At 43.8% G+C, this 72,089-nt stretch overlaps 1 protein-coding gene across 3 annotated transcripts; it reads right to left on the reverse strand.

The window, feature by feature from the left end:
- Nucleotides 1-4,312: 4,312 nt before the first annotated feature.
- Nucleotides 4,313-51,005, reverse strand: TFPI (tissue factor pathway inhibitor). 3 transcript variants are annotated; one of them, XM_081898289.1, is made up of 9 exons: nucleotides 50,504-51,003; nucleotides 29,960-30,085; nucleotides 22,999-23,199; nucleotides 20,531-20,569; nucleotides 20,039-20,215; nucleotides 18,197-18,274; nucleotides 10,025-10,207; nucleotides 7,147-7,329; nucleotides 4,313-5,684 (listed from the first exon to the last, which is right to left on the reverse strand). In XM_081898289.1, the coding sequence occupies exons 2-9, from the start codon at nucleotides 30,069-30,071 to the stop codon at nucleotides 5,599-5,601; spliced, it is 1,059 nt and encodes a 352-aa protein (XP_081754415.1). In that variant the 5' UTR covers nucleotides 30,072-30,085; nucleotides 50,504-51,003; the 3' UTR covers nucleotides 4,313-5,598. The 3 variants fall into 3 exon arrangements, with proteins under 3 accessions (XP_081754415.1, XP_081754414.1, XP_081754416.1); XM_081898288.1 differs by having other exon boundaries at nucleotides 50,515-51,001; XM_081898290.1 differs by lacking the exon at nucleotides 7,147-7,329 and having other exon boundaries at nucleotides 50,515-51,005.
- Between the last annotated feature and the right edge of the window lie 21,084 nt (nucleotides 51,006-72,089).

Raw genomic sequence — 72,089 nt, forward strand, 5'->3', positions numbered from 1 at the left:
TCTCTCTCTCTCTCTCTCTCTCTCACACACACACACACACACACACACACATGTTTGTCTATGCAAGGACGTTTTCTGTGGGAACTGTTCTTTGGACAAGTGCAGTGTGACAGGAGGTAAAGCTAAAGGTAAAGGGACCCCTGACTATTAGGTCCAGTCGTGACCGACTCTGGGGTTGGGGCGCCCATCTCACTTTATTGGCCAAGGGAGCTTCTGGGTCATGTGGCCAGCATGACTGAGCCGCTTCTGGCGAACCAGAGCAGCGCACGGAAACGCCGTTTACCTTCCCGCCGGAGTGGTACCTATTTATCTACTTGCACTTTGACGTGCTTTCGAAATGCTTGGTTGGCAGGAGCAGGGACCGAACAACGGGAGCTCACCCCATCGCAGGGATTCGAACCGCTGACCTTCTGATCAGCAAGTCCTAGGCTCTGTGGTTTAACCCACAGCGCCACCCGCGTCCCGTAACAGGAAGTACTGATAAACAATGGTTCTGTGTGACTTGTTGTAACTTGTTCTGAGTCTCTTCCTTGCATATTACAGTGAGAGAAGCAGAGAGAGTGTCTTGGAGTCTTGTTGGACTCCAAGCATGCCTTGACCGTGGCAGCGGTGAACATCTGTATATATTTGCTACCAATATGCTTTTATGCCTGTCAAATAAACCTCTACACTCGACCGAATCTTTATGGGGCCCTGAGTGTTTATTGTCTACTGTGTGTACCCCAAAGACGCTTCCAAGGAAGGAGATGTGTTGAGATGTAACTCTGCTGAGTACGGATACTGGCACACACACAGCAAAAGTAATAATAATAATAATAATAATAATAATAATAATAATAATAATAATGTATTATTTATACCCTGCCCATCTGGCTGGGTTTCCCCAACCACTCTGGGCGGCTTCCAACAGAATATTAAAATACAATAATCTATTAAACATTAAAAGCTTCCCTAAACAGGGCTGCCTTCAGATGTCTTCGAAAAATTTGGTAGTTATTTTTCTCTTTGACATCTGGTGGGAGGGCGTTCCACAGGACGGGCGGCACTACCGAGAAGGCCCTCTGCCTGGTTCCCTGTAGCTTTGCTTCTTGCAGGGAGGGAACCGCCAGAAGGCCCTCGGCACTGGACCTCAGTGTCCGTGCAGAATGATGGGGGTGGAGATACTCCTTCAGGTATACTGGACTGAGGCCGTTCTAAATCTGGACTAAATCATCCATCAGAGGTTGATGGATTGATCCAACAGTTTCGCTGTCTGGAGAGGTCACTTTCTGGTTTGCATGATGGAGAAGCTGTTTTCAACAGAGCACAGTGACGGAAGGATGCAGCTGTATTGAAGCAGCACCAAGCGTTGTAATATTGTGCCCAAACAATTTTGCGCCTGGGCCAAAAGCCCCTGTAGCCCTCCCATTCTACACCACTGCCAGTATTATCCAACTTTGTTACCATGTCTCTGATCTCTGACACTTCCCACCTTTCTACCTCATGTCGGAATGAGGGCTTTGCCTCTGCAGCCTGGAAACCAGTGGGGGCAGGGCCAGATTTAGGTTTGATGAGGCCCTAAGCTGCTGAACATGATGGGACCCTTTATATGTCCAGCTGTCCTTTGTCAACAACAAATTGTCGCTGTTTTTTTGGGTTGAATATATGCTATACAGTATGGTAATTTATAGGAACACCAGACTCGGGGGTTGCAGCGCTCATCTCGCTTTATTGGCTGAGGGAGCCGGCATACAGCTTCCGGGTCATGTGGCCAGCATGACTAAGCTGCTTCTGGCGAACCAGAGCACCACATGGAAATGCCGTTTACCTTCCCGCTGGAGTGGTACCTGTTTATCTACTTGCACTTTGATGTGCTTTCGGACTGCTAGGTTGGCAGGAGCTGGGACCAAGCAACGGGAGCTCACCCGTCACGGGGATTCGAACCACCGACCTTCTGATCGGCAAGTCCTAGGCTCTGTTGTTTAACCCACAGCACCACCCGCGTACCTGAGACAATGCTTAGAATCAGATTGCCTCTGTGTCTATGGCAACCCAACAGCAAGGTGGGTCTGCAGCTATGGTTGTGTCTGTGGGCCAGATGATTTTTATATTATAATTATGCCTTGTGCTCAAAACATATGAAAGGGCAGTAGCTCAGTTGTGGAGCTTGTGCTTTTCATGCAGAAAGTCCCTTGTTCAATTCTCGAGATCTCCCGATAGGGCTGAGAGAAACTACTACCAATGTATACAACATTGAATTAATGCACCAGGCTCTGACTCAGTAGGAGGCTGATTCCTATATTTTCATATACGGGTTTGTCTTGCGCAGAACTGATTACTATCATTAAAATGAGCACCTATCAGCCTTGAATTCTGATGAGCACAAATGCCCGCCAGAGGGCAGCATCACCCTGTCAAATAACACAGAAACAAACTTATTTGGAACATACCGACAACTTTTCATTCATGTAGTCTGCATGAAACCTAGACTGAACTTCTCTGTCTAGTCCAGTGTTTCCCAACCTTGTGCCTCCAGCTGTTTTTGGACTACAATTCCCATCATCCCTTGCCACTGGTCTTGCTAGTCAGGGATGATGGGAGTTGTAGTTCAAAAACAGCTGGAGGCACAAGGTTGGGAAACACTGGTCTAGTCAATCCAATTCAACACCTTAATACAAACAAGTTTTCTTGTGTTTTATAGCCTCTGATTTATTGGATAGTAAGGGAGCAATCAGACGTGGGTGGCACTGTGGGTTAAACCACAGAGCCTAAGACTTGCAGATCAGAAGGTAGGTGGTTCGAATCCCTGCAATGGGGTGAGCTCCCGTTGCTCGGTCCCTGCTCCTGCCAACCTAGCAGTTCGAAAGCACGTCAAAGTGCAAGTAGGTAAATAGGTACCACTCCGGCGGGAAGGTAAACGGCGTTTCTGTACACTGCTCTGGTTCACCAGAAGCGGCTTAGTCATGCTGGCCACATGACCCGGAAGCTGCACGCCGACTCCCTCGGCCAATAAAGCGAGATGAGCACTGCAACCCCAGAGTCGGTCAAGACTGGACCTAATGGTCAGGGGTCCCTTTACCTTTAAGGGAGCAATCGTTAATTATTCAACATTGGCTGAGATCTATAGGGCCACATGCACCCATAGTTTTTTGCAGTTGCCTCATCAGGAGCGCATCTTCTCCATCCCTGACCCACTTTGTTCTTTCATACAGCCACATGTTCAACAACTAGGTAAACAAAACAGACCACAGCATCAAATCCAAAAACCCCTGAATGCAGATCGAAGCCAACCCTCACCTTGCAAATGCCTATGTAGAGATATGTCTTGAACTGTTGGTGGAAGGTCATAGAGTCCTAGAATTGTAGGGTTGGAAAAGGGACTGTGAAGGTCATCTATTCCAACACCCTGCAATGCAGACCATCTCAACACATGGTCCCCCATCCAATATGAAACCACACCAGACCCTGCTTAGCTTTGCAAATGTGCTCACAGGTTTATTGCTGCACCACATCAGCCAAAGAAATAGCCATATTTCTATGGCAAGAGAGAGTTATTCAGGGTCCACATCTAAACCACTGAGCCTCTTGGGCTTGCTGATCAGAAGGTCGGCAGTTTGAATCCGCACGACAGAGTGAGCTCCTGTTGCTCTTTCCCAGCTCCTGCCAACCTAGCAGATCGAAAGCACGCCAGTGCAAGTAGATAAATAAGTACTGATGTGGTGGGAGGGTAAACAGTGTTTCCGTGTACTCTGGTTTCTGTCACGGTGTTCAGTTGTGCCAGAACTGGTTTAGTCCTGCTGGCCACATGACTCGGAAAGCTGTCTGTGGACAAACACCGGCTCCCTTGGCCTGAAAGTGAGATGAGCACTGCAACCCCATAGTCACCTTTGACTGGACCTAACCATCCAGGGGTCAGTTACAGATAGGTAGCCGTGTTGGTCTGCCATAGTCAAAACAAAAAGAATTCCTTCCAGTAGCACCTTAAAGACCAACTAAGTCAGTTCTTGGTATGAGCTTTCGTGTGCATGCACACTTCATCCAGGGGTCCTTTACCTTTACCTTATTGGGGGACCATTACAGAGAAACGGCTCTTTGCATATAGGCCAAAACCTTTGGCAGGATCGTGCAAAGAACCTCCCCTACAGGCCTCAGTTGGCTGTCAGAACCAATACCTTGAATTGGGCCTAGTGGCAAACAGGCAGTCAGGATAGCTTCCAAGGGGTCAGTGTAACTCAAGTCCAACTTGCTGCTCTGCTCAAAGTTCTCGTTCCATGTTTTACACTAGAAGCAATTTCCAAACCATCTTCAAGGGGCATAATACTAAAAGCAGAACTTTGTTATGATTTTTTTTAATGACTCAGTTTCATAATAAACAGAAATGGAACCAAGTATTTACAAGCAAAAAGGGGGGGGCATATTGAGTTTTATGAGGTGGAGAGCGTCAAACAATTGTTTCTTCTGGCAAACCTCCTTGTTTCCGAGCTTTTGCTGGTTTTGCAGTCGGCTGTTGAAAGGATTCACGAATCATGAGAAAGCTCAGATTCCTGAGTGTCTAGTAAAGCTATTATGTTACCTTGACACCAGTTCCCTTTGCTAAATACCATTCAAATGCTCCAGAATCACACAGTTATCAAAAGTATATAGAAAAGTGAAACTGGACAATAGCAATGCCATTATTTTATAAAAGCACACGAGGTATAATTTTATACTCCATAATCTAACAAACACCAATCCCTCTGCCTGTTGTCTTTTTTTTCTAAAATAGTGACAGGACATCTGCTCCAGGTCACACAGGCAATGGCCGATAGCCAGGGATGATGTGAATTCTAGTCTTTGGATCTGTTGACCACAAACTGTCACCACTATAGTGGAAATAATAAGGAGCAAGGCTACAGTCCAATATATACTTACAGTGGTATCTTGGTCTACGAACAGCCCTGTTAACGAACTATTCGGTGAACGAACTCTGCAAAACTGGAAGTAGGTGTTCCAGTTAGCTAACTTTGCCTTGGAAGCTGAACGGTGGAAGGGCACTGGCGGTGGGAGGCCTCACTAGGGAAAGCGTGCCTCAGTTTAAGAATGCTTTGGTTTAAGAACGGACTTCCAGAACGAATTAAGTTCGTAAACCGAGGTACCTCTGGACTTGCAAGCAAGCTTCCTTGAGTCCTCAGTAGGACTTACTTCTGAGCAGACAGGCATAGGTTTACTTTGTGCACCTGCAATTCCAAAGCCACTTCTTTATCAAAGCCCATATAATAGAATTTATAGCCTTTGCAGCAATTATTATGGTAGATTAGTCATGACTGCAGATTAACACGGGTTATCAAAAGACGAAAATTGGGAATACCAAGGATACAAAAATTCAGGATCAGAGCCTTATAACCATGGAAACCGGACAACATTTAAATGTGGGGTGGGGGGAGTCCCACTGATTTCTATGCAACCAGCATAGGACAGGCTCACGGCGTTAGTTTTAACAGCGAAAGCTTCCGTTTGTGCCGTCTACAAAATGTCCAGGAGAAAGAAGAAACACAAAAGCAGCAGCATAAAATCTCGATAAATAATATGTGTGAATAAGGCAGGAAATGCAAATGGTAGGCAGAGATGGTAGAAGGGAAGCTATATCCTTTCAATGACAATTTCCCCATCTATCAGCTTCACTTGTTTTTTTCTCTTCCGGCGAATTTTCATTCTGCCTTGGAAACCTGGAGGGAACAAGAAACATAGATGTGAAAAACAATCAGGGGTCGGCAAACTTTTTCAGCAGGGGGCCAGTCCACCATCCCTCAGACCTTGTGGGGGGCCAGACTATCTATCATCTATCTATCTATCTATCTATCTATCTATCTATCTATCTATCTATCTATCATCTATCTATCTATCTATCTATCTATCTATCTATCATCTATCTATCTATCTATCTATCTATCTAATCTATCATCTATCTATCATCTATATCTATCTATCTATCTATCTATCTATCTATCTATCTATCTATCTATCTATCTATCATCTATCTATCTATCTATCTATCATCTATCTATATCTATCTATCTATCTATCTATCTATCTATCTATCATCTATCTATCTATCTATCTATCTATCTATCTATCTATCTATCTATCATCTATCTATCTATCTATCTATCTATCTATCATCTATCTATATCTATCTATCTATCTATCATCTATCTATCTATCTATCTATCTATCTATCTATCTATCTATCTATCATCTATCTATCATCTTTCATCTATCTATCTATCTATCTATCTATCTATCTATCTATCTATCTATCATCTATCTATCTATCATCTATCTATCTATCTATCTATCTATCTATCTATCTATCTATCTATCTATCTATCATCTATCTATCTATCTATATCTATCTATCATCTATCTATCTATCTATCTATCATCTATCTATCTATCTATCTATCTATCTATCTATCATCTATCTATCATCTATCTATCATTTCTCTCTCTATATATATTTGGGGGGAATAAACGAATTCCTATGCCCCACAAATAACCCAGAGATGCATTTTAAATAAAAGGACACATTCTACTCATATAAAAATATGCTGATTCCCAGACCGTCTGTGGGCCGGATTTAGAAGGTGATTGGGCCGGATCTGGCCCCCGGGCCTTAGTTTGCCGACCTGTGGATGTGATGTACTAAACCTGGCTCTGAATTCCCACTCTCTTCTGTCTAATCCTAGGTTGAAACCCCCCCTCAGAACAAGGACCTGTCCTCATGTTGGCTGGTACCCAACTAGCTCGTTCCGTCAGTGCAAGGATTTCGATTTGCACAGAGGAGACCACAGAAGAGAAGATATTACTTCTTATTTTTTAAATAACTTTTTAAAAATAACTCCCCCCTGGATTCTTTGAAAAAACATCTGGTAACCTTATTACAGAATAATTAGAATATGAAGCAAGAATTGGAATTTGGGGAAAACCACAGAGGGGTGGAAGTCCTAAGTTGATGAACTGAATTTTAAATTTGAAATGTTGCTGAATTATCGTTTATTTTTCAAATTTCTATAAATATTTTTTAAAGGTCTAAATTTGCTTGACTTGTGTATCAGATAGTTACTTTACTTTCCCCCCCAGTGGAGGGAAAAATATTAACCCTTATACCTCAGACTGTTGTGTTTATACCTTTCTTACACATCTGCAGGCAGGACTTTCTAGAGGTAAAGTTGTTTTCGTTCCCGCCGCAGCCACTGTAACTGAATGGATGACATTTGCCGGTAGTGAGGTTGTAGAAGAACCTTTTCTCGTTGGCTTTGCAAAGGCCTCTGTCCCTGCGCATCACACAGAGGGAAGGGAGCAGGACTGACTCTAGCACAGGAGGAAGAAGAAGCTCATTAAGGACCCACCAAATTGTTAATTTGGGCACCTCTTAAAAAGATGTGCTCCTCTGCTTGCTGCATTTAAGTTCTCAAAACACTACCAAACCCTTTGTCACGTAAATTCCAAAACTGATAACAACACAACAACCTAACAGGCTGCATGTAACTATATACATTCTTTTTAAATGTGATTCAACATATCATATCAAAATATATGGTTCTATAGACCAACTTATCATATAAGCAAAACATATTATGAGAAATTAAAGTCCAGCTGATTGATCAGGAAATACAATCTATTCAGTTCTTATATTGGCAATATCCACGGTGTGGAATTCTTATATCGGTCTTGTAGTGTCCCACGTGAAGATGCTTTTCAGAATTCTAGTGTTCCTTGTATGCAGGTGTCAGACGAAAAACTTGGAAGAATGACACATGCAGAAAACAAGAATGACACATGCAGAAAAAAAGACAAGGATTCCAGAATAATCGCTTGTTTCGCCCAGCTGGGCTTCGTCAACTGTGCAGCATTTAAGTTCTCAGCAGGTTATTTGGAAAGAAGACGCGTATCTGAAAAAGTATTCTTTCAAAGTGCAGATTAACGTGGACAGAATGAAGGAAGGAATGAAAAAACCCAGTGGCATCATCTGTAAACATTCAGAAGAGATGGTCAAATGGCTGATTACTACTCAGTCTTTTCATTTATTTATTTGTGTGAAAAGATTTGTGTTCTGCCAACACTAAGAAAATATATATATTGTTTAAAAAAGAATGGGAAAAGTTTATACCTTACATACAAGATCATTGTCAGCAAGTTAAAACATTGGCTGGGGTTTTAAACACACTTGCAATATAATAGGGTGCATGGATAACTTAAATGGAGAAGTATTGATATGCAGTTGAAAATAGGCTCAATGGGACCCATGGAAGGGATGGGGAGTCAGAAGATTCCTTGTGACAGCTCCTGTATCTTGTTTGCCTGCCATATCTAAGCTAGAAAGTTTTTCCACAATTGAATGCCTTTGTTTTGATCTATTCAAGGCCACACCTGCATTTATTAGTTCAGCCCAGAAGTGAAAGTATTTTCCCACTCCCAAGCTGAATCATAAAATTTTCCCTTTACCCTTAAAGCGTTCCCTCCCCCCACCAGTCCTTGTAAAACAGTAAAAAATACACAGACAAAAGGAAGAGCAAAAAATACCCTGTAAAAAACAGAAAATGACTTTAAAAACCTGTAAAAAACAGAAAATGACTGTTATCACTCTCAGGCCCCTTAACCCCCAACCAAATCTTACTTATTCAAAATTGCATGTCATATATCAAACAGGACAATTCTCCCCCAAACTAAAACCAGATATTAAACAAAAACCGGCACAGACTGTTGATATAAAGTTAATATAAGGTTATGTACTACTCTTCAATAGTTCTTTTCCTTTTCCAAAAAAGTGGCGGCAAATGAGAGTTAGTCCAGTTTTGTAATTGTAATCCAGAATTAAATCCAAATGTACAGTTCTGCAATATATTGTGATCCAAATCTTCCAATTTTTAGGCTTGAAAAATATGCATCCAGGATGTCCAAAGATATTAAATAATTGCTTATTGGCAGGTAGTATTGCATAAATTTCCCTGGTCTTCAGTAAGCACTAAATATCAAATCCAACTCCAGCTATTCCAGGTTCTCCTTCCTTCTTGGGGAATTTCTCCCCCAATATGATGGAGAGTTTTCCTGCTTAGCTTCAGTTCTGTGCCACCAGGTTCCAGGGTTTAAAGTTAAAGCTTATATTTCCACAGTACTTTTATGTAAGTCTTTTGGCTTTCTACTCTGCCAAAGTATCAATCTGTCAAATTCTGTCCAGCTGTCAATTTATATCCTACCTTTATCCAGAGGACAACTTGACACAGCTGTAGCCAATATGTATCCAAGAGAAAGAGAGTCTCTCAAATGTCCAAAGTCAAACTGTTACAAAATCTCCATAGCTGCAAGGACTATGCTCTGCTCCCATTCACAAAAAGTCCCCTTCCAGAGCCTGTCCGCAGAAATTGGAAGCTGACTTCCTTTTTGACTTCTGTTTCACCAAACCAATTTAAACCTAATTTCTTCTCTTAATTCTTTATTTGGTTTTTATCTCTAATTGGAAAATCCACTGCTTATGGTGGCGGTGTGTGGCTTCGGCTGTAGAGCGTGCTGGAGCCGCGAGAGGACTCAAGCCTATTCCTTTCCCCCGCGCAAAAACAGCAGTCGGGGGATTAGGATCGGCGAGTTTACATGCTCTGCTGGACCCCTAGAGTCCCCACTCTTCCGTGGGGAGTTTTTCGGGGGGCACCTAGCCCTGACGCGCACCCCCAAAGCTCTTTCAGCCTGAACCGTGTCGTCTTTTAGACAGAAGACACAGAGCGCGCCACCATTGCCTCTGCAGCAAACCGGAAGTCGCTATTATAGAATAATTATACTATACCGCAAGAATTGGAATTTGGGGAAAACCATGGAGGGGGGGAGGGGAAGTCCTAGGTTGATGAACGGAATTTTAAATTTTAAATGTTGTTGAATTATCGTTTATTTTTCAAATTTCTATAAATATTTTTTTAAAGGTCTAAATTTGCTTGACTTGTATATCAGATAGTTACTTTCCCCCCAGTGGAGGAAAAAATATTAACCCTTATACCACAGACTGTTGTGTTTATACCTTTCTTACACATCTGCAGGCAGGACTTCCTAGAGGTAAAGTTGTTTTCGTTCCCGCCACAGCCACTGTAACTGAACGGATAACATTTGCCGGTAGTGAAATTGTAGAAGAACCTTTTCTCGTTGGCTTTGCAAAGGCCTCTGTCCCTGCGCATCACACAGAGGGAAGGGAGCAGGACTGACTCTAGCACAGGAGAAAGAAGAAGCTCATTAAGGATCCACCAAATCGTTACTGCTCCCATTGCATTTGGGCACCTCTTAAAAAGATGCGCTCCTCTGCTTGTTGCCTTTAAGTTCTCAGCAGGTTATTTGGAAAGAAGATCCGTATATGAAAAAGTGTTAATAGGACCATGGAAGGGATTTTACTGTATTTTGGGTTTTTATGGAAGCCGCCCAGAGTGGCTGGGGAGGCCCAGCCAGATGGGCGGGGTATAAATAATAAATTATTATTATTATTATTATTATTATTATTATTATTATTATGAGGGTGGACAGTCAGGAGATTCAAAGTGATCTTCATATTTGAATTCAGAATTGGTTTTGTTGTATGTTTATATTCTTGAAAATCAAATTAAATATTATTTCAAAGATATACCGTATTTTTTGCTCTATAAGTCTCACTTTTTCCCTTCTAAAAAGTAAGGGGAGATGTGTGTGTGTCTTATGGAGCGAATGCAGGTTGCGCAGCTGTCCCAGAAGCCAGAACAGCAAGAGGGATTGCTGCTTTCACTGCGCAGCGATCCCTCTTGCTGTTCTGACTTCTGAGATTCAGAATATTTTTTTTTCTTGTTTTCCTCCTCCAGAAACTAGGTGCGTCTTGTGGTCTGGTGCATCTTATAGACCATGAAGAGCATGAAATACACAATGGCATTGCATTCATAAAAGAAGTACAAAAGACATCACAGATCAGTAGATTGGACTGATACATCAACATTGCTATATCACCTCTGGGTAAACAGGTGAGTGTTAAGCAACTGCTTAAATGCCAATACCGTAGGGGTCTACAGGGTGCCGCAACACTGCAAAATGCTAAAAAGCATAGGCTTTGGATTATACAATATGAGAAACCATATTTATATCATAGGATTAAAAGCCTAGGACCTTTAACATTTGCTATTTATAAAAATTAAATCCAGAGAAACAAAGCATGCATGAGGTAAATATTTTAAAAATCATGTAAGAAACTGAATTGAAGGAAGTAGATAAAAACCAAGGCAATGTTTTGCACTAACAAACAAGTCACAGTGGGGTTCATTAAATTAAATTTGACACCCGAATTCTAACAGTCCTGTGCTGTGGTAGATTCTTCTTCCTTTTATATACAGTAGCACCTCAGCTTACATTACCCTTTTGTAACACAAACTTTGGGTTGCGAAAGCGGCAAACCCGGAAGTGTTTCGCCACATGCGCATGCGCAGAAACGCTCTACTGCACCTTGTGCATGTGCAGAAGAAGAAGAGCAAGAAGAAGAGTTTGGATTTGATATCCCGCCTTTCACTCCCCTTCAGGAGTCTCAAAGCGGCTAACATTCTCCTTTCCCTTCCTCCCCCACAACAAACACTCTGTGGGGTGAGTGGGGCTGAGAGACTTCAAAGAAGTGTGACTGGCCCAAGGTCACCCAGCAGCTGCATGTGGAGGAGCGGAGACGCGAACCCTGTTCCCCAGATTACGAGACTACCGCTCTTAACCACTACACCACACTGGCTCCCAAGTGGTCCCTCCGGTTGTGGAAACCTCAGGATCCAACCGGAGCTCCGGGAACAGATCCCGTCCCCAACTGGAGTACCACTGTATATATAATTTTTATTAAATTTTGTGTTTTGCAATTTTGAATACTCATTTAAGCAATTAAGATATCAATAACTCCCCTTATTCTCTTTCCATCATTCGTTTTACATATCATAAATCCCTGTATATTTTACATAAACTAAACCCTTCAGTATTCCATTATTACATCCATCAAACTTATTTACACTGTTGAATTTGTCTTAATGCTGCCAACGTTTTCAAGTGTACACAATTTCACCCCATATATTCAATAAACATTTTCCAGTCTTCTCTAAACGTATGTTCTTATTGCTCTCTTATTCAAATGTTAAGTCCGCAAGCTGCGCATATTCCATCAGTTTAAGTTGCCATTCTTCTTTTGTTGGGACCTCGCTCGTTTTCCATTTCGGGGCTAACGAAACACGGGTCACAGTAGTGGCATACATAAATAACATTTTTTTTGAAACCTGGGAATTTCTGTCTGAATTATCCCCAACAAAAAGGACTCTGGTTTGTTTTTTTGGAAAAGTACTTTTATTATTTTCAATTCATTATGGATTATTTCCTAATACTCTTTTACCCTTTCAAAGGCCCACCACATATGAAAAATCGTTCCCTCAACCTCATTGCACATCGAGCACTTATCTGATTCAGTCTTATATATCTTAGCAAGCCTACTCAGAGTTAAATACCAGCTGTAAATCATTATCAAGTAGTTCTCCTTCAAAGAATAATATGCTGTAAACTTTTATATCTCATATTATATAAAAGAATTACACGGTCTCGTGTAAAAGAACGTCCTCAGTCCAGTATATCTGAAGGAGCATCTCCACCTCCATCGTTCTACCCGGACACTGAGGTCCAGCGCCGAGGGCCTTTTGGCGGTTCCCTCACTGCGAGAAGCCAAATTACAGGGAAACAGGCAGAGGGCCTTCTCGGTAGTGGCACCCGCCCTGTGGAATGCCCTCCCACCAGATGTCAAAGAGAGCAACAATTACCAAACTTTTAGAAGACATCTGAAGGCAGCCCTGTTTAGGGAAGCTTTTAATGTTTGATGTATTACAGTATTTTAATATTTTTTTGGAAGCCGCCCAGAGTGGTTGGGGAAGCCCAGCCCCAGATGAGCGGGGTATAAATTATTATTATTATTATTATTATTATTATTATTATTACAGACTTTGACAAACTCAGAAAGAGTGCATACAATGTGCAGTTGCCATGACAATATCCATAAGCACCATGCCTCCTGTGTTATTTACAGGCCTCCATTTTGTGCAATAAACCCTCTTGCAGCTACAATCATATGATCCAGAAATATCTCAGATATTTGTGTGGAAAGAAGGAGAGAGACTTCTCACGAGAAGGGGCCCTCCTGGATCTATACTGATAATAAAAAACCACTATAAAAAGAAACACTATAAGAGCTCTCAATGCAAACTCCCATTGGGGATAGATTGATAAAAAATAGTAATAATCCGTTTTTTATTTCTTTAAAAAAATGTTTAGGGATACTCTCATTTTCCTACTCATATTGAACTACTGACCCTCAATGAGGTCAAACTTAAGATTCACAAAATGTTTAGGGGTATGTGTCCCTCTGCGTCCCCCCAGAAAAAAAACACTGATAATAATAATAATAATAATAATAATAATAATAATAATAATAATAATAATTTATTTGTACCCCACACATCTGACTGCCCTATAGCACCACCATCTGTTGTCACATCTTCATAACGCAGCAAAAAAATAATACTGGGGTGGGGCAGGCCATTGGCTAGCAAAGCACAGTCCTGGCAGTAGGGGGCGCACGTTCACACAGATCTGCACTTGCCACCGCCAATCCGGGGCTTCCTGCAAACTCCGTGCCACTCTGCCTGCTCTATCCTGGCACCCTGCAGCCAGGAGGGTGGCGTAGTGCCCTGACTCATGTGCTGCAATTGATCCTGGTTGCCCTCTTATTCTGGTATGTCTCTGCCTTCAGTAAAGGTAAAGGACCCCTGGATGGTAAAGTCTAGTCAAAGGTGACTATGGGGTTGCAGCACTCATCTCGTTTTTCAGGCCGAGGGAGCCAGTGTTTGTCCACAGACAGCTTTCCAGGTCATGTGGCCAGCAGGACTAAACCGCTTCTGGTGCAACAATTGCCAGAGCACACAGAAACGCCATTTAGCTTCCTGCCGCAGTGGTACCTATTTATCTAGTTGCACTGGTTTGCTTTCAAACTGCTAGGTTGGCAGGAGCTGGGATAGAGCGATGGGAGCTCACTCTGCCGTGGGGATTTGAGCCGCTAACCTTCCGATTGGCAGGCCCAAGAGGCTCCATGGTTTAGACCACAGTGCCACCTGCGTCTCTGCCTGCAGTACGCTGTCTGCGATGGAGACTACGGATAGTTGGCAGAATACCTTTGCGAGAGGAAGGGAAGAAGAGATCTCCCAGGGTAGGAGGCTGGGCAAAGAAAGGGGCACTTCCAGGTGAGAGCTGAGAGTTTGCATCTTTGTCCGCATGGGGTAATAGATAGAATATATCGTGAGATAGGACTTTTCATTCTTCTAGCTCTTTTTCTTCTCTTTTTCTAAACTCTTTTTTCTTTAGAATAGTTTGTTTCTTTTTTTTGCATCATGAAAAAGTCTTAATAAAGCTGTAAAAGCAGTACTCAGACCAGAGTGGAATGATTCTTTCCTGAAATCTGGGCACTCTCATTATGTACAATCCTTTACCAGGGTTTTGCAAAAATAAAATAAAATGCAGATTTCCACCTGTTTTTCACTGTGGATATGAATGAACATGTTTTACAGACATGGCTGCAAGTATTTCCCTGCATCTGGTACTGGTTGGCCATGCCTTTTTACTCATGGCTATCTCTTGAATTGGGATGTGGGTGGCGCTGTGGGTTAAACCACAGAGCCTAGGGCTTGCCAATCAGAAGGTCGGCAGTTTGAATTTCCACGACGGGATGAGCTCCCGTTGCTCGGTCCCTGCTCCTGCCAACCTAGCAGTTCGAAAGCACGTCAAAGTGCAGGTAGATAAATAGGTACCGCTCCGGTGGGAAGGTAAACGGCATTTCCGTGCGCTGCTCTGGTTCTCCAGAAGCAGCTTAGTCATGCTGGCCACATGACCCGGAAGCTGTGCGCTGGCTCCCTTGGCCAGTAAAGCGAGATGAGTGCCGCAGCCCCAGAGTCGGCCATGACTGGACCTAATGGTCAGGGGTCCCTTTACCTTTACTTTTATCTCTTGAATGTGTGTTTCAAAAGACAGGATGAAACGAAACACGTCTATCACAAAGCAGACAATTAAAGTTGAGGCATTGAAACACACACCGGAGGTAGAAATTGCTCCTTTTCTATTTAAAAAAAGAAATAAAAGAATAAAGTACTGATTTGTCATAATGTAGGGTTGCCATACGTCTGGAATACTGCCATCAGCAGCTCAACAACTTTTCCGTCTGGATTTTCACTGGTTGAAATATGGCAACCCTATCATAATGCCACTTAATTATTTCCAACACAAATGGCTTTCTTCCATTATCGGGATGTTTGACTGCAGCTTGAGTGGTTTCCTGAGTTTATGGCAAATGGAGCCCACGGTGCAAAATAAATAAATAAACTAATGCAACGGTTTCCAATCATGTGCACACTCAAAACATTTCAAGGACATCTTATTGTGTGGCTTGCATGTTCATTCCTTGTTTTCTAATCACTATCCACACATTACACGCCGGTCCCCAGAAGTACATGTGAGCACAAATGCAGATCGCCAGCAGGAAAACATGGCGAAAGGGATCCGTCTTTCCCCAGCTGTTGCTTTCTGCCTTCCGCACCACTGTGGATCACAAAAACGACAAGCCTCAATCTCCAGTACAGCGAAGACTCACGGAGGAGTACTTGCAGCAGCTCCTTAAAATATGGCTTTTAGAAGAGAAACTAGCAAAGGTCTAAGATAAAAAGGAATTGAGCTAAGGTACTTACTGAAGGTAAGGAAGGGCAGATTGTGGAAGGACAGATGAAGCTGAGGCTCCAATACTTTGGCCACCTCATGAGAAGAGAAGACTCCCTAGAAAAGACCCTGATGTTGGGAAAGATGGAGGGCACAAGGAGAAGGGGACGACAGAGGATGAGATGCTTGGACAGTGTTCTCGAAGCTACAAACATGAGTTTGACCAAACTGCGGGAGGCAGTGGAAGACAGGAGTTGGACACGACTAAACAACAACAACAACAACAATTTACTGAAGGATCAATCCAAACCCAAGATCAGGGGTGGTCTGAGATGCTTCAGTGCTCGAATCAAAATGCTAGCTGCTGCCACTGCTCAGGAGCCAATTGCGCTCAACATTGCAGAGCTGTGTGCGTGCATGGCGAATGTTGCATTGGCAGAGGCCAACCAGACACCATGCCAGGGCCGCACAGCATTGGGGCAACATTCCACCAGGCCTCCTCTGCCCCCTCAAGATTGGGGGGCCTGAACATCAGAGGGCTGTAGAGGCCTCAGTCTCATAAACTTGGTGTGTCTGTGCCACTGTAATGAGGTGGAGGGGGGTGTCATGAGGCTCCATGAGGGCTTCTCCCTAAGCGGGGGAGCTTCGGAAAGCACTTCTTAAGGAGAAGCCCTTTCCAAAGCTTGCCCCAGCCTAGTGGGGTGACTAGACCTTGTGAGGCCTTGCCACCATGCCAGCCTGGGGGTGAAGCTCCCTTCCTGCCTGGCAGCAAAGAGGGGCTTGGCAAGGGGAGAGGCCTTCTGCAGACCTTTGTCACCTGTCCCTCTCTCCCACCGCTACAGCAAGCAGGACCTGAGTGCAAAAGCACTCTCCTTGCTTGCGATTCCCAGAGGCAGAAAGTGCAGATCCACAGCAATCCGCAGCAAAACGACAACAGCACGAAAAATAGACTTATATATGTCTACTCCAAATTAAGTCTTACTGAATTTACAGGGGTTACTCCCAGATAAGTACAGTGGCACCTCCGGTTACATACGCTTCAGTTACAGACTCCCCTAATCCAGAAATATTACCTCAGATTAAGAACTTTGCTTCAGGATGAGAACAGAAATTGTGTGGGGGCAGCGGGAGGCCCCATTAGCTAAAGTGGTACTTCAGGTTAAGAACAGTTTCAGGTTAAGAACAGACCTCCAGAACGAATTAAGTTCTTAACCCGAGGTACCACTGTAGCTGGAGGATTGCAAAACAATTATGTGTGTTTTGAATGAGTATATGGGCATCTGTTAAGTGAGTGAGAGAGAGAGAGAGAGAGAGAGTGTGTTTGTGTATGTGGGGTGGCCCCTGAGCATCCCCCATTGCTGTACATGTGGCCTTCAGAGGCACCCATTAAACCACAGAGCCTAGGACTTGCCGATCAGAAGTTTGGCGGTTTGAATCCCCGCGACGGGGTGAGCTCCCATTGCTCCATCCCTGCTCCTGCCAACCTAGCAGTTTGAAAGTACGTCAAAGTGCAAGTAGATCAATAGGTACCACTCTGGCGGGAAGGTAAACAGTGTTCCGTGCACTGCTCTGGTTCGCCAGAAGCACCTTAGTCATGCTGGCCACACGACCCGGAAGCTGTACGCCGGCTCCCTCGGCCAATAAAGCGAGATGAGCGCCACAACCTCAGAGTCGGTCACGACTGGACCTAATGGTCAGGGGTCCCTTTACCTTTATACTACAACAGAGACCAGGATGCTTAACACTCAGAGATGGAAAGAAGATTGTGTATCAACCAAATGATTTATGCTGAAATGGCAAAGTTTACGGGAGCTATAAGAAACCAAGAGGAGAAAGACTTTATCAGAGCCTGGGGGAAATGTGTGGACTATTTGAAAGGTTATTGTACTCATAGAAGCTGATTAGCAGGGTTAACTTAAACCAAACAATTAAAACGAAATTCAAGGAGAAATCAAGGACTAAATAATAATAAGAGGAATAATGAAGAAAATGCAGTGTCAGAAACTACAATAATATAAGAAACCTCAAACGGGGCGGGAGGAAGTCAAACTATTCATGTTTATTGTAACATTGGATTTGTATTGTTGTTAAAATATCTTTAAAAAACTGAATTTTTTTTTAAAAAAATGCGCATGCACTCCTGCACATTGAGCATCTTCCACCAAAAAGAATCTTGATGCAACCATATATATTCGCATCAAGCCTGAGCTTTTTTGGTATGTTTTATCAAAACATATTTGCATATCAGTGCCATACAGGAGAGAAAGGTATCATGGAAATAAGTTTCTATTTTAGGTTCATTTACATTTCACTTACACTTGACAAAAGTGGTAGTTTATTCCCATTTCCATGCTGATAACTGACAAATACAACAATAGAGAATTCTTAATGCGCTGGTACCTCTTTGAATCTCTTCTCATGCTGATGAGAGAACCCTATAATTCACACTTAATGCTAAATTTTGAATACATACCTTGCTTTACAACTGGAGTAGTATTATTCGTTGTGCTAACCAGCATGTCGGTTATTTGCAATGAATTGGCAGAAAGAACTAAAAGGGACGAAACAATGATAAAAGAAGCTTTTAAGAAGTGTGCATAATTAGTAGAGAAAACAATGATTGACATATAACTCATATAATAAGAGGGATTTATCCGAAACCATCTTCTCACTATTTTATTTAAGCATAAGTTGCTCTTTTAGGCTGATTTATGTTTCAGTTACATTTTACAAAAGGTTTATTCCTGTTTGAAATTCAGCAGTGCAGAATTCTGATACTTTATATTTCTTCCTCCAACTTCTTCACTGAGGATTAAATCACTTCCTCTTCCTCTTTGACTTGCCCTGAGACTAAGAGGAAACAATGGGCTGGATCCAGAGTAACAGTGCAATTCTAACCATGCTTATTTGGAAGGTAGCGCCACAGAGTTGAAAGAGCTTACTCCTAGGTAAACGGGGGAAGGACTGCAGCTCCAATTTGTTGAGCTTGTTGTTGTTTAGTCATTTAGTCATGTCCGACTCTTTGTGACCCCATGGAGCAGAGCACGCCAGGCACTCCTGTCTTCCATGGCCTCCCACAGTTTGGTCAAACTCATGCTCCTAGCTTCAAGAACACTGTCCAACCATCTTGTCCTCTGTCATCCCCCTCTCCTTGTGCCCTCAATCTTTCCCAACATCAGGGTCTTTTCCAGGGAGTCTTCTCTTCTCACGAGGTGGCCAAAGTATTGGAGCCTCAGCTTCAGGATCTGTCCTTCCAGTGAGCACTCAGGGCTGATTTCCTTCAGAATGGATAGGTTTGATCTTCTTGCAGTCCATGGGACTCTCAAGAGTCTCCTCCAGCACCATAATTCAAAAGCGTCAATTCTTCGGCAATCTTTATGGTCCAGCTCTCACTTCTGTACATCACTATTGTTGAACTTAGGTACCATTAAAATCAATTGGCCAAGTTAGTTGTGACCTAAGTCCCACTGATTTGAATGGGAACATGCAGTGCGATCTTATTTATTTATTTACTTATAAAGTACAGTCATACTTTGGATCTCAAATGCCTTGGCTCCCGAACAAATCGGCCCCTGCAGACAATCAGAAGCCGCACTTTGGTTTCCGAACATTTTGGAAGTCAAACAGACTTCTGGAACGGATTCTGTTCAACTTTCAAGGTACGACTGTATTTCTATGACACCCTCTTGCACAACCTCAGTGACATACAAAAGTTTAAAAGCAATACCGAGCAATCATTAAAGCCACAGGCTACTCAGAGAGATATTTTAAACAATCACAAAGGCCTGTCGGCATAAAAGAGACGGCCCCAAAAAATGGAAAGGAAAAGAGGTACCTACAAAAGAAATATGGCAGAATAAATTGATAGAATATACAGAACTAGCATCTATGACCATGAAAATAAGAAGTAATAAAGATGAGGCTAAAAGAAGAGTGGAAATGCTTGGGTGAATATTTTAGAAGGTATAATATTCGATCAAATCTCCAAGTGAGAATAAACCTATGAGCAGCAGATAATATCAAATATGGGAAGACTTGAGACAAAATTGGCTGGAAGATCAGAATATGCAACCGATCAGGGTTTGCATAGAACGCCACAGACAGATGGACTGGGAAGTCTTTAGGAAAAGGATAACTGATGGACAATGTGTGATGTAAATACAACAAAATCCATCTTCAATGGAAAAGAGACATGGTGGACATCATGGTTTCAGGTAGAGATTGGACTTTCTTGACACGGTATAACCATCATACCATCTACTATGGGCACCAAGGGATATAATAAGATACAGTACCAGAAGACAAGGCCACTTACGGTTGTCCTCACAGGTATCTTGGCATTCTTTCAAAGTATGAAAGTTGTTTTGGTTTCCTAGGCAACCACCATACTGGAACTTCTCACACTTCATCGACTCCTTGTTGAAGAAATACCGGGTAATTAATCCTCGGCAGATACCAGGGTCATTCTCCAGAAGGCAGTAAGGAGGCTTTCCTGTGAATGGAGATTGTTTGAGGGGAGAAAGTGTCAGATAATCCAATATGGCCATTAATGAAGGACTTACTGCAGCTTACCAAAAGTGGGCATGATCTAACTCAATTTAAGCATTTTGGCAAGGCATGGGAGACAAATAGGGGCAAAGCAAGCATGCAATGTATTTTCTGCTGCTGAGGATCACAAAACTAAAACATTGATTGAAAAACCAGCTAAGATGTAGTTTAAAGTATCAAAAAGATGAATTAAAATCAGCAGTAGCTAAAAAGAAACAAAACACAGGTAACACACATAGAACACATTTCTTTCAGTTACCTGTCTGAGATTTTGATCTCTTTTTCTTCTCAGGCACATCTGAAATTGAAACAAAATGTTTTTAGTGTAGACCTGGGGGCGGGGGGGATAGCATTTACTAAAGAAATGTATATATGTTTGCCCATAATCATATACCCCAAAACACTGAACCATTTCTCATGGTTCCAGAGTGTTTATCTAACCAAAATTCCATATTTTATTTTAGAAATGCTGCACATGATCCCATTCTCTGTCCCAGCTCCTGCCAACCTAGCAGTTCGAAAGCACACCAGTGCAAGTACATAAATAGGTACCGCTGCGGTGGGAAGGAAAATGATGTTTCCATGCACTCTGGTTTCCATCACAGTGTCCCGCTGCACCAGAAGCGGTTTAGTCATGCTGGCCACATGATCTGGAAAGCTGTCTCTGGACAAATGCTGGCTCCTTCGCCTTGAAGCAGGATGAGTGCTGCAACCCCACAGTCCCCTTTGACTGGACTTAACCACCCAAGGGTCCTTTACCTTTACCTTTTTTTAGGCACAGGATTGCAACAGCAACCTATCTGATTTAATAGTAGATTCAATCAAATCTGCCCCAGCATGAATATTGTCTTATGTGCAGCCATGTCATCTTAATTTTTTCAGAGGTGACATTTGATCAGGAGTAAGGCTCACGTGAAGTATCAACAGCTGTGGACAACTCGGCATGTTGAGATTAATGCAAGAAGAGAAGTGAATGAGAGCAGTAATGGGATGTGATATTTCAGCTGCAACCTGAATCCAGAAACCAGCTGGAGTGTTCCAACACACGAGCCTAACCCATACACAATGAATTTCCTGGCTGATTGTCAAAAGCTAATCTGCAATTTGAATTTGCTGGCCTACAAGTGTTGCCAGTACTGTGTGTGTTTGTGTTGATGTGTGTATTTGCTTCGTTGCAGCTTTCATGATCACATGGAAGGGAAAAAGGGCAACCTGCTATTATGGCGCTAATCAAAGTGGGTGGGATGCTTCACGAATGGTACCCATTCCTGGCACATTAGGGGGTAAGTTGTCAGTCCTCCCCATCAGTTTAAGAAACAGTGTGCTATAATGCTATGTTTTAATGGGCTTTTCTTCATATCCAAGAATTGAGCCAAATGCTTTAAGCAGCTCTTAGCTTTCCGTTGGCCTGATAATAACCACATTCGCTTTGCTCTTTTCCTCTTTTGCTAAAAGGATGCTCCAAACACAGCTGACGTTTTGCCTTTGAAATGATTCACTTGTGTGAGCACTGCAATGTCTGGGTTTGGTTCACGCGCCACATGTTTGTCACGGTGATGACTGACACTTGTGAAATGGTCCCATTCCACACCAGAGTAAGGGCTTCAGGGTAATCTGTTGTCACTTCCAAGGGAACCAATTTCAGTGGGAGCAGTTCACTTTTTCAGTCATCAAGTGATAAGCCTTTGATGAAGTATTAAGTTTAAAAACTATGCATGTAAGAGTGTGCTCATTAGAACTGGTAGGGTGAAAGGCAGGGAGGCCCACAGTAGGTGTCGACAGAGGACATGGCTAGCTCTGCCAGAGCCAGCAAGAGGCAGAGGCACTAATTCTGCTTCCCTGTTGAGTTCTAAAGAGGAAGCTGACATCCAGTTGTCAGCCTCTAGAGTCTAAACCAGTGGTTTTCAACCATCGTGCCATGGCTCACTTGCGTGCCTTGAATGATGGTCAGGGATGTCATGGGTGACACTGGCCTCTGTCCCTCTTTCCTTCCCTCCCTCCTCTGATGCCCTCTGATGCAAACAACATGGCAGTCAGTCCTGCCATTTGAAAACCTGCTGCTCCTATTGGCTGCCTCCAATACTAGACATGAAGTGTAAAGGTAAAGGTACCCCTGACCGTTAGGTGCAGTTGTGGACGACTCTGGGCTTGCGGCGCTCATCTTGAGCTATAGGCTGAGGGAGCCGGTGTTTGTCTGCAGACAGCTTCCGGGTCATGTGGCCAGCATGACTAAGCCGCTTCTGGCGAACCAGCGCAAGCAAACGCCGTTTACATTCCCGCCAGAGTGGTACCTATTTATCTACTTGCACTTTTTGGCGTTCTTTCGAACTGCTCGGTTGGCAGGAGCTGGGACCGAACAACGGGAGCTCACCTTGTCACGGGGATTTGAACCGCCAACCTTCTGACCAGCAAGCCCTAGGCTCTGTGGTTTAGACCACAGCGTCATCCGTGTCCAGACATGAAGTGATGTATCAGTTATTTGTTTACTTATAAAAAGTATTTCCACTTCAGCAAAAAGGCTCCTGGAAGCGCTAACATGCAATCAGTTTTAAAAAGACTGTCTTAAAAATATAGGGGGGAAAGAAAGAGGGGAGAGAAGAGGGAGAAAAGCAAATCCAGGTACCAATTCATAAAGTGAAATAACATTTCCTATAAGGATCCGATGGGAGGAAAATGTGCTGCATTTAACCTAAAGAAAGAGAGAAATGGAGGAAGACATGTACTGACCTGGTACTACGCACTTTAGCTGGCACTCCTCTAGAGTCAGAAAGTTGTTTTCATTGCCTTCGCATCCGCCATAGTTGAAGATTTCACACTGGCGGGTTTGGATGTCAAAGTGATAGCGGACATGCAATGCTTTGCAGGGCCCGCCATCCGCTTTGAAGGCACAGATGGACATGCCCAGTTTCAGTGGGGGCCAAGCAGGACCTGGAGGAAGGTGAAGGAAAGCTCAACATATCATAATCCACTTATAAACGCCATTTCCAACTCCAGCTCTGGCGGGAAGGTAAACGGCGTTTCCGTGCGCTGCTTTGGTTCGCCAGAAGCGGCTTAGTCATGCTGGCCACATGACCCGGAAGCTGTATGCCGGCTCCCTCGGCCAGTAAAGCGAGATGAGCACCGCAACCCCAGAGTCGGCCACAACTGGACCTAATGGTCAGGGGTCCCTTTACCTTTTACCACTGATAGGTAAGAGAGAGACCTGGGTGTTCAAGCCATGCTACACAAAACAGTGCAATATAGATCAGCATTTGTGGATTACATTAGATCAGGGGTCGGCAAGGTTTACCTTGCCCGGGCCGGTTCACTCCAGTGGAGATCCCTCCATGGGCTGGATCGCACTTGCACATGAGCGCGCATGCCCACGATTTCTGGCATCTGCGCATGTGCAGATGCGATTTCCGATACCTCGAAACCAAGTCCCCAAGCCGCGCTGTGCCGATTTAATGCAGTGTGCGGGGACTTGCTGAGTGGGCGGCTTGGTTCAGGGGAGGCTGGTGGGCTGGATAAACGACTCCCCCATGGGCCTTTTGTGGCCCATGGGCCTTAGATTGCCAACCCCTGCATTAGACAGTGTGACACCAATTCCAGTATTTTTAACTGTTTTTCTATGTGGAATTGTTTTTCAACATTTGCATTGTTTTTATACACGGAATTATTTTTTTTAGTCGTTTCATATATTAAGCCTGTTTTTACTTGTTTTTACACTTTTCCTGTTGTATAGCTGCAACCGTTTTCTTTGTTTCAAGATTGCCCATTTCATTGACATAACCTGCCCTGGAGCCTTCTGGTTAAGGGTAGGTAAGAAATCTAACAAATAAGAAATTATACAAATGGCACCCTGGGCTCTAAATGCACGCCTGTTTTTCTTGCAGGGGGCTACGGATATGTTCAATGTGCCACGTCGTCCCTGGACGCCGATGAGCACCAAATGTTCTCCAGAGGGCAGCATTGCCCCAGAAAATAACGCACCAGGGAGTCATAAATTCAACGGACTCACTGGAACATACAGATCTAAAGCCAACACCCACCCACAGTTTTTGCAGTTTCCTAGTAAGAAGCTGACAGGCCACAAATTGATACAGGACCAAGTTTTTAAAAAGCCAATTTGGGGATTAGGTGCAGTTTAAAAGGAAGCAGCTGCTCTTAAATAGACCTTAGACATTTCCCCCCAGGGTGGTGTGTCCCTTTACAGTTTTGTGAAGGCGGAGTTCTGTGAGCGCACCCTTTGAATAAAACATCTTCAAGAACTGCATATTATTATTATTATTATTATTATTATTATTATTATTAGATTAATTTTTTTATACTGCCCTATACCCGCAGGTCTTATGGCAATTCACAAGGTAAGATCACACCATAAAAACACAAAATACATAACACAAATCAAAACAAAAACAACTTAATAATCCCCCCCACAGCACATTTTAAAAGGGCCTTGGATGTCAGTCAAAGGCCTGGTTGCAAAGGAAAGTTCTTGCCTAGTATCTAAAGATCTATAACCATAGCACCAGGCAAGCCTCCCTGGGGAGAGCATTCCACAGGCGGGAAGCCACTGCAGAGAAGGCCCGTTCTCGTGTTGCCACCCTCTTAGCCTCTCGAACCTTTTAATTGTTCTCTGAGATGTGGAGGGAGGAAAAAGTAAAACTGGGATGTTCCGGGATCAAATCAGAAACCGGGATGCCTTCTGTAATTCCAGGACTGTCCCTGGGAAATAGGGACACTTGGAAGGTATGGTACCAGGAGTGGTGGTGGGGAGCTAGTTGAGATGGTGGGGAGTGTTGTGTGGTGCAAACACATACCTGCAGGAGCGATGCATTGGCTCTGCTGGTGTGTCTGCACCACACTGACCAGGCTGCTGTCTTCCCCTTGCACTCCTAGTAAACAGCAGTGACACCCTTGTTGTGAGGTCAGGCAAGTGCAGGCATAGGCAAACTCGGCCCTCCAGATGTTCTGGGACTACAACTCCTATCATCCCTAGCTAACAGGACCAGTGATCTGGGATGATGGGAGTTGTAGTCCCAAAACATCTAGAGAGCCGAGTTTGCCTATGCCTGGGTAAGTGCTTCCACCCAACTAGGCTGTCCGCTGCTCAGTAAATAGCTTCAGGGCCCTATCCCTAAGCCATAGACCCAGCCTCACATACCTTTGAGCTGGTGCTAGATATGGATGCCAATTTTCTTTCTTTTCTTTTAAAAACTAACACGCCAACCGCAGATGCGTTTGGGCCTGATGCCCAACAATTGCTGTTATTTATTTTAAAAAAGAAGCATTAATTAGAATATTCCACCAAATATAAATACAGTGGTACCTTGGTTCTCAAACAACATGGAACCTAAACACTGCAAAAGTAAGTGTTCCGATTTGTGAACTTTTTTCGGAAGTCGAACGTGCTCCGTTTTGAGTGTTACACTTCCGATTTGAGTGCCACACTTCTGTTTTGAGTGTTGCGCTAAGATCTGTCTGTTATTCCTATTTATTTTGTGTTTCTGTTTTTGCGGCACTTTTGTTTTTGTGACTGTGTGGAACCCAATAAATCATCATACTCATCACCATAATTTTATTGTTTATACCCTGCCCATCTGGGCAACTTCCAGCAAAATATAAAAAATAATAAAATGCCTGACATTAAAAACTTCCCTAAACAGGGCTGTCTTCAGATGTTTTCTAAACGTTGTGTAATTCTTTACAGTGGCGGAGTTTCACGCTCCGGCACCGAGGGGCGGAGAGCAGGTGGGGCGGGGCTGGTGTGCGTCCCGGGGGTGTGGCACCACGCCACCCACAGGGGCATGGTGTGTGTCCTGGGGGCATGGCATGCCGCCTGCAGGGGCGTGGCGCCCAGTGCGGGCAGGGGAACAACCGCTATGGCATCCCACCGGAATCGCGCTGCTGGGAGCGGTGCGCTCCCCCCACATTCCTCTTCCTTCGCCAGTGATTCTTTATCTCCCTGACATCTGGTGGAAGGGCACCACTGCCGAGAAGACCCTTTGCCTGGTGTGTGTATATAGCATTTTTGGATTGCTCTTTGGGATGTGACTGTAGACTATCCTTGACGACGTGTCTGTGGAGGTCATCACCATGAACTCTTGCACTTTAAAATTGACCGCTGCACCACCTTGTTTCCAATGAATTGTATAATATTATAGGATAATTGGCAGCTGATGTCATCAACTCTCAAGGCTAAATTACAAATCTGCTTCATTTTTAAGTTGCACGCAAGCAATTGTCCAGGCCTTTGTTCCCTGGGGCCGGGGTCACTGTGAGTGAGACCGCAGTGATTCCTGAAATGGCCCATGTTTTGTTCCTCTTTGCAGCTTATTTCTCTGGGAGCTTCTCCATGACTAACAGAAGCAGAATAAGTTCTGCAAACTGAGGTAGCAGTTATTCCCAGATGACTTCATGAGACAGCATTTTAAGCTCAGTCCTCAGGGGGGTAGGACAGATTTTTTAAAACAACAACAACATTTAGAGAGCCACCCAGTTTCTTGCCGGTTTCTCATGGCCCCGCGTGGCTTTTATTGCTATGGAAGTGTTGGCTGCTATGCATGTGTGGGTTCAGATTTGTTGGAATCCACAGGCAGAAAGTGTGTAAATTTTGAGGAAGGGAACCTGAAAATCAAGCATGTATGTTGGCGGAAATAAGGCAGAGCTAGGATGCTGGTCCTAATAAGTCCCACAGAGACCATGCCTTACGCCAGGGGTGCAAATTGACAAAGACGAATGTTATAAATAAACTATTCCACCAACGGTTTAGCCTCCACTGAATTGCAAAAGCAATATCAGACTTTTTTTGGGGGGGGTGAGCTATCTTTTCAGCATGCTCGCTGCGTCCTAGAATGACACTGAGTGCACTGGAAATAATGCAAGCATGGAAGAAATAGCGATAGCTACATAAGAGATGAAGATACGTTGCTGCATCTCAAAATGAGGTCCTCTTGGGCTGCAAGTTCTGGAAGGCTTATAGAGCCCTTTGCTTCTTTTATTTACAGTGGTACCTTGGTCTCAAACTTAATCCATTCTGGAAGTCCATTCCAAAACCAAAGCTTTCCAAAACCAAGGCACACTTTCCCATAGAAAGTAATGCAAAATGGATTAATCCGTTCCAGACTTTTAAAAACAACCCCCAAAACAGCAATTTAACATGAATTTTAATATCTAACAAGACCATTGATCCATAAAATGAAAGCAATAAACAATGTACGGCAGTCACACATTCAATCAATCAGTAGCTGAACTGGGTCAGCAGTGGTTTAGACCACAGCGCCACCCGTGTCCACTGACTATACACAGCACAGTTCATGAAATATAATATAGAAGGTCCATTGTACTGGAGGTTATGGCAGAATGCTGAAAAGTAGACTTTAGACGTGGATGTCACAAGAAAAGCAGCCTCGCATCTCCTCTACCCCTCTCTTTTGAGAATGTCTAATAAAGCAAAACTACCCAGCCAAAGCAAATCTCTTTCCAGAATGCGGCAGCAATTTAATTCTGCACATCCATTTGTGTACAACGGGCTGTAGATTGGAACAATTGATTTCAAATGGGTACGAGTCGCTACGTCTTTTTGTGGCCTGTTCTTCTGTCAGCTAGCTGCTTCTTTTATAGGAAGGGCTAGTCCCACGTATATGCATTCTGCACAGCTGTAATTGCAAGGCTCTTACCAAATACATTTCGCTGATGAACTTTATCAAGGGAAAACAGCTTGTCACACAGAGAGAAGATGACCTTCATCTTTGTCCCCTCCTTCAGCTTGGTTTGACAACTTGCCAGCCACCCAGGCATACTTTGCTGAAAGCTTTTCCTGTTAGATGAGCCCAATTGTCAAACTGTGATGCTAATACTTCACAGGCCTTCCCATTTACAAGAAAAAGGCATTTTGACTGCTGTGACTCATTCCCTTTGGGAAATGCAGGCGGGGGTGAGGTGGGATAAAGGTTGCTGGACATGATCCAGCACCTCAGTGCTCTCTTTGTAACACACAAAATAACGTGCGCCCAGGAATTCTGGTACAAAAACCACATAATGCATATTTTGTGGCTTTGGGCTTTATTCTCAGTGCTGTTCCATAGTAATTGTCTATCTTTTGCTGTTTTTTCGTTTGGTTCAGATTAGGGACAGAGGAATCAACCTATTTCCATTCCATGCCAATTTCACATGTGCTTATTCAAAAATCTGTTCCATCTTAAAGGTAAAGGGGCCTCTGACCATTAGGTCCAGTTGTGACCGACTCTGGGGTTGGGGCGCTCATCTCGCTTTATTGGCCAAGGGAGCCGGCGTACAGCTTCCGGGTCATGTGGCCAGCATGACTAAGCCTCTTCTGGCGAACCAGAGCAGCACACGGAAACGCCGTTTACCTTGCCACCGGAGTGATACCTATTATCTACTTGCACTTTGACATGCTTTTGAACTGCTAGGTTGGCAGGAGCAGGGACCGAGCAACGGGAGCTCACCCCGTCGCGGGGATTCGAACCGCCGACCTTCTGATTGGCAAGCCCTAGGCTCTGTGGTTTAACCGACAGCACCACCCACGTCCCTTTTGTTCCATCTTATTTCTACGTTAATTTGTGTTTTTTAAAAAAATTCTGTAAGAAATTTCACACTTAAATATGCCATTAAATTTTAACAGAAAATATGTACGGACAGGTCTTGCTATCCAAACGCTCGTTGTATGAAAATTCACTTATCCAAACATGAGGAATTAGCACCCAAACCTCGCTATGCACACTGCAGATTCAGATATCCCAACAGCCAGACCTATGCGTAGTACTGTAAACAAATAAGCAGCTTTTAACAAGCCCTACTTTGGGGTGTTTTGCTGGCAAAGGGGAGGGAGGAGGAGAGATCACACAATAAGAGAGCATTTTTTCTTTCCCCTTTTGCCTTTTGCAAATTTCAGAGGGTTTTCCTGGGCTTTTTTGTTTTGGTCATTTTGGGGTCTGAATTCCATGACCAGGAATACATTGGAAACGTTCCCATAGGAATCAATGGAAATCATCAACTCGCTATGTGAACACTTGCCAGAAAAATTATTCTTGGAGAACGCATTGTGTACGGATAGCAAGACCTGTGTGTATCTTATTTTACATATTTCTAAATATGTGTTTAAGCATTTGGGTGCATTTTTTAACGAGCCAATAGTTCCATTGCAAAATTCAGAGAAGTGCACAATCCACTTCCAAAACATTCAGAAACCAAAGCGTGGCTTCCGATTGGCTGGGCAAAGAATTACTCACAATAAGGAAAGTGATGTAATATGATTATGACTGTGATTTGGTTTTTTGAAATATTGATATTGGAAACTGCTACAGATAATTACTACAAAATTCAGACGGAAGGGACTCGAGGAAGTCAAATACTATGTTTATGAAGATGGATGGTACTTAATTGTAGTTAATTAAGTGGCATTATGCTGTATTGTATGTTCTTATTTTTTCCTTTTTTTCTATCTTTCTTTTTGTTTTATGTTCTGTTTGTTTTTGTTATTGTTAATTCTTTTGTATTATGCTTATTTACTGAAAATAATAAATATTATTTGGAAAAAAAATTGCTCGTGCAAACAGACTGCTCAAATATGAGGGAAAACGGAAGAAAACCACAAAGTTTATGTGCAACATGGCCCGGAGTGGTGCCATGTTATTCAGCTAAACAGGGGCGCCTTATTTCAATGTGCTGTAGTCAGATCTCTTACCGACAGCCTCTCCATGTTCCTCCTCCTCCTCCTCTGAAGGTGCAGTCCCATGACATGGCCCGTTGCTGGACAGAAGATACAAGATGGCAGCTAGAAATACATCTGCTCTCATTCTGCTCGCCTCTCCTGAATAAAGCAAAAGAAAACATGACGCCGGAGAACGTGATGCATTTGAAACCCAAATTTGTTTTGAAATGCCACATTTTGTTTTAATGGTCTTGGACAAGCCATTGACTCTCAGCTTAGCCAGAGTTATCTCCTAGTACAGTGGTACCTTGGGTTAAGTACTTAATTCATTCCAGAGGTCCGTTCTTAAATTGAAACTGTTCTTAACCTGAAGCACCACTTTAGCTAATGGGGCCTCCCGCTGCCACTGCAAGATTTCTGTTCTCATCCTGAAGCAAAGTTCTTAACCCGAAGTACTATTTCTGGGTTAGCGGAGTCTGTAACCTGAAGCGTATTTCACCTGAAGCATATGTAACCCGAGGTACCACTGTATAGCAATGAGGACAAATCGGGGCTGAGGAACCTGGACCCACCCCCCAGGATAAAGAAAGGCGCAATAGGATAGCTCTATGTCCTCCAAGGAATGAGTGCCTTCTAAGTTTCATTCTTCCTTAAAATAATACTCTCCTTCCCTGAAACCTGCCTTCTCCCTGACACCAGGAGAGTTATCATCGTGGGAATGGGGCACAGCTATAATGTCTCTGAAGGCCTCACCCATCACTGTCTCTGCCTCCCTTACTTTTTCCATGTCTGCCACCTTAGCCTCCGGGGATCTAACTTGTTCCCAGAGAACCAGGAGCTCGTGGCACCTTCAACACAACCAGGGCTTCTGTCCAACAGGGTGATAGTTGTACATGTGGCCAGAACTTCAGGGCTGTTTCCTTTATCCTCCTGCCCCATTCACAGGAGAAACCTTGAAACCCCTGTGAGTAGCGTGGCCTGAGCCTCTGAAATGATGCCAATGCAAAGTCATCGGAATGGAACTTCCCCTGTGTTTATTTTTATCTTAAAGAGAGGAAGGGGCAAAAACAATATGGAGGTTATTTCTTGCCCTCCTTCCAGGTATTGTCACCACACAGTTTGTCGAGATGCCACGGGGAGTGCTGCAAAATGCAAACACATCCGGTCCGTTGTGCTCGTGCTCGTGCTACAAAGATTTAAATTTAGATCTCAAGTGAGGCATGTGTCCTGAGCAACTGCCCTCTCATTCATCCTGAAGTCACGGTTGAAGTGAGTGTAGCTGCCTGCCATCCAATTTCTTAAACTAGGGCACGTGTTGACATTGCCAAGAGCACACACTTCCTTGGCAGGCCTTCCCTCGTTGTTCAGTAAAGGACTCAGACAGCTTCCAGCCAAGAAGGAAAGCATCTATTTCACTCTCTGAATCGAGCCCAAGGCACACACACACAAAAAACCCAACTTCAGACAGCGAGCCCATTCACTTCAAACAGCAGCCCTGTTCTTGACTTCCAAGAGAAGGGCTATAGATTTGGCTACTTTGGAGATGGCTGGATCAAAGTGCGGATTGGCTGGCCCTAATAATGAGGAGAGCGAGGCCGCCACCTCAGGCAGCAGATTCAGGGGGCAGGCAGAAGGCATGAGGTGTTGGAGGGCAGAACTGTGTGTGACAGCCAGCCTGTCCTGTGTCCTCAGGTGCAATGGAGGACCTCCCCCATCACCAGCATTGAACTTGTGGGGTATTTACAATGCAGTCAAACCAACAACGCACGTTTGCTAGATAGGCACATGATAGGAGTTGAAGCTCACAGAGTTTTCCTGTAAGTTTGCTAGAGAGAACTCTGACACCCACTCCTCCTGAAATGGGAGGTCATAGCCCTATATAATAAAATGATTCCTGAAATGACTGGATTTTCACTGGATGGCAACCCTAATATATAATCTCCTCACCTGCCTGGGCTCTTCCTTTTCCTTTTTTGCTCTTTCATCTCATTCCAGCAATGTAGAACAATGTAGAACTTCATTTTAAACTAGACAACTATGTCTTTGTAACTGGATTATTATGTTAAGCCTGCCTGAACAAAGCTGTTGTATCCGTTACTCTTCAACAAGTATTCTGAGAGAGTAAATGTTATTTTTGCTTTTTACAAGATGGTTTGTCTCAGGGTTGGACTAGATGATCCTCAGGGTCCCTTCCAATTCTATGATTCTATGATTATGGTTTTAAGAGTGCTGAAACAGTAAAGTTGCCTTCACTTTTGTGCTCTAACTTTCTTCAGAAATGTCCGCTTAACTTCCTTTTTTATTTTAAGGAAGAATATGGGGCCCCTGTTGTCATGGGGCCTGGCACATGCATGCCCCCAGTACCTCCTTGTGGGAGGCCATGAAGATGGATATACAATGAATGTCCTAGATGGGTGGCATGGCTAACATGTGGTTCCCCAGATAGTTGAGCACCAACTTGCACCAGCCTGAGCCAACAGGGCTAGTGGTTGATGGGAGAAGAAGTCTGACAGTAAGTCCAACACTAGGCTGCCTTCCTGCAAACCTATGTCTTTTATTGCATACTTTCATTTGCTCACAATTTCTCCAAAGAGATTTTAGTCATAAAGTAAAGGACTTGATCATAAAGTAAATGACTTGATCAAATATCTAGACCACATTGCTACAGTTGAAGCCTTTGACACCAATCATACTGAGCTCCTAGAATGCAAGATTATCTTCTATTATTCTGTAGTTTCAGGATCTCACTGAGTCAGCTCTGGTTTCAAAAGAAATATTCTGGGAGCATGTATTCCTAAGTATCTAATTAGGAGCAGAATTAAACTCTCCACTAATGGAACGCTGTACTGCCTTAATGTTAATGACTCTTTAATATTAGAAATGCATATGTTAAACCCAAACTGCTCCAGCAGAATAACCAGCAGAATAATTGAAGAGAGCATTACTCGTGCAGCTTAAGAAACAGAAACAGATAATGAAATAACATTTGCAAGCAGCAACAATTTTTTTTTTTTTAAAAAAAGTGAATGACTTGTGCAATATTAATGGAATAGATCCAACACTAATTACAAGGAACAGGATTTCACAAAGAAATTGCCCAATATTTTTGTTCCCTTGAAAAGCATGCCTTGAAGGGAGGTGAGTGGGAGAAGGAAGTGTTTCCACTGAAATTACTGTCTATAACTCCTCACATTACACAAGTCGGTACAGAACTTCCATTTCCCCCTCCTTCTGTATCTCAGATTCCTAAACTGTTACATCACAGGGGCAGAGAGATGAGGATGCCAGAGACACATTGCTCTCACTCTTCCTCTTCCCTTATGCAATACAGGACTGCTTGGGCTACAATCTGCGTTCAATACATCACAAAACTTGGGTTTAAAAGCAGAGCTTGCCCTTACTGTAGCTCTGAATCTGGTAGAGTCAAAGGTGAGGAACAGGAGCTCACCCTGTCGCGGGGATTCGAACCGCCGACCTTCTGATCGGCAAGTCCTAGGCTCTGTGGTTTAACCCACAGCGCCACCCGCGTCCCAACAGAGTACAGAGAGACTAATTGGAAGTCATTTTTAATTTCTTGTTTTACAATCGTTCACATCATTGGGAGTACAAAGGATGTTAGTTATAAGAATTGTGTTGTTTCATATATTGCTACGGTCTGTTTGTCAATTTATAGTTGGTTTATTTGATTGTATGTTTGCTTGTTGGTTTGTTTGCCTTCGGGGCACGAATGTATCTATTTTAAAACAATAAAGATATACACAATGGAAAGGGCTCACGGGGTGCGCTGAGGGGGGCAAGGGAGGGAGGGAGGCATGGGGGTGGTGAGGGGACAGATCCAGCACATATATTTCTAGAAACACCCCCTCCCAGCTGGATTTGATACTGTCAAATGTCCAAAAAGTAGAAAGGAATCAAACTGTCTGTCTTGAGGCAGAATAATTGTAGTTTGTGAAGCAGCTGCAGTCTCTTTCTGGAATATTTAGTGTGTTGACTGATCCGTCATAAACTTTAATCCCAAACACCTCTTCCCAGAAGCACACCCTCTTGCAATTTGCAAACAAACATGCTTAGTAATGGAGCGTTGAGAAGTTTCCATGTCCCCTTTAAAAAACATGGCTCCCCAGCATCTCCAGATATGGCTGAGACTGACCCCTGTTTCAAACCCTGGAGAGCTGCTGACAGAGTAGGTAATATTGAGCAAGATGGCCTAATGCTTTGACTCAGTATAAAGCAGCTCCCTATAGTATTTCACTATCATTGCCGCTTACCTAGGTAAATTCTAAGTTGGCCAAATGTCAATCCTAGCTATCATTCATTCCCATTTGGGGTGATACGCTGAGGAAATGTTGCCATACATTGGAAATGTAAAGAAGAGGAGGAGTTTGGATTTGATATATCGCTTTATCACTACCTGAAGCAGTTTCAAAGCGGCTAACAATCTCCTTTCCCTTCCTCCTCCACAACAAACACTCTGTGAGGTGAGTGGGGCTGAGAGACTTCAGAGAAGTGTGACTAGCCCAAGGTCACCCAGCAGCTGTGTGTGGAGGAGCGGGGAAGTGAACCCGGTTCACCAGATTACGAGTCCACTGCTCTTAACCAAGAAGGTACCTTTTATCATATGTGGTAGACGTATAAAGTAGTTAAAAATTTCTGGGAGATGATATATAATGAATATAATGAAATGAAAAAAATGTTTAAAATAACATTTGTTTAAAAACCAGTCGGATCACCCCCCCTCCCTTGATTCATCGCTTGGTTCTTGACATTGCTATGGACCTGTGGTTGGTTGCCTTGGTTGGCCAAGGGGCCTGGTAGGAATTTTATCCCACTGGCAAATTGGTACCGGCCACTTGGTTTTTCACCTACCTCATAGCAAATCAACACAACTTTTGGGTATTGGCGGTTAGGCATTGGAATATGGTTGTGTGTTAGAGGGCAGGGTGTGGCCATCGCCTACCCCTCCATTTTATGGGTATTACGGTAAGGGAATCCGGCGGTCGTGGATCCTGTCCGATGCCCCTGCTGGTGGCTAGGGCCATGGCATGACCCCTGGTGACATCAGGGGGAGCTTTCAGTTGTATCTGCATCAACAGGCTCCTCCCACTGGTGGTTAACCCTTGATAGACTCGCCCCTCCCCAAGGGGGTGGAGTCACGCTCTGTTGTTCTATCCAGTGCCTAAGCCAATACCTCTCACATGCTGTAATCAATAAAGTTGTGGCCTTTTCTAGCCCATTAACCTAATATACTGTGTCCATGTGTCTTTCTTATCCTCAAGCGGGTGGTGGGTCCTTGAATCACAACCAGAAGCTTTCTTATTGGGAATTACAGGTACCGAGATCCCAAAGGACCAGGAAAGACTGTTTATGTAGGCGACAACATACTATTAGCCCAAAGATGGAAGGAAGAATCAACTCTGACCAGAGAAGAATGGCCAGATGATGGACTATGCCAAAATGCCAAAACTAACTGGGAAGCTCAGAAATCAAGAAGGAAAGAACTTTAAAAACAAATGGGAAAGGTTTATAATTTATTTACGAGATCACTGCAAGCAGGTCAAAACATTGGCAGGATTTTAACCACACTTGTAAAGTAACGGAAATTATGGATAACTGTGAAGGATAAAAATTCAGATAAATATTGATATGCAATTGTAAATATTATCATTACCAGTGATGGGTAATGATAAGTGATGGGGTCAGAAGATTCAGAATAATCTCAACATCTGGATATGGAATTGTTATTTGTTGTTATATAAAAAAGGAAATGTTGCCATAAGTCCAGACATATGGGATTCGGCCGCCGGAAACTTTGCAAAAAGACACTCAAAAAAACCTCAACAAATTTTGTGTTCGGATTGGCATTCTTATAGCATCTCTGCTTGTAGAAAAGGTGTACAAAAAAAGAAACACAGGAGTGTTTTCTTTTAAAAAGAAGACATAAGAGCATCTAGATGTCTCCTTAGCTACATGCAATGGGAGCGTTCCTCTGGCGTACTGCACTTTTTCCTTTCAGACAACTTTGTTTGGGTCTGATTTCCACAGTAATTAGGCTTTTAAAGCCATTTCCTAACCCCCTCTTTAGCTTTTTGTGGGCTTCCTATTGGGCAGAATGCTAAGCAAAAGAGAAGGCAGCCTGTGGATTATGAGCCAACCACGGACAGCCTTAGCAAATGTCACAGGGTGATACTGAGTTGCGTTCTCCCAAACCCTCTCCGCTCCATTTCCTGCGCTGTCACTGTGAGTGAGTCACTTCTGCGGCTGCGGCACAAAGGATACGGAGAAAGGGCAAACAGAAGGGAGATAATGGGTGAAATTGCACATGCAAAAGCTGAAACTACTGCAAACACAGCTTACATTTTTAGAGAGCCTTGCTAGACCTGTTCTGCCTTCACACCTCTTTTGAAAAAAAGCAATAAAAACATAGCGTGGGTAGTCATTGTGTATCATCCTAAAAAATGTCATTACTATGCTCTTGCAAAGTTTACATAGGAGAACCTGGGTCCATAATCACAAGAAAAGTTAAGCCCGGCTGAAACAACCTAAGTATGATGAATGAATGCATATTTGGAATGGGGAGGGGGCTGGTTTGTACCGATAGGCCCTGTGCATGAACATCCCTCCAGTTCTCTAATATAAACTACCTACATTGGTACTACTACTACTACTAATAATAATATATTATTTATGCCCCATCCAACTGGCTGGGTTTCCCCAGCCACTCTGGGCGGCTCCCAACAGAATATTAAAAACACGATAAAGCATCAAACATTTAAAACTTCCCTAAACAGGGCTGCCTTCAGATGTTTTCTAACAGCCAGATTGTTGTTTATTTCCTTGACATCTGACAGGAGAGCATTCCACAGGGCAGGTGCCACTACCGAGAAGGCCCTCTGCCTGGTTCCCTGTAACTTGGCTTCTCGCAGCGAGGGAACTGCCAGAAGGCCCTCGGTGCTGGATCTCAGTGTCCAGGCAGAACGATGGGGGTGGAGACGTTCCTTCAGGTATACTGGGCCGAGGCCATTTAGGGCTTTAAAGGTCAGCACCAACACTTTGAATTGTGCTTGGAAATGTACTGGGATCCAATGTAGGTCTTTCAGGACTGGTGTTATGTGGTCGCGACAGCCACTCCCAGTCACCAGTCTAGCCGCCACATTCTTAACTAGTTGAAGAGGAGAGAAGGCAACTTTGGCTGATTCCATCTCCTCCTGTAGCTCCAGGACTCTCCTCCAAAAACAAAAATACCACCTCCAGAAAGTGGGGTAATACTTCAGAACAAGGTAGAACATGGCATGGAAGTAGGTCGATGCAGGGAGACTCCTATTTGATCCTATCCATGCCTTAAGATATTTCGAGAAAGCTCTCCTCAGGGTACTGCTGTTGAATAGGGCTGCCATACTGTCAGATTTTCCTGGGATTTCAAAGGCGGAATTGACTTCCTTGGGGAATTTCTGAAAGGCGGCACTTTGGGGGTTTCCTGAAGAAAAAAGCTCCACAACAACGGGATGTCCTGGTTTTTACTTTTTGAAATACGGCAACTCTACTGTTGAGGAAGTGTATTATGTGGTTGCCTAAGACAAAGTTGCCTCTGTAATGGCACTCCATATGTGGAATTCCCTCCTCTTCAAAGCGCACTCGCCCTCCTGCAATTGACTTAAGTGAAGACTTTCTCATTTTTTCCCATGGATTTTGAGGGGTTTATTAGTCAGTTTACCAAAGGTGTCCAGGGCTTTGAAGATGCTCGAACTCTGGATGAAAGGGAGAAGCATGCTAAGAGGATGGCACCACCAAGATCAAACCTATGTCACCACTGTGGAAGGGTGTGTGGATCCAGAATTGGCCTCCACAGTCACTTACGGATCCACTGTTAAAACCGTGTTTTATTTGGCTACGAGTGATCTCCAAAGAAGAAGGAGGAGATTAGTCAGTTGCTGGCAGAGAGCCTGCATTGTGGTTTTAGTTGCTCCTACTGTTTAGAAGGGTTCTAGATTTTTTTTTTTTACTGTGTTTTATGTATTGTGGGGCTTTTCTTTTTTTTGTCTCCAACCCTGGGATCCGTTGAGATGAAGGGTAGGTTATAAAATGCCTCAATAAGCATAGCAAATATCAGAATAAAAGCCATCAGTGCAAGGAGTTCCTTCAGGAAGAACTTTTCGTTGGACAGCTATACACTGCACAGACGCTGAAAGTGTTCCTCTGCTTTCAGTTCAAATTTATTTATTTTATTTCATTTTTTTTGAGTCAGTGGACACGAATTGCAGCTCAGAATGCTGAGCTGAGACATTACCGTCTGGCATCGTGAACAGTGTCATCCCTACCAAGCCTGTTTTGTAATGGTGTTGTTTAGTTGTTTAGTCGTGTCTGACTCTTCGTGACCCCATGGACCAGAGCACGCCAGGCACTCCTGTCTTCCACTGCTTCCCACAGTTTGGTCAAACTCATGGTGGTAGCTTCGAGAACACTGTCCAACCATTCCATCCTCTGTCGTCCCCTTCTTCTTGTGCTCTCAATCTTTCCTAACATCAGGGTCTTTTCCAGGGAGTCTTCTCATCTCATGAGGTGGCCAAAGTATTGGAGCCTCAGCTTCAGGATCTGTCCTTCCAGTGAGCACTCAGGGCTGATTTCCTTCAGAATGGAGAGGTTTGATCTTCTTGCAGTCCATGGGACTCTCAAGAGTCTCCTCCAGCACCATAATTCAAAAGCATCAATTCTTCGGCGATCAGCCTTCTTTCTGGTCCAGCTCTCACTTCCATACATCACTACTGGGAAAACCATAGCTTTAACTATACGGACCTTTGTTGGCAAGGTGATGTCTCTGCTTTTTAAGATGCTGTCTAGGTTTGTCATTGCTTTTCTCCCAATGTTTTGTAATAGGGTGGGATAATAGCTCTTAAAAGAACAGCTGATCTTCTTCTCCTCGAATCAGAGCACAAAGGATGCACTTTTGACCACTCCTTTGCACTTACTTCAGTTCTGTAAAGTACAATGGGGAAGTCTTGAATAACAGCGTTTGTGTTTCAAGGTAGTTTCTGTATTGCTGTGATTGTTGCCTAGGGATGTAGGAAGGCAGCTTTTCACACTTTATTCATCGCACACAGCGCCAGTTCCGCTCCTCTGCAGTTCAACTGGGAAGGAAGAACGTTTTTAACTACAGCCATACCTTGGGTTGAAGTTTCTTCAGGTTGAGCATTTTCAGGTTGTGCTCCGCAGCAACCCAGAAATAACAGAACGCGTTACTTCCGGGTTTCGCTGCTCGCGCATACACAGTCAAAATGATGTCACATGCATGCGCAGAAGCAGCAAATCGTGACCTGCGCACGCACAGACACAGGTTGCGTTTGCTTCATGATGCGAATGGGGTTCTGGAACAGATCCCTTTCGTATCTAGAGCATAGCTGTCAACTTCCAGATTTGAAAATAAGGGATCAGCAGCCAAAATAAGGGATTTTTCGGGCACAAGTATGTTCAACTTCTGAGCCCATCCGAGCCAAAGGCAGAAAGCCCAGCCAGCAGCCAAAGGAAGCCTCAAGTGGTGGTTCCCACAGCGCAGCAACCCGGCAAAGGGGATGCAGCAAGGAAAACCACCGTCACCTCTAGCTGGGAAGCGCTGAGCAAAGGTGAGTCCCCAGGCAATGTGGCCGATTTGATCGGCACAAGGCATGCAAGCTCCATCCCCCAGTCATTCTTAGACTCCTTATTGGGTAAGCAACACAGCCAAGCAACACAGTTGGAGCCTCCCTCCTCCCTGGCCGGCAGGGAGGGAGGGAGGGAGAGGAGCTGCTTCCTTTGAAACCTGGGAAATTTAAGGGACATCATCAATAAGGGACAGCAGCGGGATGTGGCGCTGGCATAAGGGACTTTCCCGCCAAATAAGGGACAGTTGACAGCTATGGTCCAGAGGTACCACTGTATAACTGTTTTTCCATTGTTATTGGTTTTAGAATCTTTTAGCTGCTTTAGAATGTGTTTGCATGCTTCTTGTTTTTAAATTGTGTATCTGTCTGTTGCCCTGGGCTCCTTATATTCAAGAAAATAATGAAAAACCAATACTCTCATGGGCATAGCCAGGGGGGGCAGGGAGGGGCAGCTTCCCCCATCATAAAAATCAATAAAATACATAGCAAACTGCCCCCCAACAAAAGTCCTGGCTATGCCCATGAATACTGTTCTATTGAAAACTACATTATGTGCCTCGCTGTCTGGTACAGTGAAATTATGTACCCTATATAATTTACATATTATCTAAATTGTAAGTGTAAGTTAGGTTGTCATTGTGCTATTCCACTCCATTCATTTCAATGCAAAGGAAACACAATGCAAATGGGAGAATAAAAATAATGAGTTGCATATTGCGGGAGGACTGAAAGCAACAATAACATGAATACTAATCTTATTTCCCAGAATGATTTCCATTCCAGATGTGGCCTGGAGAAGCAAACACCTGCAATTCCAACTTCCACTTCATATTTCATGGGGATTTTTCAGAGAACTCTCTTGCTGCTTCTCCATTTCCAGTTTCCCTAGTGGGAGAGATACCTGTTTCCAGCTCTAGATGCGTTAAGAAGCAGGGATGGATGAACTTTCCCCGTGAGAAATTGTTATTGCCTTGCTATTTACAGAAACCCACAATATCCTCTTGGCTGAAGATTCGCCATTTCCCCAACATCCCCGAACTACAGTGGTACCTTGGGTTACAGACGCTTCAGGTTATAGACACTTCTGGTTACAGACTCCGCTAACCCAGAAATAGTACCTCGGGTTAAGAAGTTTGCTTCAGGATGAGAACAGAAATTGTGAGGCCCCATTAGCTAAAGTGGTACCTCAGGTTAAGAACAGTTTCAGGTTAAGAACGGACCTCCAGAACGAATTAAGTTCTTAACCTGAAGTACCACTGTGTATTTGAGTTCCATGAATATATATTAAAAAGTGCAACTTCAGAGCATGCTATCGGTATCCTGCCACTGTGTCACATGTCAGAGTGTCATGCATCACTGTTGTAATGGTTATATGGGGTTGCTCGTGCGTACGTTGCCGCCACTCCTGGCTAGGTAGCCTGGTTAAACCTTTCCTGGCTGGACAGCCCTTCACTTCATGGCTGTTCAGTCGCTAGCAGTATCCGTCAGTGGGCATTTCTTGAACTTCTTCCAGCAAAGAAGTTCTTTGATGCCAAGTCTACGCCTACTTTCCCTGTGCGGAAGTCTTCTGTGCAGGGTGGGTGTGGGTAGCGGAGGACCTGTGCTCTCCCTGCTGGTCTCCAGCGAAGAGTCCTGGAGCCCCCTCTCCGATTCCCCCATCCGCCCCCCTTTATTCCTGGTGCTACGCTGATTTCCTTCCCCAGCTGATGAGTCCGCTCTCTCCCTGCTTGGCCCTTCTCCCGCATCACTTGGGAGCCCTGCCTCCACTTCTGGCTCCGATGGCAGTTCCCTGACAACTGTGCTCCTTTCTTTGATTGGCTGGCTTCACATTTACCTGTGTTTATATCCTGAAATTATTTTATTTTATTTTAACTGTGATGGAAAGGAGCCAAAGGGAACAGCTGTGACTGCTGGCCGCAGCAACAGGCAATGCAATAAATGAACCACTTGTGCACTTAAGTGTTGCAGATTGGGCACCGAAATTGGGATGGTGACAGTACCTTCAGCAAGGAAAGGGTTACGGAAATCAGCATCTGAGTATGTGCAGAGCTGTCAGTGGTTTCCACATTGTCATGCACATCCCCACAAATTGAAACATAATCAATCTTGCTTTGAATTAGGAGATTATGGCAGTTCATTAAAGAGGAATCAATGCTTGGTACACATCCAGTTGTTTTTTAACCAAGCAAATTTGACCTTTTGAACTGATCACTTATGACAGCGGTGTCCAAACTTTTTTCAAAGAGGGCCAGGTTTGATGAAGTGAAGGGCCGTGAGGACCGACCAAAGGGCTGACCAAAGTTGTTGAGCTTTTTATTAGGGTTGAATTGTTGAGGGTTTTTTTTTTTAGGATTTTACCCCAGGAAAGGATTAGGCCCCTGATTAGGCCCTCAAAACGGACTTTGGACATGCCTGACTTCTGACTTTCAGTAGCCTCACAAGTGACCAGCAGCACAATGCTGAGTCTTAAATTAACTGGTGGCTTAAATTCACAGGTGGTAAAGTTTCACTCATCCATTTATGTTGTTTCATTTCTCTACATCTGAGTAAAGGCAAAAAAGTAAAGGACCCCTGGACGGCGACCAATCCAAGGGGTTGTGGCACTCATCTCACTTTCAGGCTGAGGGAGCCTTCGTTTGACCTCAGACAGCTTTCCGGGTCATGTAACCAGCATGAATAAACTGCTTCTGGCGCAAGGGGACACTGTGATGGAAGCCAGAGCGCAAGGAAATGCTGTTTGCCTTCCTGCAACAACTGTACCTATTGATCTACTTGCACTGGTGTGCTTTCGAACTGCTAGGTTGGCAGGAGCTGGGACAGAGCCATGGGAGCTCACCCCGTCGCACAGATTCGAACCACTGACCTTCTGAGGCCTGGTGACCTTCCCAAGAGGCCTGACCTTCCCAAGAGGCCTGGTGGTTTATACCACAGTATCCTACTCTACATCTGAGTACAGTACGCTTGACAAATGATAGGGTTGAATGTGTGTGAACTGATTTGAGCAAACAGCGATCATGTTTGATGTGGTTTAAAGGGACTGTTAATCTGTGGGGCTTTTCCGTGATAACCCAGACAGGTCTCCCTTCATCTTGAGGTCTGAAACAGTCATGAGCGAGTAACCAAGGGGAGAATAAGGCCTTTGTTTTGAAACAGACCGCGTTGTTCATCCCTGGTTAAATATTATACTGAACTTAGATTGACTTTAAAAGTTTAGCAGCATCCTGGAAGGGGGGGGGGGGAATTTCCGCTTCTACTTAGAATTAATATCTGAATTATGAAAACAAGTGTTGGCCCATTTCTTTGCTCTCCAGAGATTAATTTTTAAACAAACAAGGCCAGTCTAAAGGAGTTAGGGAAAACACATACAGATGGTGTAATAATAAATACTTGGCAGGAGGATACTCCTGGCAATTACATCAGGGAGCATTGTTCCAATTTAACAGAGAAAACCCTGGAGCTGGAAGTGGCTTCAGATATTGCTGCCCTAAAGTTCCATATACTCTATAGAAATGCCCATGTCTTAGGAACATATGAAGCTGTCTTATACCGATTTAGTCCACTCGTCCATCTAGTTCAATATTGCCAACACTGACTGGCAGTGGCACTCCAGTGTGGTTTAAGCTATCAAATTTCTTCCTCACAGAAGTGGATCCAACACCCTCCTTGTATAGTTTTCATCAAATGCAGAAGATATATATATATATATATATATATATATATATATATATATATATATACACACACACATATATACACACACCTATATACATAGATATATATATATAGATATATATCCCTACCCTACTCTTCCGATGGAAAGTTGTTCTAACTGATTCAGACCCTCCAAGTGTCCCTATTTTCCAAGGACAGTCCCAGATTTGCAAAAACCATCCCAGTTTCTGATCTGAACCCAGAATGTCCCACCTTTACTTAGGACGCCCTAATTTTCATCAGAGAAATGTTGGAGGGTATCGAGTTATGTGACACACACCGAAGCCAAAGAGATAAGTAACTTCAGAAGACAGCCCTGTACAAGGAAGTTTTTTTTTTAAAAAAAGAAAATGTCTTATTATGTTTTCATATATGTGGAAGCCACCCAGAATCATTAATCTGATTATTATGGAATAGGACGTCCCTATTTTCATCAGAGAAATGTTGGAGGGTATGCTGAATTTAATATTTTATTATTATATGGTTTATTGTTGTAAAGGACCCCTGGACAGTTAAATCCAGTCAAAGGTAACTATGAGGTTGCGGTGTTCATCTTGCTTCAGGCCGAGTGAGCTGGCGTTCGTCCACAGACAGCTTTCTGGGTCATTTGGCCAGCATGACTAAACTGCTTCTGGCACAACAGAACACCATGATGGAAACCAGAGCACACGGAAACGCCGTTTACCTTCCCGCCGCAGCGGTACCGATTATCTACTTGCACTGGCGTGCTTTCGAACTGCTAGGTTGGCAGGAGCTGGGACAGAGCAACGGGAGCTCACCCCGTTGCAGGGATTTGAACCACCGACCTTCTGATCGGCAAGCCCAAGAGGCTCAGTGGTTTAGACCACAACACCACCCATGTCCTTCACCCTGGGACCTTGTGGTGAAAGGCAGGTAAAAACAACAACCCATAAATTACCATAATCACCATCACCTTTGTAGTAAAGGATCTGGCCACAAGGAATATGTGGCAATCACATTATGGATAAGCTGGATGTTGATATAAAGGTATACAAACATTCTGGGAAAAAGAGAGAGTTGTTTTTGGCTATGATGACTGCTCCAGTCAGCCTTATGTCCTGAAGACCCAGAGATTACCTACTTGAACTTTGAATACAACTTTCTGAAGGGTCATGGCATCTGGGCGGAGCTACGAAACCAGTCACTCAAACTACATTCTCAGCCTGGCAGGTTTGGGAAGTACCCAAGTTACCTTCCCCTTTCTGTCCCACAGTTTCCCTTTTCAGAGCTTTTGGATCACAATTAAGCTGCGCATTTCAAGGGTTTGTAAGGAAACCAAACCTTATCTGGATTTGAGTCCCTGATTCTAAAAGAGAGAACTGGTTTGTAAGGGATATGGGAGAGCCTCTGTCTCCCATTGCGTATGCACATTAAAACGGATGTCTCGCATATTCGTAGCTGGGTAAAATAGTCGGGAAAAGAGCTCCTATCTTCATCTTTTTGCTTTCTTTTAGGTTTATCACCAATTTCCAGAGCACTGAATCATATTGTGTGACTGCTCCTTATGGCTTATTTCCTTTTCGTAATCCCTGGTCCGTCATGTTTATTGGCATCGTTATTGTCATGCATCCCGGTAATGAATTATTTCCGGTACAGAACGAGGCCAGCCATTTGTCATTTAAATTTAGGCACGTCTTTGTATTAATCCAGACTAACCGAAAGACCAGCTCGCCATTCTATTCCTGCTTTCTGAAGGAGACGAGGAATCTGTGCCGTCCGGGAGGTGCTACCTTCCTATTACACATCTAGCAGACATCATTTCTATTGTCCTTCCGGATCATATTGAACACCTTCATTTTCATTGCAGTGAAAACCTGGAGAGCTGCTGCCACTCAGGGTCAGGGTCATATCCGACCTGCTGGGAGCCTGATGGGCCCTACACTGCTTCTCTCCACATGGCTTGGGGCGGGGCCTGACAGGCTCCATAAAGGCGTGCTGCTGTTGTTGTTGCTACTGGGCAATTTAAAAAATTGCTTTTATTTTTTATCCATGTCATTTTAAATTGTGATTGATATTAATGCTGTATTCTTAGTTTTAGATTTTATGATTTATGTGGAAATTGTTTTCCATTTGGTTGTGTACTTTTTGATGAGTTTTATTTATTGTTTATGACTTTTGTTATGTTGGCAATTATATAGATCTTGCCATGTTGTAGCCGCCTTGAGCATTGTTTTAACTATAGAAAGGCAGCGTACGAATAAAATGATGAATGAATGAATATCTAGGGCATGGGTAGGCAAACTAAGGCCCGGGGGCCAGATCTGGCCCAATCGCCTTCTAAATCCGGCTTGCCGGCGGTCCGGGAATGAGTGTGTTTTTACATGAGTAGAATGTGCCCTTTTATTTAAAATGCATCTCTGGGTTATTTGTGGGACCTGCCTGGTGTTTTTACATGAGTAGAATGTATGCTTTTATTTAAAATGCATCTCTGGGTTATTTGTGGGGCATAGGAATTCGTTCATTTCCACCCCCCCAAAAAAAATTATAGTCCGGCCCACCACATGGTCTGAGGGACGGTGGACCGGCCCACGGCTGAAAAAGTTTGCTGACCCCTGGTCTAGGGGTTCGCCAGGTTGGCACACGCCCATGGGGGGGGCCCACAAAAATCGCATCTTTCCACTCTAGCTTGAAATGGCTAGGAGCCTGCACAATCCCTGGGCCGCTCTGACACAGCTCTGCATGGCTGGGCAAGGTGCAAAGGCTCCATCGGGTGCAGAAATCCAGTCACTGGTTGGGAGAAGTTATGGAACTGGGATTTCAATTTCATGGCATGTTATAGGTTGAAAGAAAATTATATGAAAATCATGTACCGATGGTACTTAATTCCTAGTAAATTAACAAAAATGTATAAAACATGCTGAAATATATGCTGGAAATGTAAGGAAAAAGAAGGCACCTTTGATCACATGTGGTGGAATGGTAAGGTAGTAAAAGGATTTTGGGAAATGATATATAATGAGTTGTGCGGGTAATGCTTAAAATAACCTTTGCTAAAAAAATCTGAAGCCTTCTTTTTAGGAATTTTAGGTGCTGAAATCCCAAGGGAGCAGAAAAAACTATTTATGTCTGCGACCACGGCTGCCCAGATGTTATTGGCCCTACTAGAGAAGAATGGCAGATCAAGTTGATGGACTATGCCGAAATTGCTAAAATGACCGGAAGAATCAGAAATCAGGAAGACCAAAATTTTAATAAGGAATGGGGGCGAAGTTGTAACTTTTCTTAAAGACCATTGTAAACAGTTAAAATCGTTAGTAGGATTGGAATATCACTTGTAGTTTAAGGTTGATTCTGCACATAATGGAAGAGGTAAAGGGTTTTGTCAGGGAACTGCCATCGGAGCTAGAGGCGGAGGCAAGGCTTCAAAGCGATGCTGGAGAAGGGCCCAGCAGGGAGAGAGGCAGCTCATCGGCTGGGGAAGGAAATCAGCGTAACACCAGGGATAAAGGGGGGCAGATGGGGGAATCGGTGAGGGGGCTCCAGGACTCCTTGCCGGAGACCAGCGGGGAGAGCCCGGGTTCTCCGCTGCCCACACCCACCCTGCGCAGAAGACTTCCGCGCAGGGAGAGTAGGCGCAGGGAGAGTAGGCGGAGACTTGGCGTCAAAGAACTTCTTTGCTGGAAGAGGTTCAAGAAACGCCCACTGACGGATTCTGCTAGCGTCTGAAACAGCCACGGAGTGAAGGGCTGTCCAGACAGAAAGGGTTCAACCAGGCAACCTAGCCAGGAGTGGCGGCAACTTACGCACGAGCAACCCCTATAACCATTACAGGTTTGGATTATCATAAAAAGATGTGTGAGGAAATGATTAAATTAGGACTCACAAAGGGGAGGATGGAAGTCCAGGAGATTCCTTGGAATCTTGTTTTAATGATTTATGTTTGATATATATCTGCAAAATTTCAATGTGAAAAACCAAATAAATAAATTTATATATAAAAAAAGAAATCCGGTCACTGGATTGGGCCATCAGAGCAGCCCACCACAGCCTTTCCCCAGCAAAAGCAAACTTTTAGAATTTCTGGTTTATAGTCTCTCCCAGCTTTGGAGGCACCAATGCACCTCCTTGCCAAGAGTGCATGGAAACCTAGGTACACATCTGCACTGTAGGCAGCATTCAGCTAGTTGAACCGACAGTCTGACTCAAACTAAGGCAGCTTCCTTTGTTCCAAAATTTAGAGATGGGAAATCTGATTACAGACCTCCACCGTCTCGTCGAGTTTTGCCCTAAGATAACACTGAGAAGAACATGTCACATGGTTATATTTTTATGCTGAGCTACACGAAGTCATCCTGGTTTGCTACTTCTCTGCACTCGCATTTGAGTGTGATGTATTTAGTTGCATGAAAGTTCACAATAGGCGCAACTTGCAGATTGAACATATAGAATAAGGGAACAAGAAGAATGTGCGTTTAAAGAAGACTGGAAAATATTTACTGAATATACGGGTGGAAATTGTGTACATTTAAAAACGCTGGTAACATTAAGATAAATTCAACACTGTAAATAAGTTTTGATGGATGTAACAATGGAATACTGAATGGTTTAGTTCATGAAAAATATGCAGGGATGTGTGGTATGCAATGGACCACAAAAAAGGCTGATCACCGAAGAATCGATGCTTTTGAATTCTGGTGCTGGAGGAGACTCCTGAGAGTTCCATGGACTGCAAGAAGATCAAACCTATCCATTCTGAAGGAAATCAGCCCTGAGTGCTCACTGGAAGGATAGATCCTGAAGCTGAGGCTCCAATTCTTTGGCCACCTCATGAGAAGAGAAGACTCCCTGGAAAAGACCCTGATGTTGGGAAAGATGGAGGGCACAAGGAGAAGGGGACGACAGAGGACGAGATGGTTGGACAGTGATCTCGAAGCTACCAACATGAGTCTGACCAAGCTGTGGGAGGCAGTGGAAGACAGGAGTGCCTGGCATGCTCTGGTCCATGGGGTCACGAAGAGTTGGACACGACTAAATGACTAAACAACAATACGGTATGCAAAATGAACCACAGAAAGAGAAGAAGGGAAGTCATTGATTTAAGGTTGTCTAAATGAATATTTTGAAATGTAAAACAGAAAAATTTGCACACACATGCACACAGCCTTCCCCCCTAAAAAAATGTTTAGGGGTACTCTCATTTTGACTCATGAAAATCACCATTGTATAGTTCAAATCGGGAAAAATAAATACAGTAAATGGACAAAAGTACAAAGATTCACAAAATGTTTAAGGGTATGCGTACCCCCAGAAAAAAGTTTTGTGTGTGTGTATGAGAGAAAGTTCTCTAGCATGCTCAATTGAAACATAAAGAAGGGTGTATCACAATCTACCGTATTTTTTGCTCTATAAGACTCACTTTTTCCCTCCTAAAAAGTAAGGGGAAATATGTGTGCGTCTTATGGAGCGAATGCAGGCTGTGCAGCTATCCCAGAAGCCAGCACAGCAAGAGGGATTGCTGCTTTCACTGCACAGCGATCCCTCTTGCTGTTCTGGCTTCTGAGATTCAGAATATTTTTTTTCTTGTTTTCCTCCAAAAACTAGGTGCGTCTTGTGGCCTGGGGCATCTTATAGAGTGAAAAATACGGTAATTTAGAAGATTTCCCAGGGCAAGGTGTTTTCAGATTTAACCTTTGCCTGCATTTGCGAGAGTGGTTCTGTATATTAAATTCCCTCCCAAGAAACAAGGCAGTTCAAGACCACTTTGTGGCTTTCTGATAATGAGGGGGGGGATGCATCTTATTTCCTGAGTTGCAGCATTCAGAGATCAGGCACCGTCTGTTTCATTGCTAACTAAACTTACAGCATTATAAGAAAGACGTTGGTGGTACAAATTGAATTGACATTGATAGATGACTATACTAACAGTACAATCGTGTATGTGCTCGTCTGCTCAGAAGAAAGCTCCACAGAGTTCAATGTGATTTACTCCCAAGTAAGCACATATAGGCTTACAGGCTAAAATGCACTAATGCCTCTTTAGCTAAGGCTACAAACCTATGGAAAGTTTACATGGGAGTAAGTCCCATTGAACTCAGTGGGACTTACTTCTCCGTTGACCTACATAGGCATATATGGGGCATGTCAAGCAATTCTCATTGCTCTCTAAATCAGGGATGCAGACCGTGTGGCTATTCAGGCGTTGTGGGACTACAGATGCCATCATCCCTGATCTCTGACTAAGTTGGCTGGGACTGATGGGACAAGTACATCTGCAGAGCCAGAGGTTCCCATTCTCGCTCTTAAATAGTGTTTCCCAACCTTGGGTCTCCAGTTGTTGTTGGACTACAATTCCCATCATCCCTGACCATTGGTCTTGCTAGCAAGGGGGGATGATGGGAGTTGTAGTCCAAAAACAGCTGGAAACCCAAGGGTGGGAAACACTACTCTAAAGGTTTGCCTTTATAAAGTTGTCCATAAAAGGTATTATAATACTTGGCTGCTCCTTCTCTTGAAGCCCAGCCAAGTCCTTTCGGCTACATATTGCTTTAAAGAACAAGTAGTCAATGTGTTGTAGTTTAACTACAACTTCCATCAGCTCCAGCCAGAATGGTCAGGGAAATTTGGAGGTGCAGTCCAGGATCAATTAGAGCAGGGTTTCCCAGACTTGGGTCTCCAGCTGCTTTAGGACTACAATTCCCATCATCCCTGACAAATGGTCCTGCTAGCTTGGGATGACGGGAGTTGTAGTCCAAAAAACAGCTAGGTTTGGGAAACACTTATCTAGAGGACCCCACATTGGCTGCCCCTGTTTTAAAGTGTGCAAGTAGTTGCAGAGTAACTCCCCTGATGATTTATGTTTCAACTGCTTTTCCTGGAGTTCATAATAGCGTTGGGTTTTTATTAAGGCTGGAATCCGATGAACACTTACTTACATGAATCAGAAAGCCTTGTTTCCAAGTAGAATATGCTTTGGATTTTGCCGAGCCAAGGAAATGAAGAGCCCAAGTATAAATCATGGGATAATTTCTTTTCCTCAGGCGCTAAGTCTGTCTTTTCTAATGCGGTGTACATGCACGACAAAGCTGCAGATGTCTACTTAGATGTAAGTCCCACTGAGTTCAATGGACATAAGTAAACACAAACAAGCTGTAAGTCTTCAATTTCCATAACCCGATACATACCTCACAACAACACCCAGCTATGTGAAACCCACCTGGGAGGGTGGCGGTCTTTATCTAGCAAAATAAACAGCTTCAAATAGACAGAATCTCACCAGCTACTCACCAAGCAGCTCACAATGCCAAACGCTTCCACCGAGGGAGAATTCCTGAGTGAATTTTGCAGCCTGCTCCTTCCCCTTTCCGCTTCAGAAGGTAAGGCCTTGGGGGCAGAGGGGAAGCAAAGAGAGAAAGAAAGAGAGAGAGAAGGGGAGAAATGTAATCTGATCTCGCTGCTGGAGCTGTTAGCACAGCTGCAACAGCCTGATGTGACTGCTGTGCTCTGAGGTTGCCCCTCTTGACTCTGGAGAGGAGAGGCGTTGGGATTCCAGAGGATCAGCTGCAATGAAGCAATAGCAGAGCTTCCTGTTCAGAGCACATTGACCCCCGGCTGCGTTTAGGATAACCCTCCCCCGCAAAAACGCTATCTCTACAAAGGCACTTCCCAACGTATGGGAAACAGACTGAACGCAGACTGTCTGACAAAGTTCAGGCTCCGTTCGCAGATGCCCTCTTTGGTTCCCCAAAGAGTTAATGGCTCTCGGTCCAACCCCACATGAAACACCATGTCTGCAGACATGTTCAGACTTGGGCTGCTTGCCGCTACCAGATTCCCCGAATTCCGGCTGTCCCTGTTTACCAGAGACAGTTTGTGTTTGCCTGAAGTTTTCAGTGGTAAAACAGTGTCTCTGTTTTAGGCTTTTGCAAGGATGCTGGCGACGTCTTTGAAAACAAAGGCAACAACAATAATCTTTATTGCGGTCCAGAGACCCAACAAATCGTTACAAAAGCAATGCACAATTCATACAGCCTACCTCCAGGTTAAACAAGCATTTTGTTCAGAATATAGGGATCACTGGTTCTTGCAACCACCGATAAAAACTTTGCCACTGCTAATGTTCTAGCATTTGTCCGGTCTTCCAGTAGGAACCTGACGTAGTGAGCCTCTGATTTTCCCGGGAAAGGTACCAGCAAGGGTAGTATCAGTTCAGCCCTGGCTTGCTCATATTTTGCACAGTGCAACAAAATATGTTTTATGGAATCGATGTCTTGAGCACGCGAGCAAAGTCTGCCCTGGTAGGGAACCCCTCTCAACCTGCCATCCAGCACTGCAGAAGGAAAGACGTTTAGTCTGGCTTTGGTGAAAACAAAGGCAAAGAACGCACACATACCCAGCAGGAGTTATTCTGGTTCCAGCCCTTTGCTCCTTATGTGGATTTCCCTAAGATAAATGATGTAACTTGGGTCATCCAGCTGCATAAACCTGCAGTGCCACTGAAGCACTGGATGGCTGTGGTGACACAGAGGTGACACAGCAGGGCCATGGTGTTTTAGAACCAAACAGACAAGTTGAAAAGTAACAAGTCATTGGTGCTGAATGTCCTTCCCCCAAGAAACTGAAATTTGGATTTTCCTAAGATTGGTAGTATCATTTTGGTGCGAGGTGAGGATATATATATATATATATATATATATATATGCAGGTTTTGGTGTCCTCGGGTGTCTTCCCGTGTAAAAGTTGGGGTGTCTAGGCGACGTTTCGACGAGGTCTCACTCGTCATCTTCAAATTTTTTTAAAAAGTTATTTAGGGGAATTGAATTTAATTCTGAATTATATACCGGAAACGTGGGAGATTACAAGGATTCAAAAAAATGGATGTACTGTGCCATATTGGAAGCAAAAAAACTTGTTTTGATGAATTGGAAGAGCCGCAAAAAGATTCCATTGAGCACATGGATTGACAATATGGACAGGTTAGCTACATGTGAACGAATTGCATGTCGACGCAAATTAAGAATGGATACATAGGAAGAACTCTGGAGAGAATACTTAAGCGATAAGGCGGACAGTGGTGGGAAGTAGGGGGAGGAGAGGTGGGGAAATATTGTTAAAAAGGTGTAGTTATAGGTATATCAGTACTCAAATCTGAATTGTTAAATTGTGTTATTAGTGTTATTGTGGTTTTTGTTGTATGTGTTTTTTGTGGTGGTTGTTTGTATTGAAAAAATTAAATGCATTTTTTAAAAAGAAAAAAAGATATGTAGCATCACTTTTAGTGGAATTCTCAACATGTCTATTTGGACATAAATCCTCCTGAGCTCTATGGGACCTGTTGTTGTTGCTGTTTAGTTGTTTAGTCGTGTCTGACTCTTCATGACCCCATGGACCAGAGCACGCCAGGCACTCCTGTCTTCCATTGCCTCCCACAGTTTGGTCAAACTCGTGCTGGTAGCTTCGAGAACACTGTCCAACCATCTCGTCCTCTGTCGTCCCCTTCTCCTTGTGCCCTCCATCTTTCCCAACATCAGGGTCTTTTCCAGGGAGTCTTCTCATCTCATGAGGTGGCCAAAGTACTGGAGCCTCAGCTTCAGGATCTGTCCTTCCAGTGAGCACTCAGGGCTGATTTCCTTCAGAATGGATAGGTTTGATCTTCTTGCAGTCCATGGGACTCTCAAGAGTCTCCTCCAGCACCATAATTCAAAAGCATCAATTCTTCAGCAATAGGTCTTCTCTATGGTCCAGCTCTCACTTCCATACATCACTACTGGGACAACCATAGCTTTAACTATGGGACCTACTGCTAGGTATATGTAGGGTTGCAGTGCAAATGAGTCTCCTTATTACAGGACTAGGGGACACGGGTGGTGCTGTGGTCTAAACTACCAGATGCTTTGCCATTGCGCATCATCCCTTCTTCTCTGCAAGAAGGATGTCTTCCACTCCAGTGGAGCTTCTTAAATGGCCTGTATGCTAGAGATCTGTGACAACCGCAGCTACTCCTTCACTTTAAAAAGGGCAGTGCGCATGTGACCTTTTGACCTGTGCATTAGCTTTGTTAACAAATGCTTCTAAAAAGCGGTCCTTCCTTTGAAAAGAAATAGAATCTTGAACTGTTTCCAACAGCAAACCATTGACTCTTGTCTAACCCTGCTGAGATCTGAAATGGTACCTTTGCCCTTCACTCTGCCTAGCATGCTCACGCAAAGGAATTTACCCGATATTTTTCTTTCATCTGTCAGGAATGCACGACCGCTGGAGATCAGAATATATATCATCAAAATAAACATTTTACTCTCTGTGTATGTTTGTGTGTAAGATCCAGATGCCTGGCTGAAATGATGAGAGCCTGAAAATATCTCAAGATCACAGGGCTTTTCTGCTTGTTCAGGTTTTGTCCATTTAAAATGTATTTATTGCAGTTTTCCTGTTTCATTCCTCAGCTGAATGCACACAATTCCACCAGCTTTTTTGGGGGTGGGGGGGAAAGGGTGTTTGCAAGGCACTCGTGGAAGAGTTCCTCGTGCAAATGTTCTTGAATACAATAACTTGTGTTGTGTACAATGTTAGTCCTACACAGAATAAAGCCATTGATGTTATGAAAATGTTATATAGATGGTATGTAACACCAGTAAAACTTGGAAAGATGTATAAATTTAGTAATAAATGTTGGAAATGTCATGAGAAAGAAGGAACATTCTATCATATGTGGTGGGAGTGTAAAAAAATGAAAGGTTTCTGGGAAATGATTTATAATGATCTGAAAAAAAATGTTGAAATATACTTTTGTTAACAAACCAGAAACTTTTCTGTTAGGAATACTAAGAAATGATATAAAAAAGAAGGATGAGAAGTTGTTTTTATATGCAGTAACAGCGGCAAGAATTCTGGTGGCACAAAAATGGAAACAGGAAGAAATCCCGACGAAAGAAGAATGGAGAATGAAGTTGATGGAGTACGCAGAATTAGATAAGCTAACCGGGAGAATTCGGAACCGGCGAGACCAAAGATTTACCGAGGACTGGAATAAATTTACAGAGTATATTAAAAATATATGTGAAGAACAATTAACGTTTGTAGGTTTTCAAGAAGCTCTGTGATAATAATGGAAAGAAATATTGTTTTATAATAATTGTTAAGACTAATATGTTAAAAAAATAACAATATAGATGGAAGAAATGTGAATAATTGTGATAATAAGGAAAATTAGATAATAAGGAAAATTTCAGACTGAGGGAAGTCTGAAAGTGGAAATATTAGAACTGGATGTAAACTTTGGATGGAATGTTTCTCCTTTATTGTTATATTTGAAAATTTTTATAAATAAAAAAAATTAAGAGAAGCTCAAAAAGAGAGAGAATAAAACCATTGAAATGGATAAAGGTAAAGGTAAAGGGACCCCTGACCATTAGATCCAGTCATAGCCAACTCTGGGGTTGCGGCGCTCATCTTGCTTTATTGGCCAAGGGAGCCGGCGTACAGCTTCCAGGTCACGTGGCCAGCATAACTAAGCCGCTTCTGGCGAACCAGAGCAGCGCACGGAAACGCCGCTTACCTTCCTGCTGGAGGGGTACCTATTTATCTACTTGCACTTTGACGTTCCTTCAAACTGCTAGGTTGGCAGGAGCAGGGACCGAGCAATGGGAGCTCACCCCGTTGCGGGGATTCAAACCACCGACCTTCAGATCGGCAAGTCCTAGGCTCTGTGGTCCTAGGCCACCCGCATCGCTTATTGAAATGGATAGATTTCAATTAATTTAGAACTAATTTAGAGCCCCTAATTTCAATGGGTCTACTCTGAGGAGGCCTTAGTTGGTCACAACCCCTAACCTTGCTCATTCATGCTGACATTTTGTACTTCTACTGTTGATAAATGGGAGTGAAGAGGAAAGTAATATTACTGAAAACGTGACCTTTCCTTTGACATTTGTTCAATTGCCAGCATATCACAGCGCTAACAAAAAACTCAGCTATACAGCTGCAAATAAAACGTTTTTTTGTTTTTAATTTATAAACTGTCTTATACCGGGAGGTCACAGAACAAAATATGTTGTAAAGTGCAATATACAAATGTGACACTAGATGGCGAAAGTGAGCTATGCGAAATTTAATGTATTTTTCAAAACTTTTTTTTAAAAAAGCATTTTCACGGCGTTTCTTATATGTGTGCAGATTCCACCCTAGTAAGGAGTAACTGCATTTGCTTGCATTTAGGCCTTGCTATCCTTGCATCACATTTCTTCCTCCTTGTCCATTGTCTTCCCTTTTATCAGTTGCAGACTGTAGGCTGCTTGGGGCCAGGGACAGCTGTTGATTCAGCAAGATGCCGCTGCTACTGTAAGGGAGAGGAAGAATATTGTCACCACTCCCCGCTTCTCTCAGCATCCCCCTGCTGTAAAGGAGGGTCCCCAAAACTCTGGAACAAATTTTCAGGGGCCGGCAAGGTGCCTTTAGCACATAGAAGTAATTAGCAAAGCTCAGCCTCTCCTTCCCTTAGCAGAGGCATCTAGCTTAGGTTTGCCATATTTCAAAAAGTGAAAACCAGGACACCCCAAAATAAAGTTGTCGAGCTTCATTTAGGAACCCTTGAAAATGGTTGAGCTTCTTTTAGGAAACCCCCCAAATTGCTGCACTTTTAAAAACAAACAAACCCTAAAGTTGTTCACCTTAAAAAAAAACAACAACACCAAAAAACCCTTCCCAATAATTCTGATTTTTCAATTGACTTGCCTAAGATCCAGGACAAAGTGTCGCCTTTCTAAAATTCCCCCTGGACTTCCACCTTTGAAATCCCAGTAATGTCTGGAGAAATCCGGATGTGTGGCAGTCCTAATCTGCCAAAATCAAAAGCTAATAATGTGTTCCGTCTTCTGTTAAATAGGTTGCTTCCATCATCCCTGACCACTGAGTGAGCTGGCTTGACCTTCTGAGAAAAGATCTTCTCAGCCAAAGGCCAGCATATAGATAACCTTTTACAGGGACGTGGGTGGCGCTGTGGGTTAAACCACAGAGCCTTGGACTTGCTGATCACCCCGTTCGAATCCCCGTGATGGGGTGAGGTCCCGTTGCTCGGTCCCTGCTCCTGCCAACCTAGCAGTTTGAAAGCACCTCAGGTACCGCTCTGGCAGGAAGGTAAATGGTGTTTTCGTGCGCTGCTCTGGTTCACCAGAAGCGCCTTAGTCATACTGGCCACATGACCCGGAAGCTGTACACTGGCTCCCTTGGCCAATAAAGCGAGATGAGTGCTGCAACCCCAGAGTTGGCCACGACTGGACCTAATGGTCAGGGGTCCCTTTACCTTTTACCTTTGCCAGCTCACTATCACAGACTGTCAGCTGATCCCAATACTGTAAAATGGGTATGATGGTTACTTAGCTGCATGCAAAAATATCAACCTCGAGAGAAACTTGCACGAAAATGCTGATTTATTTCCACGAGAAAACACCTCAAAACCACAAATTGCTGCAGAAATGTGGGGGCCTGAATTTAAGATTGTAAAAATAAGAGACTGAGAGAAACCAGAATGGACAAGCTTGCCCATTCCTTGCAGGGGTCAATTACCCCCTTCCCTCCTGTTCCATTAAGGTTTTGTTACATATAATTGTGCTATACAGAATAGTTTGCTTCTAACTTCCAGCATGGTTCAGTGGCTTAATAGGCAATGACATTAGTTATCTTATATGGCCCTCTGCTGCCAGCTTTCAAAATTACAGGGGCTTTTTTTTTAAAGTTAATTTAAAGATATTTAAGATTCTCCCCTTTTCTGCTGCTGAGTGACAGTGGCGTAGCGTGGGGGGTGCAAGGGGGGGCCGGCCGCACCGGGCGCAACATCTGGGGGATAGGGTTAGGGGGCGCAAATCCACGGGTTAGGGGGCACAAATTACTTGCCTTGCCCCGGGTGCTGACAACCCACGCTACGCCACTGCTAAGTGATACTGGTGGTTCTATGCCTGTCAGGGCACAGAGAGTCACCTTATAAGGACTCAGCTACGCAGCTGCAAATACAAGAGGTTTTTGTTTTTTTAATTGAGAATAAGGCTTTATTTATTTCTAAGTCTTTTCCATCCTGCCTTAGCTCTTTGAAGAGCCTCCAAGGCAATAGAATAATTTCTTAAATCTCCAGCTTCCCCTTCCTTGTGTCCCTGGTGAGAAAAGCTAATCATGGCTTTTCCCCCTTTGGTAATTTAATCAGGGGATGCAACACTTTAAATGGTCTAATAGATTTGCTGAATCATGAACTCTGTACATGCACAGAGGCTATGGCTCTTGAATGCAATTTCTCTTCAGGGAGTGTCACCACCTAGCTCCATGGGATATTGCTTATGGTCAATCAAAGCCCAAGCAGGGATTCATGGAGGGGAATGTTGCTGAGGGGCAGAGGCTGGAGGCTATCTTTGACACCCTGAGAACTCCTGTCTTCTACTGCCTCCTGCAGTTTGGGCAAACTCATGCTGGTAGCTTCAAGAACACTGTCCAACCATCTTGTCCTCTGTCGTCCCCTTCTCGGCATTACTAACGGGTCACAGTTTTCACCAAAATTCTGACGTTGTCAAAGTCACTTGAAAACGGCGCCAAACATCTGCAAATTGCACAGTGTGATGTTTTGCACTGCATATGCCCCGTTTCCAGGTAGGCCAAAAACTGAGCCCTTCATGCCCTTACCCACGGTTTTCGCCCAAATTCTGACATCCTCCGATTCACTCAAAAATTGTGCCAAACACCTGCAAAATGCCCCCTGCCACTTTAGACTGTGAACACAGTAGGCGATCAAACACCGGCAACACAGGTCTCTTTCCGTCTTTCTTTCCTTCCCTCCCTCCTCTGATGCTTTCTTGCATCTCTGCCTCTCAGAGGCTTGTTTTTTCTTTGGTGCCTCTGGGACTGGCCAGGGGATGCTGGTTTCTAGGGGCTGAGGTGGCCTTGGAGGAAACAAGCAAGTGGCTGTGGGAGCCTAGCCAGCCAGTCTGCCAGCCCTTGCTGTTGGGAATGGGCAGACAAATGGGAGACCAGGCAGACTGGCAGGCAGGCAGGCAGGCACTGTCCTGGCCTTTCTTGGGCTTGCTGTGTGCAAGGCCCATCTGGGAGCTGAGTGCCTGGTGGTGAAGGGGAGCCTTTCCCCCATGCAGGCATGGCAAATTATCAAACCATATAATCACATACATTCTCCCCCCTTTCTCCCCCTCTTCATCCCTCCCCCCCCCCCCAAGGACTTCCCTCAGCTCCTCTCTCTGATTTTGAGGCATCTAATCATAGCCTGCATTTTTATCAAGGCTTATATATTGATCAGGATATGTATTTTAAAATGAGCTTAAAGATTTTCAAATGTTTTATGCCAGGCAGAAGACCAGCTGCCTAAATGTTTATCCTCCTGGACAAGGGGGCCCCCTGATTTATAGCAGAAAACAATTCTCAAAGTCGTAAAAAAGGGAATTACAGGCTAAGAGCAAGGTTACACTGACCCTACAAATTAAGAGTTGGTAAATAGTAAAATGAGCCATATCTTCCTAAGGTTAAAAGGCCAAGAGCAAATGGAAAAGCAGCTGGCTTGGCTGGAGAATGGGGTGTAAACAGAAGAAGAGATTTCTTCCTATTTTATTTTGAGGCTGTAAACTGTTCCTTTTTACTTTGAGAAGGTTTATTCTTTTAAAAAGGCTACCTATGATAATGTATGAAATATATTAGCTTAAATGTAATTATGCAAAGGATCTAGAAAGAAAGAAATGTTAAATTCTTATTTCATAGAGTCATATTGCTGTAGGAGACCAGAGGGGCAAACGAGCCCAGCCCCCTGCCAGACAGGAGACGCCATCGAGCACTCCTGATATATGGTTGTCAGGCCTTTGTTTAAAGACCTCCAAAAGAAGGAGATCTTTCAATGATAAACTCAAGATCTCTGACATCTGTTTAAGATAAAAAATTAAAACTATTAACCATCTGTTTTGGAGGGCAATAGGGCAAGGAGGGCAAGAGGTGAGCTGGTAATTAAGGTTCCTTGTTGAGATAAATGTAAGATAAATAACTACTTATTTGTCATTTATAGATAGAAGAATATATAGCTTTTTGTTTCCCATAAAAGGCAAAAGGAAATGGGTGTATCTTTTGTGATTGGTTCTAGCAAACAGCCAATGGGAATTTCAACCAGGCTGATTGGACAGAGGCAGCCAAAGGAGGAGCAAGGAGGCTGGGCTGAGGGAATATAAGTGCTGGCCATAATGGCAGGAGCCCAGGCCAGAGCTTGGTAACCATATACCACTGTGCCTCTCATTTATTTGCCTGACAAATAAATTATTATTTTAATTTCTCTATTGCTGCGTTGAATATTTCATTCCAGCTAAGCGTTAACCACAAGCAGGGTGCTAGAATTTCTCTGCACATATTGTTCTCTCCAAGTTATAAAATTATACATAGCCTTACCTTATCTCAGTGGCGTAGCGTGGGTTGTCAGCACCCAGGGCAAGGCAAGTAATTTGTGCCCCCTAACCCGTGGATTTGCGCCCCCTAACCCTAACCCCCAGATGTTGCGCCCGGTGCGGCCGGCCCCCCCTGCACCCCCACACTACGCCACTGCCTTATCTATCAAATAATCAACAAATAAATTTGTCTATGTTTATTCAAAACCTGCCAAGGAGTCCGATTCATTTTGTTGTCCTTTTAAATAATTTGTAAAAAAGTTCCCATTCTTCCTTAAAGTCACATTTATCCTTGTCCCGCAGTTTATATGTCTATTTAGCCAACTCTGCATAACTCATCCATTTATTTTTCTTGCCACTGTTCTTTTGTTGGGATTTCCTCATTCTTCCATCCTTGTGCTAGCAAGACTCTTGCCACTGTTGTAGCATGCATGAATAAATTCTTTATTTTTCTTGGCAGGTCTTGTCCTACAATCCCTAACAAAAATGCTTCTGGTTTTGTTTTGTTTTACAAATGTCATTTTAAACATTATTTTCAATTCATTACTGTAATGGTTCTAGGGGTTGCTCGTGCGTAAGTTGCCGCCACTCCTGGCTAGGTTATCTGGTTGAACCCTTTCTGTCTGGACAGCCCTTCACTTCGTGGCTGTTTCAGTCGCTGGCAGAATCCGTCAGTGGGCGTTTCTTGAACTTCTTCCAGCAAATAAGTTCTTTGACGCCAAGTCTCCTCCTACTCTCCCTGCGCGTTAAGTCTTCTGCGCAGGGAGGGTGTGGGCAGCGGAGTACCCGTGCTCTCCCCACTGGTCTCCGGGGAAGGGTCCTGGAGCCTTCTCTCCGATTCCCCCATCTGCCCCCCTTCACCCCTGGTGTTACGCTGATTTCCTTCCCCAGCAGATGGGCTGCCTCTCTGCCTGCTGGGACCCTCTCCGGCATCCCTCTGGAGCCTTCCCTCTGCCTCTGGCTCCGATGGCAGTTCCCTGACAATTACATATCATTTCCCATTTTTTAAAAAAATTCTCTCCATTCCCACCACATATGGTAAAAAGTCCCTTCTTTTTCTTTACATTTCCTACATATGTTTGTCTCTTGTTCACCTTTGGGCAGTTTCCATTGGGCGCTAAGGCTGGGGGCAGCTTTCTTCCAGGGCTCTATGGGGCAGTGTCTCTTTGGCACCTCTATTTGGGGCTTGGGTGGGGCAGCTCAGAGACCAGGGGCGCAGCAGCGGCTGCCCAGAGGACTCCCAAGGAGAAGGGGGGAGGAGAAGCAACTGAGGGAACACCCCCAAGGGAGGGTGTTTGACGGCTTTAGTAGGAATGTTAGAAGGAATTAAGTACAAATAGATTATTGGAGTATGAAAGGGAAAATAAGGTTAAAATATGTTAAGACAATTATATGACAGAAAATAGGGGAAGATGGAAAGGAATTGCTGAAACAATTAATAGAAGTGGAATACAAAAAGGGAGGTGTGAGGAGGTCGTTGAAACAAGTGAATGTAAGATATGATATTGAAATGGTATGATGTGTGTTTTAAATTGTTTTTGCTTTGTTTTGTTTAGTTTATTGTGTTAATGTTGTGTTGTGTGTTGTTTATACATTGTATTGTATTTTTTCTCTTTTTTCTCTTCTTTTTCCTTTCCTTTTTTCTTTTTTGTAATGTTTAAAAGTAATAAATATTATTTAAAATAAATAAATGAAAAAGGGTGAGGCTGCCAGTTCGGTAGGCAAAGCTTATCAAAGGGTGACAGAACTGGGCTCCTGATCTCCACAGGGGTGTTGCAGAAAGAATATACAATGGTAGCTATGGTTAGGAACTTGATTTGTTCCGGAGGTCCATTCTTAACCTGAAACCGTTCTTAACCTGAGGTACCACTTTAGCTAATGGGGCCTCCTGCTGCTGCCACCACACAATTTCTGTTCTCATCCTGAGGTAAAGTTCTTAACCCGAGGTACCACTTCCGGGTTAGCAGAGTCTGTAACCCGAAGTGTTTGTAACCTGAGGTGTTTGTAACCTGAGGTACCACTGTAGTTGGTCAAGAGGGCCATGGGCTCTAAAAGGTTAAAAACCTCTGCTGTAAAGGAAGAATGTCGTAAGTCAGTTGGGTAAAAGGAGGAGGAGGAGGATGAATACTTTGAAGACTGAGGGGAATTGATCCCAGGGAAGGCAAACTGAAAAAATTGAGGGTTCTTTTTTTTTGTAATATATAAATGTGAGGTTATCAAAGCAGAAAGAAAGGCTGGAGGCCTACACATATGAAAGTGATGCCACAGATAACCACAATCTCTCCAGGAGATGGCAACCAGGAGGAACATATTAATATTAAAGGCAACAGGGCTTTGGCCACGAGATAAAAACTGTTCAGAATACAGGCTTATTAAACCTGAAGATAGGATATCTGGATGAAATTGGAGGACATCTGCAGCCTAGCTATTGACTGATGCTTATAGATAGTTCAGTCAGACAGGAAATTATAGGAACGTAACAGTAATTACATTGCATACTCAAAAATGCTCACTGCTTAATCTATAGTCGAGATGTTTATCACATCAAAGCAGATCCTGAATTGGTTGGATGGCGATACGGTGCTGGAAGAATTAAGTGTAAACATATTTCAGATTAAAGAATTCTAGCAGTTTATGCTAATTTCTCAAACTTTTTAATTGCCCTGTAGTAAGTTATAAATTGAAACTGGTGAAACATATGGTAAAATGTTGGATGAAAGTCCATAAGAAGCATGCATATAAACGATCAATGGCCAAGCAAATTTGATTTGTAGGAATATTTTTTTAAGCTGTTAATAATACACTATATTGATAAGAGTCAAATTGGGAAGAGAGCTGAATATTTTTTTCTCTAATCTGTACTGGGTTTATTTCATTTATTCATTCATTAAATTTATATACAGCGCTTCGTCGAAAGAGCACAGGGCAGTTTATAACTTTGTTGGCATCTGTCTGTCTTGAGAGACAATGGAGTGCACCTCCAGGGGTGAAGTTAAACTGCTGCGTTAGCAACATCAACGTGACCTCCCCGAGGTGAAAGCCTGGGTAGCATGTATGGAGGTCATCTGGAGGCCCAGATGAACTCCTCCCCCCAGCTCTCAGCCACATTGATGTGGCCCAAAAAAGCAGAGCAATATGTTTGGCACCAGCTTGGCTGCAGGAGTTGCCAGAAGGAGATGTACAAAGGCACCATCTAACCATCTTAGGGGACTTGTGTACTCCATAGCCTTTTCTTCTCATGAAGATATCCCACAAGGCAGCGCAAGGTTAGGATCTGTTAGGATTCTTGCTCCGTGTTTGCAGTCATGAGATTGTTGTCTATCTCATGAGGGTGTATGTTTTCATTCCACAGTGTGGGAAGTGACGGAGACAAGATGTTTTGTGTTACTGTGTTCTGGAATATAGGACTATTGTCCTTTGTCCTTTCTCTCTTTGCTGTCTGATGAGAAAGAGGAAGGAGCTAAGACAGAATGCTCCGAGTGTATTATATGTAAATAAAAGTAGATTAGCCAAAATGCTGTGCTACTGGTTCTGTTACACAAACCGTGAATACTCTGCAGGATTCCTAAGCGTGCTGATGCTTGTTGGTATCAGTCGCTGTAATGTTAGGACTGAAGAAAGGTTTTGAAGCTCCCGAACGACAGGCCAGGAGGGAAAGAACATGGCAGTAGGGGATGTGTCTCTGCCAGGGTCCTACATGAGAGTAGGATGCTCCTAATAGGATCCGTGTTTTTCTGCTCCCAGATGAGCTACCTTCCCAGGTTGACAAGCCCCATATGCCCCTCACTTCCCTCTACGGTATGAGAAGAAACTGCCTACTTGACCATTGGGCCCACTATTGGTCTCATCCACTCAATCTGCCAGAGCCTGTCTTCGCACGCAGGGAAAGTCCTTAACTCACCGAGGGTTTGAGACCCATTGGCTACCCTCACCTGGTTTAGCTGGCCAATCTATGCCGTTGCCAAGGGGGTGGCCGCTGTCTCATGCGGACAGCTTCTAGAGGCCACAGGTGAAAGCTGAGTGCAGGGTGGGAACAAAAAGTGGACAAACTACCTCAGAAGGAGCATGACACATAGGGTTGCCATACGTCTAGGATCGGACAGCATTTTGGCGTCCGGGTGGGATTTTTGCCAAATTGGCAAACTGTCCGGGAAAACCCAGACATACTTTTTTTAAAAGAAACAAATTTAAAAATCCTCCCAAGTGCGCAAACTTATTTTGGGAGGAGGGGAGATGTTCCCCTAAAGAGCTCAACAGCTTTGTCTGGATTTACAGTTTGGGGTATATGGCAACCCTAAGGACATGTCCCCCACCAGAGATACTACCAGACCTGAACAGGGAAAATAGAGGATTGTAGAATGTAAACTAGGGACTCGGGTGGCGCTGTGGGTTAAACCTCAGTGCCTAGGACTTGCCGATCGCATGGTCAGCGGTTCCAATCCCTGCGGCGGGGTGAGCTCCCGTCTTTCAGTCCCAGCTCCTGCCCACCTAGCAGTTCGAAAGCACCCCTAAGTGCAAGTAGATAAATAGGTACTGCGTTATAGCGGGAAGGTAAACGGCATTTCCGTGCGCTGCTCTGGGGCTGGCTCGCCAGAGCAGCTTCGTCACGCTGGCCACGTGACCCGGAAGTGTCTCCGGACAGCGCTGGCCCCCGGCCTCTTAAGTGAGATGGGTGCACAACCCTAGAGTCGGACACGACTGGCCCGTACAGGCAGGGGTACCTACCAGAATGTAAACTAGGACACATGATCACCCTTAATGATGGAAGGGGTCCCCCTCAGGACATCTGACCCTCAGGCTCTTTATACCTGATATATTCAGGGAAAGGGCTGCAGCTCACTGACAGAACACCTGCTTTTCATGCACGAGGTCCTAGTTTTCAACCTGTGCCATCTCCAGCAAGGGCTTGGAGAGACACTTGCTGAAACCCTGGTGAGCTGGTATCAGTTAGTGCAGACAATACTGAGCTAGATGGAGCAATGGTCTGACTCAGTACAGTCATACCTTGGACCGCGTCAGATGTTCGGCTTCCAAAAGAATGTTCAAAAACCAGAACACTCACTTCCAGTTTTTGATCGTTCGGGAGCCAGAATGTTCGACTCCCAAGGCGTTTGAGAGCCGAGGTACGACTGTATATGGCAGCTTCCCAGGTTCCTAAAATGTATGTATGTATGTATGTATGTATGTATGTATTAGATATTTTATTAGTTGAATATAAGAATAACATACAATCAAAAACAAACAATCAAATACAGTTTTTCCCTGCCCCCCCCAAAACAGCCCCAACTATGTCCAGGTAATTACATAAGTAATATAATCAAATAAAAAATTATTTCTACAGTTGCTGGTTTAAAAAATATCATTCCACATGCTCCCATGTGGGGTTTAAATGCATGTTCTTTCTTTGATGCATATGTAATAAAGGAGGACCACATTATGTAAAAGTTATGTAGTTTCTCACGTTGTTTTCTTTTACGTACCCTTTCTGTTAACTTTTCCATCAAAAGTAATTCCCAGACATAAGCATACCAAACTTCACGTTTAATGTCCTCCAGTGTCTAGCATCAGCAAGACGTGCTGCAGTTATAAGATGTACAATGTATTTATTACACTTGTTTACACCCCACTTTTGATGATAAAAATCTCTCCAAAGTGGATTACTAAAGAAAAATGCAGACTCACAAACTGCCCTCAGAAGTAGGACTCCCTAAGCCAAAGGCTAATTTAGTATGCTCTTTCTCTCCCCTCCCTCCCATCTTCTTCGTTGATTCAGCTCTCTTTTTGAAAAATAGGGAGATGAGGTGTTGCATATGGGCTTTCTGGCTGAGCTGATATTCTAAGTTGCAGTAAAGACATCAGGAAAAACACTCCTTGCTGAGTGTAAATAGCAGTGTGTTCAACAGTTAAAGTGTTGCAATGCAACCAGAACTTCAAGCAGATTTTGCAAAGCCCATTAGATAATTAAAATAGCTCATCTGGAGTTAACCAAACAGGTCAGGGAATGTGCCGTGGCATCTTATCTGTGTCCCCCCCCCCATCCATTAACAAAAGGTCTGGATGAAGTAAACCTGAGATGTCATTGTAACAGACAAAACAAATGAGAATGGATTTGTTGCATACAAAAACAACTTGCGTTTCTCGCTGGTGAAGAATAAGGGATGGAGAGTAGGTGATTTGGTTAAGATAAATGTTCCATTTTTAAAAAAATCCTATAAGGAGCAATTTATAGCCCAAGTCAATGTACTGACAGCAACCAGCTCTGTTTTTTTCTTTCCATCAAATCCAGAGGCATCTACTCAATCCCTAAATGAACAGCTGAGCACAGATACGATATGGGCTGGATGAGGGCCAGCAAACTGAGCAAAAACATGGCCTGCAGCTCAGGAGTTTGAAAAATGAGGTGAAACGTTTTGTCCAAGGTGGGTGGGTACAGCATTTCATCCTTAATGTGGGATTAAAAATAATTAGGCAGTGCTATTATTGGGAAGCCTTCTGCTTACTCTGTTTTCTTGGTTTCTGGCAGCTGTTCTCCTCACAAACAAGTCCCCCCCATGAGTTTATGCCTCTCTTCAAAATTAAATTCCACCCACCATACAAAACCAATTTTGATCTCTTTTCCTGCCTCCTTAGGTGGGAAGCAAGTATTGATCTGCCCTGCAAGAATGTCACCCGACCTCTTCTTTGCTTTCAGCCATTTCCTCACCTGTTCCACTAGCTAAAAAAAACCAAAACACTAAAAAAAAACAACTTGAACAACATCCTTGGTGTGTGTGTGTGGGGGGGGGGCAAGTAGTTTCCAGAATGCAGAAACTGCCAAAGGGATTCTTTTATGCCAAATTGCCTTCAGATGTTCAGAAAATTGTAGACAATGCGAGGCCTTCTAGATGTTGAACTCCAACTTTCTCCATCTGTGTCCACTGTAGAGCGCCTCTATGAATGGACCTTGTGTCTTTCTTTCAGTGACGTAGGGCTGCCATTCGTCCATCACCAGCATTTCAAAGGCAGAAGTGACATGGTCACTGTTATGTACTGAGTTGAATAGGATCCAAACTGCAGCAGTCTGATTGGTCCTAGCACAATAGGCTCCAAAAGGCAGCAGTCTGATTGGTCCTAGAACAATAGGATTCAGAATGCAGCAGTCTGATTGGTCCTTGAAAAATGCAGCAGTATGATTGGTTAGCAGGGACCACCCCATCATGCTCCAGATAGAAGTGAATCCACAACCTGATTGGCTTACAGTAGAATTCCGGAATTAGCCAATCATGTGCAGCCCATTGTGTAAATAATGTATATAAAGCAGATACTTTGAGGGGACTTTCATTCATTCCTCCTCACCACTATGAGCTGAATAAAGAGCATGAAATCACTTTGCGACTCTGAGTATATTTCAGTCACGAAAGATGGATCATAGAGAAGTCAACTAAAAAACTGTGTTTCTTTGGCATTTTCGTTAAAAAAAAAGGCGCTCAACAACCTTGGGGTTTGTCTAAACAAAGCTCAACAGTTTGGGTGGTCTCCAATTTTTCTTTCAAGGTGTTCTGGTTTTTATATGGCAACCCTAAGAGAACGTCACTTTCCCCCCCTTTTAGAATAGCAGTCCTATTACAAAAAGACACCTTTCTATGCAAAACAGCCGTTTCCTAATTCAAAAATTTTGGTGTCTTCTGAAGAAAAGCTCAACAACTTTCGGGGTGCCCTGGTTTTTACTAATTGAAATAAGGCAACCCTAAGCCACATATAATTATAACTCAGTACCACATAAGTAGTTCCATGTTCACCAACACCAGTAAACAAGTGCTCTTGAATTTCCCCTTCCTCTTCTTTACTATTGAGCAGGGGGATAAAAATTGATGTGGCATTCGGGGGCAGAGGAACCTTTGCCCAGGGTCCCCTAAAACGTGGAATAGCCTCTGATGGTTATGAATGCTGGCTATGCTCTGGCAGCCATCTTGCATGTTGGGGGAAAAGACTGAGAGTTCCCTATCGATAGGAGCTAAGGAGTAAGATGTACAGAAGTAAGTTCTGGAGGGTACGAGCCTTTTGGGGGTGGTGAATGCCCCCACCTAACTCACTCTTCCCCGCCAAGGTTTGCCAACTCCTAATATACAAACTCTGAGATGGAAAGTCACCTGATGGTTCAGTGCGGAAGTCCTTTGCATTTGGCCTGGGGGGAAGAGGAGGACCGTGGTTGGTATCAGATCCCACAGTCTTGTTTTAACACCATACTTCATGCCAGTTTTCACTTCCTTTCATTTGGTGTTTCACAAGAGGATAAATACCCCCAGGTGACCTTCATTTTCTGCTATTAGTTATTTCATATACTGTACCTCTGTCAGGTTATCTCTTATTCATCGCCTCCCTTGGCTAAGCAGTCATATCATTTTAATTTCACCTTAGATGGAAGAATTTATTCCATGTGCCTCGTTGCATCGGCTGTGCCTGCCTGTTTTATCGGGACTGTTTCCTTCTGCAAATAGATGACACGGAGCCTGCAGTCAATGTAAAAGCATGTTATTGGCTGGCAGGAAGGCTTTACAATCCCCTTCTCTCCCTCATTTTGGCCAAAATCTTTCTTCCTTTTAATGAAGGCTTGGTTAATAATTATAAGCAAAGATTCCAACGTTTGTATTAGGGCAGTGCCTTTAGGTCACCCAGCTAGATGGAAGCAGAAGAAAGTAACATTGTCCTATTTGCTTAAGGGTATGCAACAACTCAATATACTGAATAAATTGGGGCGATTTGGTGTAGTATTTCACATTACTGAGTCAGCCTATGCTAATAACAAGATGGGAGGGACACAGGTGGCACTGTGGTCTAAACCACTGAGCCTCTTGGGCTTGCCGATCAGAAGGTCGGCAGTTCGAATCCCCATGATGGAGTGAACTCCCGTTGCTCTGTCGCAGCTCCTGCCAACCTAGCAGTTCAGAAGCACGCCAGTGCAAGTAGATAAATAGGTATGGCTGCGGCGGGAAGGTAAACGGCGTTTCTGTGCGCTTTGGCTTCTGTCACAGTGTTCCATTGCACCAGAAGTGGTTTAGTCATGCTGGCCACATGACCTGGAAATCTGTCTGTGGACAAACGTTGGCTCCCTTGGGCTGAAAGCAAGATGAGCACTGCAACCTTATAGTCACCTTTGACTGGACCTAACCGTCCAGTTGTCCTTTATCCTTTTTTTTTACCTTAATAATAAAATACGCTGAGGTGCATCAGAGAGTGCCCAGCTTTTTGCCTTGTTTCCTCCCCATAAAGTTGATAAAGATATCACCCTAATATGGATTTGGGATTTTTTCTTATGTGCCAGCACAGCTCCCTTTTTTCATTCATATAAAGTCCACTGACTTCACCAAATCACCTTGAAAGAACGGCGGATGGTGGAACCAAACACCATCCTAAATCTGCGCTGGGGCATGTTTTGCAAAATGTGTGCCAACCTTCTCATTGTCCAAAACTTTGAACAACAAAGACCTCTCAATTAAACTTCACCACCCTGATCTTATTCTCAGGAGCTTGAAAGGGCAGGCAAAATGTTAATCAGAAGTCAATTACAGTCTGATGTGATGAAGAAGTGACCTGGCTGAACTTCGTTTCATGAGTCCTCAAATGACATTAAGAACTTGTAACATTTGCTGAATGGGTAAAAATAGATTTCATTTGTAACGCAGAAGGAAGCACAGGTTACAAAAGCTGTTATTGCTACTTCCGTCAGTGCCTGCTAATTAAATGTTGTGACTCTTACACTTATGGGAACTGTGCTGTGCTGATTATGAAAATCTGGTTTGGTGGAGATCGCACTGAAATGGCTGCACATGTGGAATGAAGGAACCATGTTGAAAGTGCTTGTAGCTTTGTGAGATTTCCGTGAAAGTACAAAACATGCACGACTTTGACCATTTCTCCCCAAGACAACCTTAAATGGCCACTGGGACCATATAACACAGCTCCTAAAGGATCTTCACTGGTTACTAGTACATTTCCGAGCACAATTCAAAGTGTTGGTGCTGACCTTTAAAGCCCTAAATGGCCTTGGTCCAGTATACCTTAAGGTTTGCTATATCTGAATATTTTAGCCACCCGCCAGGCAGGCTTGGCTTGGCTTGGAACAGCTAGCAGAGGCCTCTGCTGTCCTGCTTAAAGAGAACTCGGAAGCTCTCTCAAGTCACTATAATTGTATTAAGCGTATGACGCAAATTGCTCTAGACAGGCATTGTGGATGTTTTCAGGGATCAATATATGAAACAGTAAAAATCTGACAGAAGGGAGGGGAAAAGGCATGCTAAGTGTACAGTCGTATCTGTTTATATGAGATGTGTTCAGCTTCTTCAAGCTGCCAAGACAAAATGAGATGGGAGAATTTCACAGCATGTTTTCACCTCTAGCAAAAGAAACCCTTTTGGTTATTATTTTTTGCATCCCTTGCGATGGAATTTGCAGTGGGGATGTGGCAGGGGGCAGTGTTGGAAAGGAAAAGGAATGTATACCCACTTCTGAAGCAACTGGACTTAAATTCCCTATCCGATCCAGTTGTTTATTCATTTATTTATAATTTTTATTAAATTTTCATATTTTACATTACAGGTGAAACCTCTTGCATTATACCATACACTTATTAATCCCCCCTCCCCTTCCAAGGTTCATTGGACTTTTCCAACCATTCCTGCATATTTTGATATATGCACCTAATTCTGTTCTCCTATCTCACATCACTTTGGTATTTATTATACTGTTGAATTCACTTTAATACTGCTAGAGTTTTCAACTGCACACAATTGTTTTCGATAAGCTCAACAACAAAAATCCCACTCCTCCTTAAATACCTGTTCTTCTTGCTCCCTTATTCTACTTGTGAGACCCGCTAACTCTGCATATTCTAACATCTCAAGTTGCTGATCCTCCTCGCTAGGGACCTCCCTCACTTTCCATTTTCAGGGCTAGCGAAATCCAATTGTATGCAGTTGACGAGTTGGGTCAGAACGTCGAGGCACATCCATCATGACCTTCACATCTGTATATGCGACAGAAGGCATGCTTATGCTTGTTGCATTGCTTTTAAATGAGATGCATACTCAAAAGCAGGGGAGACCTCCAGTCTACAGGCCAATAATGGTCTGCTGGCCAACCTTAGCTCACTAAGGAGTCCAAGTTAGTTTACTTGGCCATTTCCCCCAAACCTTGCCCATGTCAAGTGATGGGCGGGATCCAATTCTGCTGGGGTCTGCTTCATTCGTGCGTTCCCCATCTGGGATGAAGCAGAGCTTGTTAGCCTGCAGGACTGAACTCTCCACTCATCAGCTGGTGGATTAAATCCTGCTGGGTGCTGTTTGGCAATGTCTTCCCTATGGGTTCAGTCCCGCTGGGTGCTGATTTATCAGTGTGTTCCTTGCAGGGGATACAGGGCAGAGCAGAAAGCAATGCCTTCCTTAACTCCTAGCCAGAGACTCATTATGTTTTGGATAGCATACCCTCCAACATTTCTCTGATGAAAATAGGAACTGCTTATTCAATACGATATGATACAATACAATGCCCCACCCATCCAGGGGTGAACAAAGGCGTTGTGACACCCGGGGCGCTACGTAGGGCTCATATGTTGCGTCGTTACGTACGACGCATGCGCCGTACGTAGCGACACTGCACATACGCTGTACATAGCGTGTTGCCAGTGGCGCTGCTCCAGCCTCACCTCACAGAGTGTTTGTTGTGGGGGAGGAAGGGAAAGGAGATTGTTAGCCGCTTTGAGACTCCTTCGGGTAGTGATAAAGCGGGATATCATATCCAAACTCCTCCTCCTCCTCCTCCCCCTCCTCCTCCTCAAAAATTGTTACAAAAATGTGATTTTTTTTGTTGACTTGCCTCAGATCCAGGATGAAGCGCCACATTTTGGAAATCGCCCCCCCCCCCGCTGTCAATTCTGCCTTTGAAATCCTAGTAATGTCTGGGGAAATCCGGACGTATGGCTGCTCTAGATGCTGGGGAAACTAGATTCCTATGGGGCTTTCATACCTGGTATGCTGCTGCATTGGCTGAAATCTAAAGCATAATGAAAAGACCATCTCCATTTCTCCTGCTGTGATATTGAGTTTTGTCCTCAAGCAGGCAGGCAGGCAGGCATACAGCTTGACACATGCTGGCCAGTGATGAGAACCATTGGTCTTAGAAAAAGCCCATGTTGAAAGCCCTATACAAACAACATGGTCACACTCAACTCACATGCAGATTTGATGTATGAGTGTTTACATCCCTTTAGGGCTGAAGAATTGGTGCTTTTGAATTATGGTGCTGGAGGAGACTCTTGAGAGTCCCATGGACTGCAAGAAGATCTAACCTATCCACTCTGAAGGAAATCAGCCCTGAGTGCTCACTGGAAGGACAGATCCTGAAGCTGAGGCTCCAATATTTTGGCCACCTCATGAGAAGAGAAGACTCCCTGGAAAAGACCCTGATGTTGGGAAAGAT

The sequence above is a fragment of the Podarcis melisellensis genome, assembly GCF_964234715.1.
Source record: "Podarcis melisellensis genome assembly, chromosome: 1".
In the NCBI taxonomy this organism is placed as follows: domain Eukaryota; kingdom Metazoa; phylum Chordata; class Lepidosauria; order Squamata; family Lacertidae; genus Podarcis; species Podarcis melisellensis.

Coding starts and splice junctions, on each gene's coding strand:
- TFPI (XM_081898289.1), bottom strand. CDS start 30,071: ATGAGAGCAGATGTATTTCTAGCTGCCATCTTGTATCTTCTGTCCAGC. Junction 10,208..18,196: donor TACTCCAGTTGTAAAGCAAG/GTATGTATTCAA, acceptor CTCCTGTGCTAG/AGTCAGTCCTGCTCCCTTCC. Junction 7,330..10,024: donor CCTGCAGATGTGTAAGAAAG/GTATAAACACAA, acceptor CTCCTGTGCTAG/AGTCAGTCCTGCTCCCTTCC.